The sequence below is a fragment of the Brassica napus genome, unplaced genomic scaffold, assembly GCF_020379485.1.
Source record: "Brassica napus cultivar Da-Ae unplaced genomic scaffold, Da-Ae ScsIHWf_730;HRSCAF=1057, whole genome shotgun sequence".
In the NCBI taxonomy this organism is placed as follows: domain Eukaryota; kingdom Viridiplantae; phylum Streptophyta; class Magnoliopsida; order Brassicales; family Brassicaceae; genus Brassica; species Brassica napus.
In genome coordinates, this window is record NW_026016782.1 from 1 (window position 1) to 50,622 (window position 50,622).

At 39.7% G+C, this 50,622-nt stretch overlaps 1 protein-coding gene and 1 pseudogene across 5 annotated transcripts; one reads left to right on the plus strand and one right to left on the minus strand.

The window, feature by feature from the left end:
• Positions 1–9,770: 9,770 nt before the first annotated feature.
• Positions 9,771–46,529, plus strand: LOC125605244 (annotated as a pseudogene).
• Positions 25,595–30,876, minus strand: LOC125605243. 5 transcript variants are annotated; one of them, XM_048775160.1, is made up of 5 exons: positions 29,873–30,876; positions 28,443–29,789; positions 26,734–27,555; positions 26,013–26,652; positions 25,595–25,925 (listed from the first exon to the last, which is right to left on the minus strand). In XM_048775160.1, exons 3-5 carry the CDS (start codon positions 27,226–27,228, stop codon positions 25,834–25,836), a joined length of 1,227 nt encoding a protein of 408 aa, XP_048631117.1. In that variant the 5' UTR covers positions 27,229–27,555; positions 28,443–29,789; positions 29,873–30,876; the 3' UTR covers positions 25,595–25,833. The 5 variants fall into 5 exon arrangements, with proteins under 5 accessions (XP_048631117.1, XP_048631115.1, XP_048631116.1 ...); XM_048775158.1 differs by lacking the exon at positions 29,873–30,876 and having other exon boundaries at positions 25,595–26,652; positions 26,734–27,305; positions 27,382–27,555; positions 28,443–29,241; XM_048775159.1 differs by lacking the exon at positions 29,873–30,876 and having other exon boundaries at positions 25,595–25,931; positions 28,443–29,237.
• Positions 46,530–50,622: the final 4,093 nt, after the last annotated feature.

Sequence of the window (50,622 nt, forward strand, 5' to 3'; positions counted from 1 at the left end):
GAATACAAATAAAGCAAAGTTAGTTGGAAGGATACCTGTAGGCCAAAAGAAGAAGGAGGCTTGGGACACGGTCTCTTGAGGAAGCAAACCAGGTCTCTTGTCTGAAGTGGTATGGCGTATCCTATCTTCAAAAAATTCTCTTTGGGTGAATGGGTGAGACGTTATCTAATCCGCAAGGGATCTTTCGGACAGTAAAAGATATAGTAGTTCTCTTGGCTCGTGGATGTGGAAGAAGCTATTCAAGTACAGAGAAGTTGCTGCTGTATTTTCGAAGATGAAAGTTAGAATGGCATGTCAACGTCTTTCTGGTTTGATGACTGGTCAGAACTAGGATGTCTAATGATAAAACATGAGCTGGTGGACCTATGAATATGGGTATTCGACTCCATGATACAGTTGCTACAGTAATCCAAAAGCACAAGAGAAGAAGACACCGAGTGGAGGTTTTTAATCTCATCGAGCTGGAGATTTTGAAGGGTTAAACACAGAGGGTTGCAGAGTGAAGAGGATATCAGACTATGGAAGTGTGGTGATGATTATAAACTGAGCTTTACTACCAAAAACTTGGAAGCTCTTGCGAGGGATGCAGGCACGGTTTGACTGGTTCGAAGGTGTGTGGTTTCGCTACAGCACTCCAAGGTTCTCCTTCCACACATGGGGCGCAATCCTGGATAGACTGCCTACTGGAGATCGCTATCGCTATGGAATGGTGGCATTGCGGTTATGTGTCCGCTGTGGCAAGGACTGTCCTGAGACAAGAAACCATCTGTTTTTTCAGTGTAATACTCGGGGAGGTGCGGACGATCCTCACCAGAAGCTTTTGAGGATGGATTATACAATGTGTGGGATGACATTATACCCCTTCTCACTAAAAGTGAAGCAAACTGGAGCTGTTCTTGTTTCGATATGCTTTCCAAGCCACTCTATGTGCAGTTTGGGCAGAACGGAATTGTAAGAGGTTTGGAGAGGACCCAAAGGCTGCGTCAGGGCTTACAAAAATCATCGACAAACAAATTCGAAATCGTATCTAAAGCATCAGACATAGCCACAACTCTGTTGGGTTCCTTCTAGATGAGGAAACCCATTGGTTTTGGTTGGTGATAACCAAACTTGGAAGTTGGGCAATTGGTATTAGTCCATGAGATTAGTATTGGGCCTTGGAGGTTCTTAGGGTTAGTGAGACACATATATATAGTCTCTGTGACCTATTTTTTTATGTAGAGACTTACAAGAATCAAAAGACAAAAGAGAGAAAGAGGGAAGGAGGCAGAATTTTCGTCTGGGTTTGTCAATACAGATTTGGAGGGTCAAACAGATCCTGATCGGGCTGATATTTTTTGGGAAGCTTCTTCAGTCAGTAAGTTAAGGTTCACCCGAAGGGATTTAGATTTCAACGGTTGGATCTTCTGTTGTCTGGGTTTTAGTGAAGCTGGTCGTCACAGTTCTTCAGCAGTGCGCTGTCTTGAGTGTTTGGTATATCCGACGGTGAGATCTTCTCGGATTGAGCTGAAATTTGGCAGAGGTGTTGTTTACTGGTGTATCTTGGATTTGTACGGTGGGATTAGTCTCTGGTTGCCAGAATCCTTGTGAGCTGAGGTCGTTTGGTTTCTGCTGGTTTTGAAGCTTTGTGTTGCTCTCTTGTTGTTGTTGTTCTTGTGTTGGAGATGACTCTTTTAGCTTGATCTCTGTTCTGTTCAGGTTTTTGAACAGGAAGGACGTGGTTGTACTCACATACATTTATATAGTGGATTGTTGAGTAGACTACGGTCCCGTGGTTTTTCCTTCTCACATCGAGGAGGTTTTCCACGTAAAAAGTGTTTGTCTCATTTAGTTATTGCTTATATTATATCCTGCTATCGTCGAAGTATTTTTCTCTCAGATTCTCACAGGTCAGGGGAAACACGATTGCTACATTCCGATGCGCCTCGTGTCCGCTTTCCCCAACAAACTCAGCTTATCAGGGAGCCATGGAAACTTGGTTCTCCTTTAGATGATCCTATTTTCTAATGTAAAGCAAAGTTTCAATTTCTTTTGAGCTTAAAACAAGAAACCTTGGTTGTAAACAGTATTTTTTGTTTGAATTAATTTAAACATTTTTTCAAAAAATAAATAAATTATTGTTTAGAAATTGTAAGAACACAAAATTAAAAGGTAGCAAATACTCACATCGGCTGCCAGATTGACGCTGGTGTCTCTGTATCCAATCTCTTTAAGAATCTCCCTTAAATGGTAAAAGGACTCGATATCTCTGCTATCCACAGTGTAGCGATGATCTCAGATCCAGACTTCCAAATTAATTTTATACTAAAATTAGTATCTAAATCTCATATAGTATCTGGTAGATAACAATAAAAAAGATAAAAAGGAGCAATGATACCTTTTGGTAGGCAATCCAGCAACAAAACCAAGAATGCTGACAAAATGATGAACCGCATTGTCCATGCTGATCACTTGATCGAACTGACAACATATGAGATCGTATATCATGTACGACAATGAAAACGCCATTGTATCCATCTGCTTGTATTTCATCTCTCAGTTTGTGTTACACGTGCAAAACGAGTTACTATAATAGTTTTAAAATAATTAAGAACATATAATGTAGTTAAGAAACCTGTTGGGGAGACGGCTTAGAAGCACGAGACAAACAGGGCAAGACCAATCTTGAACAGAGAATGTTGCTAAAGTGACAGCGACTGTCGCGTGAACAGTTGAGAGAGACGGTTGCTGAAGTCGAAGGAGTAGCTTGAGAAGATTCTTCTGGTGAGAATAAAGCTCACACCCCATAATATTACTCCAATAACTATTATCTTTACGACTCTTATTTGTTCTTCCTCCATTTTATCTTCTTTCTTCCAATCCAAAAACTGTATTGGTTATTTTGTAATGACGAAAGAAATATAGAGTATGAAGACCGGTGAGTGTTGTTAATATGCTGACATTATTTGTTGTATGTTAGTTGGAAACTTGAGGATTCAATGTAGTGGATCCCAGGGACATTAAATTTTTTGGTGAAAATGTCTTAATTCACTTAAATTATTCGATCCAATTTTTTTGGAAGTGTTTCAATCAGCCAATCAAAGAGGCTTAAACACCCATATAGCTGATGGTGTCCAAATACTATGCAAACTAAATTAGAGAACGTATAAATTTTAAATATAAGAATACAAACAGCAAGACAACCAATTCATATACTTAGTACATTTGTTTATAAGAAATGACAAATCTATACCGACACTAAATTTTTTTAAAAATTAATTTTATAAATCAACCCGAAACGGGAATAAAGGCTCGATTACAAAGGGACAAAACTTAGGTTCAGGTGAACCTTTAAATTCACTACCCATCTTATAAATTCACCACCCCCATCTTGTAACCAATTAAAGTGCTAGCTATATTATTAATAAAAAAATTAATTTTTTTTTTTAAAATCAAAACAATTAAAAAATGATGTCACTAAAAAAACCTAAATCTTAAATTCTAAACCCTAAATTCAAACCCCAAACTCTAAACCCTAAATCCTAAACCTAAACTCTAAACCCTAAATCCTAAACCCAAAACTCTAAACTATAAATCATAAACCCAAACTCTAAACCCTAAATCCTAAACTCAAACTCTAGATCATAAACTCAAACCTTATACCCTAAACCATAAACCCTAAACCCAAACCTTTATCTTAAACCTGAATCGTAGACCCTAAACCCAAACCTAAGCCCTAAACCCAAAATGTTTGAATTTGGGTTTAAGATTTACAGTTTGGTTTAGGGTCTATGATTTGGATTTGAGTTTAGAGTTTAAGGTTTGAGTTTAGGGTCTAGGATTTGGGTTTACAGTTTGGGTTTAGGGTTTAGGATTTGAGTTTATCGTAAAGTTTTGGGTTTAGGGTTTACTATTTGGGTTTAAGGTATAGGGTTTGAGTTTAGTATTCAGGGGTTAGATTTAGATTTAGGGTTTAGAGTTTAGAATTTAGAGTTTTTTAGACATTATTCTTTTTTCAACTATTTTTAATTTTTAAATAAAATTTAATATATTTTATTATTTATCTAGATGGCAATTTAATTAGTTTTAAGAGGGGTGATGAATTAAGTTTTGTCCATTACAACCGACTCAAACAAAAAAAAACCAATTTTCCGTCCTCACTAATTTCGCTCGATCCATCACCTCCAGCGTGTTCCGCTAGCTCGTAACAATCAAACATCGTTCTCAACCTTTAGCGTTACTTCAGAAAGGTGAGATTCACCTCGTTTCCCTCGGATGCTGGAACTTTCAAGACAGTTTCACATTAGTTACCCCCCATGAACTTATCGAGCTTGTTACCATCACCGTCAATTAAGATCTTGAGAAAGAAGATCATAGAGATCCGAGATTATCACCTGAGAGATACACCGAGAGCTCGCCTATACAGCCATCTCCACAGCCAATCGAAAAGCAAAAGCGGGTCACTTCATTTCACCGCCATCACCAAACCAGAAAGTCTCCAAACTTGTAAGAAAAGTCAATCAATTGTTGAAAGTTCTCAGATGCAATAAATAAAGAGAATTTGGCCAAAAAAAACCTCAACTTTGCACGAATTGCCAAAAGAAACATAAACTTTTGGGCTGACCAAAAAAACACCAAACTTTCATTGACTTTAAAATTAATTAACAATGTTTTCGCTGACTTGTCAATTTAGCAGCCGTCAACAAATTTAACAGAAATATTTGACATCGTTTATTGTTGGCGTTAAGTGAACGACAGACCCTAGATTCGAATCCAGGTTGGTTGGTCAAATGGCAAGGTATTTTACCACTAGGCTACTGACACTTTCAATGTACTTACTAACATGTTTACTTTTATTTGGTACATATTAAATATAAAAAATTCTCTAAAAACTTAATAAGATCTTTAAAATTCCAAAAAATTAAAAAATAAAGAAGTTTTTTAATAAATTAATTTAGAAATTAAATTAAAAATAAAATTTTATTTTTTCTTTTTAAAAAAAAACTCTTCCAAAATTTTCTAAAAACTTAAAAAGATCTTTAAAATTCCAAAAATTGAAAAAATAAAGATTTTTTTTATAAAATTAATTTTGAAATTAAATAGAAAATAAAATTTTATTTTTTCTTTTCAATTCGTGAAAAGTTTGTGTTTTTTTGAAAAGAAAAATAAAATTTTAGTTTATATTTTAATTTCAAATTAATTTTATAAAAAAATTCTATTTTAATTTCAAAATTATTTTTATAAAAAAATTCTTTATTTTTTTCAATTTTTTGGAATTTTAAAGATCTTTTTAAGTTTTTAGAAAATTTTGGAAGAGTTTTTATTTTTAATTTTAATTTCTAAATTAATTTTATAAAAAATTCTTTATTTTTTAATTTTTTTTTTGAATTTTAAATATATTATTAAGTTTTTTGAGAATTTTTTATTTTAATATGTACCAAATAAAAGTAAACATGTTAGTAAGTACATTGAAAGTGCCAGTAGCCCAGTGGTAAATACCTTGCCATTTGACCAACCATCCTGGGTTCGAATCCAGGGGTCTACATAATTTTAATTTCAAATCATGTAAAACGACGTCGTTTTACATCATTTGAAAACGACGTCGTTTCACTTAACGCCAACAATAAATGACGTCAATATTTCTGTTAAATTTGTTGACGGCGTGCTAAATTGGCAAGTCAGCGAAAACATTGTTAATTAATTCTAAAGTCAATGAAAGTTTGGTGTTTTTTTGTCAGCCCAAAAGTTTATATTTCTTTTGCCAATTCATGCAAAGTTAAGTTTTTTTGGCCGAATTCTCAATAAATAAAGTTATAGCTGAAGATATATGCTAGTCAAATTAAATACTCTCTCTGTTTCATAATAAGGGAAAAAACGTCATTTAAATCCCGAACTAACCAAAATAAGCTATAAAAAGCCTCAACTTTTGGGTAAGCCAAAAATTCTCAAACTTTCAAAATTTTCCTAAAATAATCCTAAACTTATGTTGACTAAGCCTTTTTAAACATCCCGAAGTCAACCGTTAATTTTGCTTAAACTTCTGTTAAATAGTGAAACGATGTGTTTTACTCTATAATTAAAAACATAAACTCGTGTCTTTTCTTCTTCTTCATCGACTCTGCAAATCCTTAGTTCCCAGAAAAAAAAAATTCCTCTTCACCATGGGATCAACTCAGAAGCTCGTGGATTTCCAAGCAAGTGTGTATGTCATGAGCTTGTGAAATGTACACGTCTAGGACGCAAGAAAATCCTGGTCGAGCGTTCTTCAGGTATGTGAGTAAGAGAGATAGGGGCAAAGTTTCTCTGACCAAAACCGATATAAATGATGATATGTTAAGAAAATTTGGTCTGAGAAGTTCTTAGATGAGAAGTTATTGTTTTAGACTTCTTTGAAACAATTTGTTGCCATAATGTTTAAGAAATTGTGTTGCTTTGATGTTTAAGAACATGTGTTGTTCATGATGATTAAGAAGATATGTTGTTAAACAAAATAATAAAAGAGATAGTTGGAACCGTTTGGGTCACAAGAGAGGAGATGGCAAAGAAACGTAACAGACGTAAAAGGCGTGTAACAAGAAAGACGTGTTATCCATGATGTGCTGTTAACAAAATGAGAGGAGATGAGAGTTTTGAGTCATTACATAATAAAGAAGATTGTTTTAGTCATTACATAACACAAGAGATGGTTTCAGCCATAACATAAGAAAGAGATGGTTTTAGTCGTAACATAACAAAGAGATGGTCTGAACCATTACATAATAAAAAAGAAGAATTGATTAAGCTTGAGATTGTTCTTGTGAAAAACCTAGTGTTGATTCCCCCTACAAAAAACGCAAGTGTAAGCGACATATACAACATGTTCTCGACTAAACAAGTGATTAACAAAAAGAAAACATACCACATCTTGAAGTCTTGGCCGACCCCTTGGCCTTTTTGGTTCTCTTTTAGCTGTCGGATTAGAACATGTAGTTTTGTTGTGACCAGTGTCTAGGCAATTAGAACAAGTCATCATACGCTTTTCTCGTCCCAGTTTTGTTGAGGAACTAGAAGATTCATTAGCTCCTTTTTTTCTATCATAGTTGTTTGGTCTACCACGATTACCTAGTCTATAGGGTGGTGGCAACACTGGTAGCCTATTCATCCTAGGCCACAATTTCATTCCCTACACCGGCCTGATACCACGCGAGTATGTCACTCTCCACATGTCACTTGTGTAGTACTTGGACACAAAATCTTCCATCTTTAGTTTCTTTGCAGTTATTACACATGAAGCATGAATACATGGAATTCTTCTGAGCTGCCACTTGAGACACCCGCATGTTTTCAAATCCATATCAACACTATAGGTGACACCTCCATCATCAATTTCATGAACATTCCCACATGCCATATATCTGATGCAATCCTTTGCTTTTCCTTAGTCTTTTCAACCTCCAAATGAACTTTCTTTGTGAACTTAGTCTTACTATGTGAAGCAATGATAGCTCTTTTGGCATTACGAACCATGCATTGCCTTCTTATATCCTCTAACATTTCCAACAATGGCTTTTTTCTAGCTTCTCTAATTGTCTTGTTGAATGACTCACTAAGGTTGTTAAGGTTGTCATTGCAATCAGATCCTAACCTAAAAAAGCTCTTGACCATGTATTGGGGTTTGTTTTCTGAAGGGAGTTAAAGGCACCTGAGCAATATTTTTTTAGTGTGTCCATATGCTCTTGATAATCCCCTAGAGTGTAGCTTCCTGCTATCTTCCAAAATAATCTCTCTAATTCAGGATCTTTATTGTCTCTTTTCCAGTTTGCAAGGATATGTCTTGAACACATTCGGTGTTCAGCTTCTGGAAGCTCATTCTTGACAGCATTCACAAGTCCCTGTTGATAAGAAAACACAATCAAATAAGCACAACACAAAAAAAAACAGAAATTAGCACACCACAAACCTTCTGCTTGTCGGATATTATTGTTGTTGTTGCTCCTTCTTGCAGTCCTAAATCCGATTTCAAAAGCTTACAAACCATTCCCAGTTCACATTATTTTCAATCTCAACAACAGCCCAAGCAATTGGCACAATCCTGTTGTCTCCATCTCTTCCTACAGCAGCTAGTAGATGCCCTTTAATATCCCACTTCAAGAATGCACCATCTAGCCCAATGATAGGTCGACATGATTCTATCCAAGATTCTCTTTGAGATGTGAAACAAACATATAACCTGTCAAACCTTTGCTTGCTTCCTGGAGTAGCACCGGGAATAGTCTCAATAACCATTGATGTATACTGATTGGACTTTTTATCTCGGCTTCATAATCTCATACGTGAGAAATGCACTTCATGGCTTGTTTTTCTCAGTCGGAATAGCTTAGACTTCGCTTTTGCACATTGTTCCTCTGTGAGACTGTGACAATTAAATTGTACTCTCTCTTGACCTCTTCAGCCATCTCCTTTTTCGTAAACTTCCTGTTGATCCTTAACCTCTCCGCAAACAGCCAAGCAATTGACGATACCTTAAGCATCTTCGAGTAGCCTGATCTCATGCAATTATGCTCATTGATATACACTTTCACTTGCATCTTGTGCCTCCTTGGTTCGTAAGAACAGTAAATCCTCCAAGGGCAATTCGACTCAACATCAGAGCATCTCGCACCCATCTTCCTTGATGTAGACTTGTACATTTTAATGTCGTAACGGGTCTTCAGAGAGTACCGTAACATCGCCAACTTGAAATCTGCTGCACAAGCAAATGTCTTCCCCAATGCCAAAAGCTCTTCACTGTCAACACTATTGGAAAGCAACTCTCTTCTTTCTACCTCTTCTTCGTCTTCGTCGGAAGATAATGGATCCGGTATCTTCTCATCATCCCAAATATCATCACCACTCTCTCCATCACTTACATTTTCTTCTTCTCTTGCGACATCTCCAAAATGTTGTGATAAGTCCTCACAGTTCTCTTCTTCCACGTCTAATCCATTTTCTCCATTCTCTTCTACTTGATTTTCTTCAACCTCATCCTCTTCGTTATCACCACCATCTCCTTCTCCATCATCTCGGTCAACATCCTCATCATGACAGTCTCTCTCAGTGTCAGGTCGAGGTTCGTTGCGTCTCTCCTCTGCGGTGATTCGTTCAAGCTCACGACCTTTCCCTGCATCGTGCTCCTCTTCGTTATCACCACCATCTCCTTCTCCATCATATCGGTCAACATCCTCATCATGACAGTCTCTCTCAGTGTCAGGTCGAGGTTCGTTGCGTCTCTCCTCTGCGGTGATTCGTTCAAGCTCACGACCTTTCCCTGCATCGTGCTCCTCTTCAATTGTCACTCGATGTAGCTTTCTTCTTACGACGTTTATGATCAAGCTTCTTCGGCCTCTCCATCTGTTTTCTTCAAATAGTCAAGAGTTAAGTTTGTTTCCTGTGTAGTAATCTATGGATTTAGGTGAATGATATTGGGAATTAAGGATTGTTATCGATGGAGAAAAAGAGAAGACGACGATTTTTTTTTTCTTTTCATGATAGAGTAAAACTCATCGTTTATTAATTAACGGAAGTTTATAAAGAGTTAACAGTTGACTTGTGGATGCTTAAAACGACAGAGTCAAACATAAGTTTATGATTATTTGGATTTTTTTTTAAAGTTTGGGAATATTTTGGTTTACTTAAGAGTTGAAGCTTTTTTTAGCTTATTTTGTTAAGTTTGAGGTTTTATTGACGTTTTTCTCATAATAAGTGTTATTCTAATTTTTTTTCTTGTTACACAAAAAGTGTCACTTTACAATTCCAATGTAAATTATATTTACTTTCAGCTGAAAATTAATTGCAAACTGCATTGATTTTATAAATAATTTTATTTATCTCAAATACTATTGATCAGAAAGATGTAATTAATAACAACTTACGTATATTTCTGTTATTTTCTTAGTCTGTGTGAAAAGTGTCAAAGTGACACTTATTCAGAAACAGAGTGAGTATTATTTTTGTCACAGCTACACATGAAAAGATAATTTTTAAAAATTCACGTTTCAATAATGTATAGGGATGATCATATTGTTTGACTAAACGTGCTATGGGGATGGGCAATGAATATGGTTGACTAAAGAGCCCCTTCAAACCTTGCCGATCGGATCTTTCTCTATGGAGGCAGCTTGTCAACTTGAAATATTGATTGCGGTGGCGAGACTAATCTGAGAATCGCAGTTATCCGGCAGAGTAAGTTATCTGTTGGGTGGAAATGGCGGCTTCATCTGCGACGTTATACTTTGGATTTCTAATTGCTTCCATCACTTTGTGGATGATCTTCAGGTGAGCCCTCTTTGATTCTTGTTTTTAAATAAAAATTCTGTTCTAGCTTGAACTATGGGGTTAATCCTAGCTCTACTATGAATCAAGTCCAAATCAGTTCATTATGTTACACTAGATCGGTGATAACTGAATTGACTTATCCATCTTTATCTTGTATATTGAAACTTTATCTCTGATAGATTCTTCGAGACGATGGCTCTTTGAGAATCAATCTCGAAATAGATCATATTTGACTACATAGACATATGTTAAATTAGATGAGTTTTAACCTCAAGATAACTGGAGTGATATATATATATATATATATATATCTAATATATTCCCTCCGTTTCAGAATGATCTATGTTTTAGAAAAAAATTTGTTTCTAAAAAATCCATATTTTACCTTTTCAATGTATATAATAGTGACAAATTGTAAATTTCAAAGACATTAAATTAATACTGAACTTTGATTGGTTAAAAATCATAGAAAATAACTAAACATGGAAAAACAATGCATTTATTGTCAAAATTTTACGTGTTTTCTTAATAAAACTGAAATTTTAGAATATACTTTATTTTGTAACAGAGGGAGTATTACTTAAGATTTGTTTTTACTTTTCAATGTGGGAGACTTTGTCTCTGAAACAAACAACATGGATCCACAGTTTTGATTCAAGAGTTTTTCTTCCTATTGCTTCTTGTCGAAATTGATGATTACGTGTGTTTACTTTAATTATATGTTATATACTGCACTTTTCTTTCTTCTTTATGTAATATACTTGATCTAGTAGTACGATGGTAGCTTATATTTTAAATTTTATTCCAGCCTTTGTTCCAGGTTGTTTACATGGATGCTCAGTCTAGTGCTTGGAATGTCTGTTAGGTTCCGTGTTAGCAGTAGGAAATGCCTGCGGGATGTCGTGGTGATGTCTGAAACGGTGAGCACATTCTACAAACTTCTTACTGCTTAGTCGTCAATGGAGAAAAGATTGTACAAAGCTTTTAGTGGCAAGTCGTTTGTCCTTTTTGTACACTATCTACAGTAAAATGCTAATAACTTATTAAAAAATCTTGTTACATCGTTTTTTTAAAATTGTTTGCATTTCTACTGGGACAATAATTCTTTGCTATTTTGATATTATTTTTTTGATGAAAAGGTATATTATCAGAACTTGATTTGCTGCTGGTTTGAGCGTTTTACAGGGTGCCTTTGAGTCATCGTCCGCTGGTGAAATTAAATTTGGTGTTGGTTTTCTTTCTGGAGAGCTATGTATTAAAGTTATGATATATGATCTTGATGTTGTGATGAGATCCTCTGGTGCTTTATCTTGTGACAAACTCACTCTCTGTTTCCAACTTGGATATGACAGGTACTGTCATTTGCATCTAATCCTAACATGAAATAAATCCTTCTTAATGGATTAGTTTCGTATATCATGTTTGGAAGCTTGCACTGTCAAAAAAAAAAAAAAAACTTGCACTGTCTAGAGTCCTCTGTGACCTATATCATGGATGTGCCTATATGTTACAAATTAAAGACAAATCTTCTATTCAGTTAGTTGATTGCTCACAGGCGGCATTTTTTTTTGTTGTTGCTTCTCCTGGATATAGGGCAGTAGGTATTGTGGTTATACGAACCATGGAAATTGTATCTGGAGATGTAACTATGAAACTGGACAATGATTTCTTTTCCCAAAGCAAACGATCATCAGCTACTTCCCCATCTACGAAAAACCTCATAAAGAGTATCAGCTGTCAGCACTTGCAAAATATTCTATGTATTTTTCTGAAAAGGTCAGGATGCTTAGTAAGAAATGGGTTAGCTGATTGTGTGCTTAGATATGTGAGAGTAGTAATTCTTGAGTCTTATCAACCTTTAGTCAACGCTTCGTTTTCAGTTGTTTGCTGGAGATAAATACAATCTATGATTACTGTTCATTCTCTTTCACTGGGTGTTATACTGACAGTTTAGCCATATTAACAGGTTTCCTTCAGCTTACCCAAACTAGATGTCAGATGTGTGAATCGAAAACATGATCTGTTTGCTGTGAATAACGTCACGGCAATTATCTTGAGGAGCATTAAATCGAAGTCTGTTGAAGATTCAGGGGATATTACACGTCTTATGGAACTCAATGAGATTCATGTATGATGGTGTTGCGGAAGGTTTTTTTAGATATTCGACACAAATTATTTACTATTGTTTCACTGATGATATGCTTCCTTGCTCCTTTGCAGCTCTTTAGGGAAGCTGAATCCTCTATATTAGAGATTATTAAAGTTGATGTGGTGTCTTTTATCGAGATCCCTTTTCAGGTTTGGAACCACTAACGTTATAGTTTTTAATATAATGTGCAGATTGCAATTTCAATTTAGATAAGTAATCTCTGATACTTAGATTTCCCTTTGTAGTTTTATTCTTTAATTCGCCTATGAGATCATTGGCTCTTTAAGGTCTTGCATGAACATTGCTTAATTTATCTCGATCTCCAAAATATTGGTTAATCCAATTAATATACCTGAAAATCTCTTCCTATATACATAAAGAAAGGGCACCTTATTCTTGTGTCATATAAATTTCTGTAGAAGAGTTACTGTGTTAAGTAAAGTTGGCAATATAAGTTTGAATTATAAACTTTTAAAACCACGTAAGTTTATGATGTTACATATCATCTTGATGGCTACTTCTTTTTTCAGCCGGTTCTGCCTATTAATGCTAACCTTGAAATAGAGCTAGGAGGTACCCAATGCAATCTATTCATTTCTAGGCTAGAGCCATGGTTGAGCCTTCTTTTCCCGGAGAAGAGAACCCTCGTGGTTCAAGAGGAAATTTGCACTCGAGAGAAATTGAAAGCTGCCGATATGAAAACAATTATGTGGACGTGCACATTTTCAGCCCCTGAGATGACTATGTTATGTGGTATCGATGATTTGCCTTTGTATCATGTAAGCATCTCTAACTTACCACTAATTTTTATACTCTATTTTTTTTTTAGTAAAAATTGCTCTAGTTTATCCATGTTTTTACTATTAACGGCGTTTCTACCACCTCTGTTTATTTCTTCAAAAAATATAGGTTTGTATATGAACTTTTAAAGTGTAATTATTTTAATTGAATATGATCATACATACCAAAATAAATATAGATATTAGTGGAATTTTTTTAAAAAAATTTATGGATATTAATTTACAAATATATTTAATCTCTGAAATTGTAGAAATAAAATATTTTATGAAAAATAATCTTTTGTTGTTGATAAAAAATGCTCCCAGACACGGGGCTCGAGGTACTCCATAAATCAATGTTCTCCGGCGCTGGCGATGCGTTTTCCCGTCGGCGCTGGCTACTCGTGGCGACGTCATCATCGACCTGTATCTCTCTACTCTCCTTTCGCTCCAGCTCTCGTGTTCTTTGCTGCTCAAGGTCACTTTATTTATCCATCGGGGCTCCGATGGTCTCCTCTAGGCCGAAGGTTTCTTCGACGCCGTTGTTCTACGGGGACTCCCGTTCTGTGAATCTATGTAGATCCTTTACCCGCCGTCTCACCCTTTACAGTCCGCCTCATCGTGGTCTCATATCTGTAAGCTCAAACCGCAGATCCGTGTATTTCATCCTCTCCCTCTCGATGTCACTGCGGCTAGAAGATCCTCACCGACGTTCACCTTCCATCTCTTCGCAAGCTCATTCTCAGACAACAACTTCTGATGTCTTGACCGTTGTTAGTGGGATTCCACATAAAACGCGGTTTCTAGATCCGAAATTGTTCCAGTTTAGAGTCATGGGCTCGCCGTCCCTCATCTCCCTTACCACCGTCGCCGGTCACTCCCGGGAAATCGAAGAGACCTTCTCCACCGATGATACTGCTGCTGCTGTTCTTCCACAAGCACTCCACTCTTCCATAACCTTCGGCGATCTGATGTATTGTATTGGTGGGGTTCCACCTTTCTCTTGGCGACCAGATCTTAAAACTAAACAATGCATAAGGTTGAGCTCGCTTCATAACTCCCCCTCCATCTCCGTTCCGACGATACCTTTCCGCTCAGCCTCCTTTCTGGTAGCTGCTCTCGGGTTGAAATCAGACTCCTCACATCCGCCCCTCCAAGCTTCAAGAGCACCGGCAAGAAATAGAAAGATCTTTCATCATCAGGGTGTGCCTCCATCTGGTGCGACCCTCTCGGCTGTGCCGGTGACCCGTATCCCTCCCAACTCCGTCGCCAGTCACCGTGCTTCCTCCGCCTCACTCTTCCAACAAGGTCACGATTCTACTTTTCTTAAGCTGGGCCTTCAGATATTGAATTTGGGCTTGGTTAGCCTAATTGCTTTTAATTATAAATGGTCTAGTCCATTGCTTTCACAGCCCACAGTCTTGTGGGGGTTTTTAATCTCTTTGATTAATTGCCTGAAGACTTCCGATGGGTTCAATGGAGTTTTTACCGAAGCAGATTTACATACAACGCCCTATTTCTCTTGTGCGAAGAGTTTACTCTCTAATCATTTACCGGTGGGCTCACTGGGATCGCCTTCACCACCACTTGCATCAGTCCTCGTGAAGAAGCGAACCGTGCTATCCAATACCTCTTTGTTAAAAAGTGTTTCCCTTCCAAACATTAAATGGAAGTCTCCATCCATATCTATAACCGACTTGCTATCTTGTGGAGCGGTCCGTTCGGGGCCTGAAGATGCAGCGGACTTCGTCTCGTCGATACTCCGAGGTGCGGATTGGGTGCTAACGTCACCTTTTCATGTGACTATCTCTCAGCTATCCAACTGTGTTGTGAAAGCCTTATCGACGCATTTAAGCTTGGTCTTGAATTCGCTGTCATCTTCTGATGATGAACTATCTATTTTATCTGCTTTTGGCATTGTAGTTTATCTTTTTAATCAAAGAGGATGGTACATTCCCACTTGTTATTGTAACCAAAACAATTGAGTTTGAATGAAAGTAAGCTGTGTTTCAAAAAAAAAAAAAATTTATGAAAATTTTACAATTAAAATATATGGAAATATAATCAATTAGAATTTTAAATTAATTAATAAAAATGATTTGACTATTTTTTTTTTCAATGAATTTTAAATTTATTCAAAAAAACCTTTTTACAACAAGTGTTACAACAAGTGGAACCAGAGTTAATCTCAAATCACAAAATTCAAACTACATCAAAACTCAGACAAAAATGACCGCTACTACACCCTTGTTTGAAACCAATATTGAAGAGCATTCTCCATGCCCTTACCACCTTTCATCCTAACCAGGCTAGGTTTATTTCTGATCCCTTTTTCAGTGAGTTTTGTCAGTAAAGCCATAGACATTAAGTTCTCCCCATGCTTCACTCTGTTTCTTTCTGTCCAGATAGCATAAGTAGCAGCATGAAAAGCATATCTTAGGCAAAATAAACTCCTCTTATCTAGAGCTCCACCAGAAATCTTCTGTACTATCTCAGACCAAACATCTGAATAAGAATTTCCGAGAATTCCACTAACAAGATACCTCCAAAGCTGGACAGAGTAAGAACATTTGAAGAATAGATGGTCTCGAGTTTCAGGTTCATTTTTGCAGAGCACACATGTAGTGTCTACTCCCTGACACCATTTAGAAATCATGTCCATTGTAGATAATCTGTTTTTCATTGCCAACCAGACTATGAATGCAAACTTCGGAGTCGCCATGGAGTTTATAAAATGTCCGACTATATTATGCTTAATCAATGTCCGAAAATCAAAAATTAATCGCACAATTTGTGAATAACACGTCATGTAAATGTTGGTTCTATGTAATTTTTTAAAAGTATATATTTTCTCTAATTCATTTCAATTTTCTTTAAAAAAAAAGTTATCTCTAGTTTTCAACTATAAAATAGTAAATATTATTTTCATCTATTGCATACTCATGGAAACCCGATTTTTCCTTTATAAATAGAGTTAATCTTTTTTTACTTGTAAAAGTGATTAAACATTTAATTTTTTCACTATGACTAAAACAAATAAAATCAGTTCAATAATCATTAATAATATAATATAATTTTTATATTAAATTAATAATATTATTTTTTGTTTCATTTTATATTTGTCGTTTAGGTTTATGTACAAAAATTAATAAAACATTAAAATTTAAAATTTTCATGATAAAAACATCATTGACATCTACCTAACTAAAATTCAAACAATAAGAACAAACTGTAAAATATAAAGACGTACAACATAAATGTAAAAAAATTAGATTAAAATTGAAAACAAGTAAATTAAAACAAAAACAAATTCTAAAACTTCAATTATTAGAAAAGGAGAAAATATTATTTATTTAATATGAAAGTGTAAAAAAATCAAAATTTATGTTTGTGAAAAATATATATTGACCATATTTAGATAAAAGTATATCAATATTGATGGTTAAACCCAATTTTATTATGTTTTATATTTTTTACATGATACATATTATTTATCTGGAGTTAGATTATAGAGCGATTTGTAAGAAAAATAGACAATAAATGAAAAATTGGCAAAAATGGAAAAGCAATAGAAAACATGGTTGTCAGAAGCATCTGTGGGGAGTGTTTTACCATAAGCCAATTCCTTTCACTAGATATAGAAAACCAACATATAGTATTATTATTATATTATTATTATTATTATTATTATTATTATTATTATATTATATATACATGACATATGTTTAAATTTAGAAGATATTTTCTATAAGCAAAAAAATTACCTACATTTCAAATAGATCTTCATTAATGCCCCAATCACATTCATCCTACTCCTCCTCTCCTGCTCCACCGAGACCCCAGCGACAGATTTAAGAATGACCCGTAAATCGCAAACAGAAAAGGTTGGGCCGAGACAAAGATCCATGGATTTGACGATGTAAGTGTCTAGCACGTTCTACATGCATCGCCGTGTGGTTAGCGGCAAACAAATTATCGCCGTGAGCTTCGCCGTCACAATTCCAATAGAGATTTTCTGATCTGAATCGCGATAGATGTGAGTGTGGCGGGGTTAATGTCATTTCTATTATATTTTACTCTCGAGGTTTTAGGTTTTGGTTTTTCTTTCTCTCTTTTGGTTTGTTCTGTTATTTTGAAGACATATAATAAAGTGAAACCATAAGAGAAAACTGCAAATTGATAATTTTGTGAGTGTTTTATGTGATTCAAATCTTTAGGCTAATTTCATTATACACTCAAAACTCAGTTGCATGTAACCAACATCAAATTTAGCTATATGCAAACTGTTTTCACCGACTACTTCTATAGTCAATAAAGTTTTAGTTTTTCATAAACGGCTAATAATACATATATACACACGGTCATCTGGATATGAAAAGATATACTAAGTTTATGTTTTCGAGTAAATATAAATCTCGATGACATCTGGAATATCACATCGTCAATGTTTTAAATATCCGGTAAACAAAATTAAACACCAGCTAACATAAAACATATTTGTATAAGTCAAAGTATAACCCTACTAACTTATATATTATCCAATTGAGTTGTGGTTATCAAAAACAAAATCGTCAGCCCTGTGTACCAACATCGAATTTAGCTATATGCAAACTGTTTTACCCGGCTAATTCTATAGTCAATAAAGTTTGTAGTTTTACATAAACGGCTAATAATAAAGATATCCACGCGGTCACCTGGATATTAAAGATATACTAAGTTTATGTATTCGAGTAAACATAAGTCTCGATTGTTGGACCCGAATATGACCCTCAGGTGAGGTACCGATAAGCGTGAGCTAGCATGTGGGTTGCGATAAGCCCATCATAACAAAGGGAGCTGAAAGCCGAGCTGACGACTGGACCTGGGAGACATCATAGCAGAGGTCACGACAGAAAGTGAGCTAACACCTTAAGAGACTCGGTCAAGAGGAGCCTAAAGCGAGCTCCGTAATTGAAGCCAAATATCTAGGAGAACAGTTGAAGGGTTGCCAACGAAACCTAGACTATATAAAGATGGAGAAGATAAAAGACAAGGGATCTTTTTTTTTCATATCAACTTTTGTACTAGATTAAAAGCATTACGTATTCTTTGATCATCTCAAGATACATTCCTTTGTATTCATCATCTTTCAACTCATCAATAAAATCATATTCATTCTTCAAGTTTATTTACGGGATTCAGCCCACGATTCTCATTCATCTCTCTTGACCTAACCTAAATCTAAGAAGTGAAACCTTGTCTCTCACAATTGGCGCCGTCTGTGGGGACAAATAATCGAATCCCTTTCTCTAAAGCTTAAAGGATGAATCCATTAGACGGAACGAATCCATCTAACCCCGATCAATCGAACCAGAGCAATAGCTCACCGAACGCACTGCTCCGGGGGCAAATAACCCGAGAGCCTCCGGAGGGACCAACTTTGGGTCCTCAGCCCTCAATAACCCATCGCATCAATCCGCTCCGAACCAAACGGAAGATCAGCTTTCTGAGATCCGTCGGATGATGCTCCAGTTAGTGGACAAAGCTCAAGAGACCGAGCGAACGGTGCAACAGTTAGCCGAACGGCAGCAACAGTTCGAAGAGATAACCAGATCTCAATCCGCAACGACCCAACCGTCCGTCCACCAGGGAAGAGGAGTCACTTTCCATGAACGGTTAGCTGACCCTTCCTTCCCTAGAGAGCGCCTGAACTTCTCCCCTGATAGCCCAGGTGCAGAAGGGCAGGAACCTGCTTTCCGAACGCCTCGCGCTAGGACAGCTCCTGCGTTTACCCCTCCTATCACCAGCACCATGGGGAGCAATGTAGCTACAACTAGCTCCATGCCTGATCGAAACACCGGTGGGAGCACCCGTTTGCCTCCACCGCCACCTCCTTCCGGGTCTGGAGCAGGAACCAACATACCGTCCGGGGCCAGAACATCAGCTTCAGTGTTTCAAGCTAGGGTTTCAACCCCAAGCACAGACGAATACCAAAGAACGGATGCTGATCCTGCAGCTCTCCGCACTAACCTCGCTCGGAGCCTAAGGACCAATGAGCGACCTATTTCGCCAGCTAGCTGGGAAGACGACCGAGCTCGGTCTCACCAGGAACCTGCTCGCCGAGTATCTGATAATGACCCAAATGTCCTTCCCTTCGAGGGACCTGACGCAATTCGCAGGTACATGGAGCGAACCCACGCAGCTCTCCAGAAATTGGGAGCTCAAGTTCACAAGGTAACGAGCTCAGCTCCCGAAATCGAGAGCTTAATTGAGGAGACTCGTGGAACTCCGTTCACCGATAGAATTGCCAACTCTTACATAAGAGATACTCGAAAAATTAAAATTCCTGAATACGATGGGAACGCAGACCCAAAGGCCTATTTAAGAGCCTTCCGATTAGCTATCGTTAAAGCTCACTTCACAAAGGAAGAGTGTGATGCAGGATATTGCAGAACATTTGCCGAAAACCTGATCGGAACAGCTCTCGAATGGTTCTCCAGCCTCGAGCCGAACTCTATAGACAGTTTCGATCAATTGGCTAACGCCTTTATGAAGCAATATTCAACTCACATCCTGAAACAAGCGTCTGAGGCTGACCTCTGGAAGATCAGACAAGGACTGGAAGACTCACTGCGAGTCTACATCGAAAAGTTCAGAGCAGTAAGAACTAAACTCTCGAATCCCAACGATCAGGTAGCCATTGAGGCTCTTAGGAGAGGTCTCTGGTATAAATCAGGTTTCTTCTCGGAGCTAACGCTAAATCCCCCTCCAACCATCGATGACGCCCTCCATAAGGCCTCTAGATACATTACCTTGGAGGAGGAAATGGCAGCATTAGATAAGCTCCACAGAAAACCCCAGAGTCACCCGAAAGGCGAAGCCTCCGATGGAAAGGGACCTCACAAAAGAGGTAGCTCCCGAAATAATCAGACCCAGGGAGAACATTCTTACGTAGTCGAGGAAGACAAGGAAGAAAAACCTGTCGCCGCGACAGCTAAAGCCCCCTGGTCCAAAGGTTATGACGAGAGCAAACATTGCTCTTACCACGATCGAAAGGGACATTCAACCGAAGAATGTTGGGACCTCCAACGACAACTGGCTGCTAAATTCGCAGCCGGAGAAATAAAAGATGTGGACCTCAAAAAGCCACAACCTTATCAGAAGAGAGGTCCCAGAGATAGCTCTCCGAAACGCGAGAGGTCACCTGAAAAAGAAACAGACTCACCACCCCCAGCTCCCAAAAAGAGAGTCGATATGATCCTTGGAAAGTTTCCACAAGGAAAAAGCCTACAAATCGAGGCCCTCTTGAGTAAACCACCTCCCCAATCGAGCCCTGGCTCAAGGATCGATTACATCCTTGGAGGGTCCGGTGTGTGTCAAGACTCCGTTAACTCTATTAAAAGTCACGTACGGAAAGCTGTGTCAAACACTCAGTCCAAACCGACCAAGCCTGAGTCTAACACTAAGATCTCTTTCTGGGAGAGTGAGACATTAGACCTCGATAGACCTCACGACGATGCCCTTGTCATAACATTAAATATAGCAGGGTACGAGGTACCTAAGCTCATGATCGACACCGGAAGCTCCGTCGATCTTATTTTCTACAACGCACTAAAGGGAATGGAAATAGACGACTACGAAATTGTGAAAATGACCAACTTCATAATTGTCGACAAACCATCCCCTTTCCACGCAATCCTCGGAAGGCCTTGGATTCATAAGATGAAAGCAGTAGCTTCAACTTATCACCAATGCGTGAAATTTCCAACAACCAACGGAATAGCTACCATACACGGTAGCCAAAAGATTTCAAGGATCTGTTACCTGGGAGGATTCGAAATCATAAAAGAATCCCCCCAATAGCAATTACAGATCCAGGAGAGTCGCGAAATGCAACGAAATATCCGAGGTCCCCCTAAGAACCTCACCGAAAAAGTTAGCATCGACGACTCAAACCTGAGAAACAGGTGAGCATCGGATCCGAGCTACCTCTCGAAACCAAAAAGGAGCTCGTCGAATTCCTAAAACAGAATATCAAAACTTTTGCATGGACCACCAGCGACATGAAAGGCATAGATGCAAATGTCACCACTCATAAGCTCAATGTAGACCCTACTTTTAAACCGATCAAACAGAAACGTCGTAAGCTAGGTCTAGAAAAAGCCCAAGCTGTCAACGACGAGGTCGATCGACTAACAAAGGCCGGGTCCATCCGAGAGGTACAATACCCCGATTGGCTAGCTAACCCAGTGGTAGTAAAAAAGAAGAATGGGAAATGGAGAATCTGTGTAGACTTCACCGATTTAAACAAAGCCTGTCCTAAGGACAGCTTCCCGTTACCTCATATCGATCGTTTGGTCGAAGCAACGGCTGGACACCAGCTCTTGTCCTTTATGGATGCCTTTTCAGGATATAACCAGATTATGATGGATCCTGAGGATCAAGAGAAAACCGCATTCATAACTGAACGAGGAACCTATTGTTACAAGGTCATGCCGTTTGGTTTGAAAAACGCGGGAGCTACCTATCAAAGGTTAGTAAATAAAATGTTCGCTGGACAACTCGGAAAAACCATGGAAGTCTACATCGACGACATGTTAGTCAAATCCTCAAAGGGGGAGGACCACATCTCCCATCTAAGAGAATGTTTCGAAATCCTCAACAAATACGACATGAAGCTAAACCCAGCTAAGTGTACCTTCGGAGTACCTTCCGGCGAATTCCTAGGTTACCTCGTAACCGAAAGAGGCATCGAAGCCAACCCGAAACAAATAGCGACATTCCTGGAAATGCCATCACCTAAAACGACCAGAGAGGTACAAAGATTGACCGGACGGATCGCAGCACTAAATCGATTCATCTCCAGGTCCACCGATAAATGCCTTCCATTCTATAAACTTCTGAAAAATAATAAGAAGTTCTTATGGGATGAAAAGTGCGAAGAAGCCTTCAAACAGCTGAAGGCTTACCTCTCGGAACCTCCGATACTATCCAAACCTGTAGTAGGAGAACCACTGTACCTGTACCTCGCCGTGTCGGCAGCTGCAGTCAGCGGAGTGCTAGTACGAGAGGAACAAAACGAACAGAGACCTGTCTATTATACTAGCAAAAGCTTAATAGACGCCGAGACGAGATATCCCACCATGGAAAAACTAGCCCTAGCAGTCGTGACAGCTGCCAGGAAGCTGCGACCTTATTTCCAATCGCACTCGATCATCGTAATGACCTCACAACCATTACGGACGATTCTGCATAGCCCTAGCCAATCCGGACGATTAGCAAAATGGGCTATAGAGCTCAGCGAGTACGACATCGAGTACAGACCCCGAGCAGCAGCAAAAGCTCAGGTCCTCGCCGATTTCGTTATTGAGCTAGCATCCGAACATCTAGACCAGGAAACAGAGGTTCCGAAATGGAGCCTATACGTGGACGGAGCCTCGTCAAGGCAAGGCTCCGGTGTCGGTTTAAGACTAACCTCCTCAGCCGGAGAAACCATCGAACAATCCTATAGACTTGGATTTAACGCTTCCAACAACGAGGCCGAGTACGAAGCACTAATCGCTGGATTAAAGCTCGCCCTGAGCCTCGGAATTCGGGAGCTAAACGCCTACAGCGACTCGCAGCTGGTAGCTAGCCAGTTTCACGGGGAATACGAAACAAGGGACGAAAGAATGGGGGCATACCTCGAGGTCGTCCTAAACCTCACAAAGCAGTTTGACAAGTTCGAGCTAACGAGGATCCCACGAGGGGAGAACTCCTCAGCAGACGCGCTCGCCGCATTAGCTTCCACATCCGACCCTCTCGTAAAACGAATTATACCCGTGGAAGGAATCGAGAAGCCAAGTATCGACATAGCTACCAAGGCTGAGATGGATAGCAAACCAAAGGAAAAAATAGAGGATAACAGCCTCCCGACGGTAGCTACCCAAGTTTTCACGACATTCTGGTTCCCGAAAACTAGAACACGCAGCTTCAGAAAGCACACCTCCAGGAAAGCAACCCAGAACCCGGAAAACAACGACAAAAGTGAAGGTACTCACCGAAGTTCAGACTCCCTAGAGCCTAACTCTACGAGTACCTCCGGGGGCACCATCCAGACCTCGGAGCCACTTGTCTATAAAGTCCAAACAAGAAGCCGCACCGCTCTTAAAAACGCATCTAGGAACGCTACACAAACCACAGGGGATAACGAGGAAATTGGAGATATTCCTCAGAACCCAGAACCTACTCCAACAAATATCTCCGGGGGCACCACGGCACCAGGTCCCGAACAGGAATCTCCCTCCTCTCTTCACAACAAAGTTGTAGGAAGAGAAGACTGGAGAATACCGATCATGGATTACATCCTAGAGGGAAAAATTCCACCCAACAAGTGGGAGGCTCGAAAACTCAAAGCTTTAGCAGCAAGATACTGTATAATCGAGTCAGCCCTCCACAAACGAAGTGTCTCCGGACCTTACCTAAAATGCGTTCACGGCCTAGTAGCTATGAAACTCATGAAGGAAATGCACGACGGTTCCTGTGGAAACCATTCCGGAGGCAGAGCCTTAGCCATCCGAATAAAAAGGCAAGGCTACTTCTGGCCTACCATTATCGCAGATTGTGAGGTCTACTCCTCATCGTGCGACAAATGCCAAAGGCATGCACCGATCATACACCAACCAGCGGAAAAGCTGTCTAACATATCAGCTCCCTACCCATTCATGAGGTGGTCTATGGACATTATAGGTCCATTAGTACCTTCAGGGAAAGGAAAGAAGTTACTAAACCTCCTGGTCCTAACCGACTACTTCACGAAATGGATTGAAGCTGAAGCTTTCCAACAAATAAACAGATTCGAGGTCGAAGGATTTGTTTGGAAAAACATCGTATGCAGGCATGGCGTCCCATACGAAATCGTAACCGACAATGGAGGACAGTTCATATCCCACGACTTCAAAAGTTTCTGCGATAAATGGAACATCCGCCTCACCTTCTCATCACCTCGGCGACCTCAAGGGAACGGACAGGCGGAGGCTGCCAACAAATCAGTTTTAGCAAACCTCAAGAAACGCCTAGGAGCCCAAAAGGAGCTTTGGTCGGAAAAACTACCCGAAGTACTATGGGCCTGCCGAACCACCCCACGAAAAGCTACAGAGGAAACTCCCTTCTCCTTAGCTTATGGGATGGAGGCTGTCGTCCCAGCAGAAACCACCGCAGGTAGCCTCAGACGGGAGCTCTGCACCTCAAATCCCGCAGCTAATAACCAGCTCCTGATGGATAGCCTCGACTTGATCGAGGAAAGACGAGACCAAGCCTTGCTTCGCATTCAAAATTATCAGCAAGCAATGGCACGACACTACAATTCCAAAGTAAGGCCCCGACAGTTCGCCGTAGGGGACCTAGTGCTTAGGAAAGTGTTCGAAGGAACAAAGGAACCGGGAGCTGGAAAGTTAGGAACCAACTGGGAAGGACCCTACCGAATTATCCACATAGTACGACCCGGAGTTTACAAACTCCAGAAGGTACGAACCGGGGTACCTGAAATCCGATCGTGGAATGCCACGAACCTCAAAAGATACTATCATTAGGTACCTAAAACCCCTGAACTACGTTTGGCTTGATCCCTTGACTGGGTACGTAGGCAACTCCGTCATGAGTGCAGCCCCAACCTCTTCTCACCAACCTCCTCACCTAAGCCAAAGGGGCAGGTGTTACCAAGAACACTTAGCCTAAAAATAGTTACTGTGTAAATAATCTGAATCATGTATTCTCTGATATCTGATATTAATAAAACGATTGATTCAGTTTCATAAACATCAAAGGTCTTAAAACCCTCCAAGAAAATTTAGGTCCCCCTAAATCGGGACCTAAGCTCAACAATCTCGAATACATTCAGGTCCCTGAAAACCTGAACCTAAGGTCTTAAAATCCTTAATACACCCAGAGGTCTTAAAATCCTTAACATAAACTAAGGTCTTAAAATCCTTAACAATCAGCAAGGTCTTAAAATCCTTAACATAAACTAAGGTCTTAAAATCCTTAACAATCAGCAAGGTCTTAAAATCCTTAACAATCAACCAGGTCCTAAAATCCTAATCAAAACCAGAAGGTCTTGAAACCCTTATCAAAATCGAAAAGTCTTAAAATCCTAAAGAATCAGGAAAATCCCGAAATTCCTCAATTCCATCCGTTAAACTTCAAAGGCCTCGAAGTCCTTCGAATTAACTCAGGTCCCTATGAATCTAAATAAAGGTTCCTACGAACCTGAACAACCAGGTCCCAGAACCTTTCGAATCGGACTCAGGTCCCCGAGCTAAAATCAAGAACTCCTCTTTAAGGTTATCACGACCGAATATCCATTAAGCTAAATGCTTATCATAAATAAAGACTAAAGGTCCTAATCCGACTCAACGATGACGGCACACAACTCATCTGAGATTCGCAATCACTATGATTAAATGAAACGAGGTTAAGTTCAAAAACTTAAAACAGAAATAATAGCCACGATTTAAACATAAGAAAGGGTTTAAAAACCTCCCCAGGCTATTGAAATCCAGCAAGCGTTAAGGTTTAAAGGCCTCCTCAGGCACTAAGTCACAAAACATAACGAAACAAAGCCCTTAGGCCGAAGTCTTAAAAACACAAAACATAAAGTTAAAAGAGCCGTAGCTCTCAATCTTCCTTCTCTTCCTGAATCGGATCACCAGCACCGGCAGGAACTCCCTCATCGACCACATTGCCGTCACCTCCTATTGCTGCCTCGACTGGAGCTAAGTCAGGAGCCATCAAACCCAAATTAGAGCCATACTCCCCAGAAAAGGATGGATTAAACATGTTAATCTCGAAAGTACCTGAACTCTCCGAGATCTGGGGAAGAGGAAGCTTGCTGACCGAGAAGTCAGAGACTTGAGCCTTCTCATACGCAGTTGTCGCTTCTGGTAATAAGGCCACCAATTGGTTGTACTCCTCTTCAACGCTTTGGATCTTGTTGTTCAGCATATCCTTCAAGAGGTCGGCATTAGCTTGGAGCTCCTGAGCGTACACCAAAGCGTCGACCTCATCTTTCTTCCTAGCAAACTTCTCCTTAACACAGACCAGGATCTTGCCGTAAGCTTCGGCGACTTCTTTCTTCCCTTCCCTGACAGCCAGCTTGACTTCAGCTTCCTTGTTCTTCTGGCTATCCCGGGATGAGGCAATGAGCTCACGTACTTGATGCTCAGCTATCTTTCGAGCAGCCTCTAAATCATTGATCCTCCTGCTCTTCACCTGGATATCGAGCTTTTGACTCTCGATCTCTCCTTGCTGAGCATCGGCCTTCGAGCCTAGCCTCGTCACTTCGGCTTCGAGTTCAGAAATTCGAACCCGGGCTTGGTCAAGATCGGTTTTGGCTGCCTTAACCATCTCGGTAACCTCAGCAAGTTCACCAGCATTGGGGGCAGCACACAGAGCATTCTCAAACCTGAGCTGGGCCCTGTTAACAGCCCCAGCCAACTGCAATAAATCCAAAGAAAATATATATATATATCATCGTCTCCAAAGAATGTAAACAAATAACAGATAGAGATCACGTACCTGACCCATACAGTGGGCAATATCGAGATACTCATCTCGGTTAGTCAGGTCCTTGAGCGCTGGAAGGGGACATCCCACGCTCTTCAGGTGCCTCATTATCGCAGCTAGGCCCCAAGAGTCATCCAGGATCGACCCAGGCTTCGAATGGGTAAAGCTCCACCCAACAGTCCCTCCTCTAGAGGACGAGGAAGAAGAACGGATGGAAGCTCCGCCCTGATCGATCCTGGGCCTCTTGTGTCTCGACGGCTCGATCTCAGAGGTACCCTTCGGAGCCTGGTAGTCAGCCTCCGGCACCTGGACCTCAGGGAGAGGAGCAGCATCCTGAGCTACAACCTCAGTTGGAGTAGTCTCGACAACAGGTTTGGATCCTCCGTCGTCCAAAACTTCCTTCATTGAGATAAGGAACGATCCTCCTTGGTTCCTGTCGCTTCCACGAGAAGCACTGGCAGCTTTAGAGGGGTTACCCCTAGAACGGAATGACGGTCGCAGAGTCATGTCACCTGGCTGAGACTTTTCAGTTCCCGAAGCACTAGCACCAGTTGAGATCGATACAACCGAATCGCCTGCCGAAACTGGAACAATGGAAATCCTTAAGTTTAAAAACTTCAAAGCGATAAAATCATTGAAAAGGTTCGGACAAGAACTCACTCTCAAGGTTCTCAGCAGGAATGGGATCTTGGAAAGAGGCGTTGTAGGTATCTGGGAATCTGGCTGCACTTATTCGAGAAGTGGTGTAGGCCACCCAGGTACAGGGACTCTGTTGCAACTTGCGGTATAGAGCCCTGGTGAGCTTGGTAGAGAGCTTCGGGGGATCTTCGATTTCTGCAAGTAAATCAGAGCAAAAGGTTACTCGGCCATAAATGAATAAAACGAAAAAAGCATATCCCTAGAATTCCTAACCAGATGGATTAGTCCAAGTGACCCTAAGGTTCCGACCCACAGGAACCGTCGAAGGATCAACTTTAACGTAAAAATACTTCTTCCTCCAGTCATCATCACTACTAGAGAATCTGAAGATAACATGATTGGGACGACTAGGGAGGTAGTAGGTCCCGGTACCACCCTCCTTAGAGGCGCTTTCCTTCAGGGAAAAGAGGCTCATAAGTTCGGTAAGACCGACGCTAACCCCCTCCTCTTTGGACCTAGTGATAAAGCCGTTTATCACCCGGATAACCGAGGGACAGAGTTGGGAAAGGGCTAACTGATAATGATCTAGTAGATCAAGCAGTAGGGTCGGAAGAGGAAATCTCAAGTGAGACTTGGAGATGTACTTCTCATGGCAACAGAACCAACCCTCCGGAGCGGTCTCGGGGGTTTCGTCAGAATTACAGGCACGGCCAAGCTCCTTTTGGGCGAGAGCTTGAACCATGAGGTTAACCACGTCTTGATTTTTCAGCAACGAAGGCGAGTGAGGACTGCTCCCACTAGAATCGTCTTTCTTCTTCCGTTTAGAAACTCTGGTCGCGATTGCCTCCCTGGCTGTCTTTTTCCCCTTCCTCATCTTGGCTCCGATTTCTTGCTTAACTTTCAGTAGTTTAGCTCCAGAAGCAGAGGGAGGCATCCCGGATTCCCCGGAACCTTCTTTCGGATGATCCATAGTATGGGAAGGTTAAGGAGAAAATCGATTGCAAGGTTTGGGAGAGAATTTGCAGAGAAAAGTAACGAGGAAGATAAAAAAAATCGCAGTAAAATAAAGAGAGAGAAGTTACCTTGAAAACCGAACGGAGGCGTGGAGAAAGTGGAAGGCTAGCAGTTAATGTTCACCGCTTTATATCCCATCACCTCTCGAGATTCGGAAAAGTCATTTCAAACCCTCTCCATCTGAACCATAGATTCTGCCAAACGTAATAAAGACCGTTAGATCGAGTAAGCTGAATCTAAATAGGATAAGAACTAATCATTATCTTAACGAAAAGATAAGATCGATAGCTAGATTCTAGCTTCCGAGACAAAGGATTTTATTCGGAAGCTGGGGGCAACTGTTGGACCCGAATATGACCCTCAGGTGAGGTACCGATAAGCGTGAGCTAGCATGTGGGTTGCGATAAGCCCATCATAACAAAGGGAGCTGAAAGCCGAGCTGACGACTGGACCTGGGAGACATCATAGCAGAGGTCACGACAGAAAGTGAGCTAACACCTTAAGAGACTCGGTCAAGAGGAGCCTAAAGCGAGCTCCGTAATTGAAGCCAAATATCTAGGAGAACAGTTGAAGGGTTGCCAACGAAACCTAGACTATATAAAGATGGAGAAGATAAAAGACAAGGGATCTCTTTTTTTTCATGGATGAACTTTTGTACTAGATTAAAAGCATTACGTATTCTTTGATCATCACAAGATACATTCCTTTGTATTTATCATCTTTCAACTCATCAATAAAATCATATTCATTCTTCAAGTTTATTTACGGGATTCAGCCCACGATTCTCATTCATCTCTCTTGACCTAACCTAAATCTAAGAAGTGAAACCTTGTCTCTCACATCGATGACATCTAGAATATCACATCGTCAATTTCTTAAATATCCGGTAAACAAAATTAGATACCAGCTAACATACCAAATATTTGTATAAGTCAAAGTATAACCCTCCTAACTTATATATTAGCCAACTGAGTTGTCCTTATCAAAAAAAAAAAATCGTTAGCCCCGTGAATATCGAAAACAACAGTATTAACAAGCTAATGTTACTTAGAATAAAGATTATGAAGATAAATATAGAAAAAGCCATACAACAATATTTTCCAGCTAACACAACTATTATCCGGCTCATAAGCTCCATTCTCTCTCCTTTTACAAACTGGTTTCATCCTTGCATTGCCCAATCTGCAATCACCATTAGATTCCTCCGATTTCTAGTCTACAACAGCCGTCAACAGAGAAGCAGGCGGAGCAACGAAAGCATAAGGAATCAGCTCGATCGGACCTCTGGATTCAAGGGAAGAAGCGGCATAGATTGTGGGCTCTTATTTCTCGCGGACGGTCTGAATCCATGGAGATGGACGACGTGATTGTGCAAGGATGCCAGGATTCTAGCTCATATAAGAAGAGATGGAGCCCTGAAATTGAACAATATATGAAGTGGGTATAAGCCCTAATGATGGAAAATGATTCAAAACGGAAAAACAAGGAATAGACTTACAATTGTATAAATCCTAGAGACTCTGGTGAGACTAAAGAATAGAAATCGGAGAGTTTATTTTGGAACAAAGGCTCCGACGGAGAACACAAAGAGATTGAAAGAGATGAGAGATGGTAACGACGGAGAAACCAAAAATAATGAGAGAGATGAGATAGTTGATTTTGAAAAGAAGAGTGCATCAATTGTAGAGATTAGTGTAGTCTCTCTCTCTCTCTTCACGGGTGATGGGTTTTGCAAATAGGCATAAGGAAAAAATGGACATAAAAAACACATCATCTGAAAAGTCAAAATTCCATCTACGCAAATATACAAGTTATCGGTGTATGGGGACCGCAATTTCTAAGATCCTAAATAAAAATATTTGTATTTATATATTTTTTGTTAAAAACATAATTTTAAATTTCATAAATAAGAAAAAAACTAAAATATCACAAATAAATAGTATGAAATTTGATTTTAAGCTTTTATTATGGTCTCCGAAATATTAAAAACATTTTTTGTATTACTTGAATTAATAAAACATATATTAGAGCATCAATATTAAAGAGAAATTCTCAAGAATTTCTTATATATTTACTTATATTTTTTATTTTGTCTTTTAAAAATTTAAAAACATAATATGCTGGGCTAATAAAGAAGGAACACATAAAGAACGAGTATTTAAGAAAAGTTTAGGGATTTTTTTTTTTAAAAGTCCAAACTTTATGTTTCCTAAATTTAGGGAGTTTATTAATGAAGAAACGTCTTTCATGTTTTTGTTCCTTCTCCTCTTTCTTCACTAAGTTTCATTATTATAGTGTGAGAGACTCCTTCTCATACCCTCACTAATCATGCTCTTAATTTTTTACTAAGTCGGAGATTCTCCTTAAGACTTAAAAAAAACGCTCTCAGGCGACTTTCTCGAGACGGTTTGGTAAAGCTAGTTTGACTTTCACACGGTTTTGCCAAAACCCCGGTTTATTGCCTTTCTAGTCATGCTTACTAAACAGGCTTTTATCTGACCTCTCCACCAACCCGATTCTTTTTCCCTTTTTAGAAGTTTTTTTCAAAATCCCATACCACCACTGGTTTCTCCGACGTTTCTCCACGGCGGAGGCCGTCTAGACTCTACCTTTGCACCCCATTACTTTGTTTCGCATGGAATCCGAACTACTGATGGGGGAAGACAAAATTAGGCTCTCAAGAACGGTCTAAACGAGGGTAGAGTCGAGAGTTACTCCTCTACCACAGCGTCGTCACATCTAAGCCACTACAGCCACATATCTCCTTCCCCTGCACAAGTCTAGAAATTAGTTACTCCGGCGACCTCGATACCTCCGCTTAAGCTCACACGAACTACTACATTCTACGACATAGTAACCATACTTGCTTCAGACCCAAGCCACTCACTCCCGTTGCAATATGGCAAGGAGATTCACATCTGAAGAGAAAGGCAAAGCTATTACCCAAAACTCTACTGGGCCTCCGCGTCTCAGGATGCGAGCACCGGAGTTCGACCCTACCGATCTGATTAAGGAAAACATGCTTAAGCTTGTGGGTCGGTTGACGAATCCAAAAGAACAGAGGATGAGAGCCGTCCTCTCCTACCTAGCGAGAAAATGGAACCTGATGGAACACGCCTCAGGGTCAGACCTAGGTGATGGCTGCTTCCAATTCCGATTCAAGAAGGAGGAAGACCTTCGAGACGCCCTCAACAATAGACTTTATAAATTTGGGTGCTGGATGATTATTGTTCAACGGTGGGAGCCAATTATCTCTCAAAGCTTCTCATCGCAAATTCCGTTCTGGATCTCCTTAAGAGGGATCCCGCTCCACTACTGGCACGAAAAGGTGGTACGCAACATAGGCCTAGGCTAGGGGAGCTTGAAACTTATGAAGTGACGAAAACTACAGCTCGGGTTAGGGTAGTAATTGATGGGCTGAAACCACTGATAATGGAGGCGGCAATGGACTACGAGTCCGGAGAAGAGAGCATTATAGCACTGGATTATGAAAACTCACTGCTCTAACTGTTACCGCCTCTCCCATCTACAGTCGCAGTGCCCAGAAAGAGCTACTACATATCCCAACCTAACAGAGGACACTACTCCAGTGCAAAGAAAGTTGCAGAGATCTCCCACACCGTCTCACCAAACAGTCTGGGAATCAAAGGCCAGTCTACTGGTTACAACAAGCCATACCAGCAACGTTTGGATCGACACGGGGGACCTTTTGGGAACAGAGTCTCCTCTGCGGCACTCCATCCGCCAGGACCGCGAAACAAGGTTGCACCAAGTTCCTTCCAGCAGAACAACCCTCAAAAGGCTCGAACTCAGATGGACCACAGAAACAACGAAGTTACATCACCGCCTTATACGAGGCGTAGAACCACATACCATACAGACAGACATAGAGAGGGAAACATCGCAGAACGTAAGGATAACTCTCCAGTCTTACAATGGAGAGCTAGATCACCGGTGGTAGCCCAGGAAGTTACGCCTCCTAGTTCTCCTTTCCAACCTCCTAGACGCTCGGTTGGAAGAAACTTGGAATCTAGAGATTTCCCACCAGCTATTGAATTACCCTCCAGAGAGGAGGTGCTGGAAGAGCTTCGAGAAACTACTCTTCAATATATATGCTGCCCTGATCCTATGGAAAGTGCAGCACGAAAGCAACGTGTACTTCAGAGCGAGATGAATAGAGGTGTGGAAGAAGCAGCTACTCGTATCTTACAAGCTTCAGCTGCTCTGGCGAGAACTGAGACATTACAAGTATCAGAGCTACTCGTATCTTACAAGCTTCAGCTGCTCTGGCGAGAACTGAGACATTACAAGTATCAGACCTTCAAATCCATAGCAATCAGGAGAACTTGCAAGCTTAAACCTCATCTGTGCCAATAAGAAAGCGGGGACGCCCCCCAACATCTAAAGGGAGAAGAACCACTGTTAGAGCTAGCCCGAAAAAAATTTCCGGTATGGGATCAAAAAAGAGAAACATAGCTCGCCTTCATGCTTCTCCAGGGACATCATCGCGTGCGGGCACAAGACAGACTACTCAACAAGCTGCATCATCTGCGTCGGCTACAGCACTGCCGATAGTGCTAATCCCAGCAAGTTCGAGGAATACTATGGATTTTCCTCGGCAAACTCCCGTTCTTCCTTAGCAATATTGAGTTGGAACTGTCGTGGGTTGGGGAACCCCATGACAGTCCAACATATTAGAAAGCTCCGACGACAAGCTTCCCTAGATGTAGTCTTCCTCATGGAAACCAAGAATCAAAATCCCTATGTGCTTAAAGAACTTGAATTTATGGACACGGATCATCATTTCCTAGTTCCCCCGGAGAGGCCTAGTAGTGGAGGACTCGCCCTCTTCTGGAAACAAGATCTAAATCTTCAGATTCTATCTTCCTCCAAGAATGTAATAGATACCATGATTACCCATAAGGGAGCTACTGTTTATACAACATTTGTTTATGGGGAACCAGAAGTGCCTAATAGAAGTGTTATTTGGGATTCTCTGATCGATCTTTCACTTCATAGAAATGAAGCATGGTTATTAACTGGTGACTTCAATGAAATCGTGGATAACAATGAAAAATCAGGAGGTCCGGAAAGAGCAGAAGGAACTTTTGGAGCCTTCCGAGATATGCTTGCTCGCTGCGATTTATTTGACCTCAAGCATTCCGGTAACAACTTATCTTGGAGAGGTAAACGACACAGTCACATGGTATATTGCAGGCCAGACAGAACTGTGGTTAATCCGGCTTGGTCTGATAGATTCCCAACAGGGAGATGTCAATACCTTAACTTCGAAAGCTCGGACCATAGACCGTTGATTACAGTCTTTGACTCACCAAAACGCCATAAAGGACGCCTCTTCCGCTATGACCGTCGACTTCGGGACAATGAAGACGTGAAAAAACTTATAATGGAGGTCTGGAACGGTAATACCGAAGCTCCCGTGAATACCCGCCTCGCTATGTGTAGAAGAGCCATCTCATCTTGGACTCGAGAACAGCATGTTAACAGCAAGGAGGAGATCGGTAGACTAAAACAATGTCTGGAAGTGGCAATGACTGATCCACAAGGTGATGAAACCCTTATTACAGCTCTCAACTCGAAGCTAAGGATCGCGTATAAGGCTGAAGAGGACTTTTGGCTACAAAGAAGTAGGATTATGTGGCTATCCTTAGGTGACAAAAACTCCGGCTACTTCCATGCGATAGCTAAAGGTCGACGTGCTCGCAACCGCTTGACAGTTATAGAAGGTGAAGACGGCACGGCATACTACGAAGAGGATCAGATTGCGCATCAAATTGGCCTCTATTTCTTGAGCATCTACACATCAGAGATAACAAGCGAGACTACCTCAGCCACAAGAGACATTGTCACATCAGCCCCTGCACCCAGGATATCGGCCTCACACAATGAAAATATCGTATTAATACCCGATGCAGCTGAGATTAAAATGCCTTGTTTCTCATCCATCCGGACAAAGCACCAGGCCCGGATGGCTTCTCGGCAAGCTTCTTCCACTCCAACTGGAGCACTGTCGGACCGGCTCTGATCCTCGAAATCCAGAACTTCTTCAGAACTGGTTATATGCCGCCAGCGTCAAACACTACGCATGTCCGGCTTATACCAAAAGTGACTGGAGCTAAACTGGTATCGGAATATCGGCTGATAGCCTTGTGTAATGTACTCTACAAGGTTATCACGAAGATCCTCTCACTCCGACTCAAACCTATACTCCAAGACATCATCTCGAAAACCCAATCGGCCTTTGTACCCGGGAGAGCTATTTCCGACAACATCCTCATTACTTCATGAGATCCTCCATACGCTCAAGATGTCTGAAGCAGAAATCCATTGTTCTATGGCGCTTAAGACAGACATGAGCAAAGCTTATGACAGGTTGGAATGGCATTTTATTGAGACTGTCCTGGAACGATTCGGCTTTGCGAGCTCCTTTGTCAACCTGGTTATGCAGTGTGTGAGCTCAGTTTCATATTCATTCCTCGTCAATGATACAGCACATGGCAGAGTACTCCCCTTGCGAGGAATACGACAAGGAGATCCATTATCGCCTTACATCTTCATACTGTGTGGAGAAGTATTATCCGGACTGTGTAGACGAGCTCAGCGCAGTGGCCATTTGTCAAGACTGAGAGTGGCCATTCCGACTCCACGCATAAACCATCTATTGTTTGCCGACGATACTATGTTTTTCTTGGATACGGACGACAGGAGCTGTTCCTCGCTGATGAAGATACTACACCAGTACAAGACTTCCTCTGGACAGCTTATCAACACCGCCAAATCCTCAATCTCCTTCTCAGCAAAGACCCCGCAGGTAATACGGGAACGTGTTAAATCACACCTCGGGATTGCACAGGAAGGAGGAGTAGGTAAATATCTAGGACTCCCGGAACATTTTGGTCGACGAAAAAAAGACCTATTCACAAGCATTGTCGGCCAGATCAAACTGAAGGCAGCTGGTTGGGCATCGAGACAACTCTCTAGTGCTGGCAAACTAGTTATGTTGAAAGCGGTGCTGACTGCTAAACCATCCTTTGCGATGTCATGCTTCCAATTACCGGTGAGTTTGTGTAGTCGGATTCAGTCAGCTTTTACGAGATTTTAGTGGGATGTGGCTCCGGATAAAAAGAAAGTGTGCTGGGTAGCTTGGGACAAGATCACGGCACCTAAAGCGGTGGGAGGCTTAGGAGTAAGAGACATTCAAGCCTTTAATGCGGCTCTCCTTGCGAAGCAGGCATGGAGGATAGTAACGAAACCAGAGTGCTTATTATCAAGAGTTTTACGGGGAAAGTATTGCAACAAAAGCCCCTTTCTCCAAGCTGAGGCACCGAAAGCCGCTTCCCATGGCTGGAGAAGCATTTTAGTAGGAAGAGACCTACTGATAACAAACCTGAGCAAAACCATTGGAGATGGAGAAAGCACAAGAGTGTGGAAAGATCCATGGTTGAGTATGGATTTTCCGTCGAGACCAGTCGGCCCTGTGCAGGAGACACACCAAGACCTCTTTGTCGCAGACCTCATGTGTAGAGGAACGAGGGAATGGAATATCCCTAAGATACAGAGCATCCTACCCCAGCATGTACCGGAGGACTCCTATGTATGGCTCGCATCCAGTTCAGGTATTTATTCAGCTAAGTCTGGTTATTATGTGGCAACAACAATGGAGACAATCGAGCCCACAGCCAACCAGACATATTACAAGGTGATCTGGAAATGCAAGACTTCACCGAAGCTGCACCTCTTCCTATGGAAAATAGCCGAGGGAGCTCTGGCTCTAGGAGAGAACCTAGCAAAGCGAGGACTTACGTCCAACGTAATGTGTCGGCATTGTGGAGAACTCGAAACCGCTGAACACATCTTCCTACAGTGCCAGTTTACTAGAGAGATATGGAATTTACAGATTTGGCCATCTAGTTTGAGCCCAGCGGAGTGTACTTCATTTAGTGAAGCCTTCTTAGGGTCTGCATCATTGCCCCTGCTACCGCCGTGGGGCCTGACAGGGAATATCTTCCCATGGGTTGTATGGGGAATTTGGACAGCAAGGAACTACTTGATCTTCGAAAACAGGGCATGGACGCCATTGGAGATTCTTACCAAAGCGGTAAGTAATGCAAAAGAATGGCATCTTGCTCTGATATCTACCACTCAGCCTCGCGCTTCTATGTCACCTAGCTCGATCCCACCCTTACAAAACACATGCCTGCTATGCTTTACTGATGCAGTGTGGCATGCTACAACATCTAGAGCAGGATGTGGGTGGATCTTCATCACCCAGAAGGACGAGCAACCACATCAGGGTACGGCTACATTTGATAACACCTCGTCCGCACTAGTAGCTGAAGCGTTAGCTATTAGATCGGCTCTTCTCAACGCCCTCGAAGCTGGCTTTACAAGAATCTGCATCAAGTCAGATTGTCAAGCACTTGTTGCTGTCATCAACTCGAAGAATCACCCGAAGGATCTCTACGGAATCTCACGGGACATCGAGCATCTATCCCTCTCCTTTGATTGTATTGTTTTTTCTTATGTATCCAGAAACTTGAACTCCTTGGCTGATTCACTTGCTAAATCAGCTCTGTACTTGACTACCACCAACTATTTTTAGTTGGGCTGAAGATCTTTAATATGTGATGTGTTGTGTTAAAAAAAAAAATTGTTTTACTAAATGCTAAGCAATATTTTGTTCTGTGTTTTACAGTTTTATTCGCAGTCATCACATGTGTTTGCAAATAACATTTCAAGTATGGACACAGCCATCGATGTTGAACTTGGTGAACTGAATTTGCATTTGGCAGATGAGTACCAACAATGCTATAAAGAAAACATTCTCGGAACAGAGCCAAACTCTGGTTTGTTGATGCATATAGAAAAGATTAGCTTGAACTGGGCAAGAAGAGATTGCAGAAACGACTTAGTGCTCTCTGTAAACGTGACTACAATGAGGATCTATTTATCATACAAGCGCGTCGAATCTTTTACAACAAATGCTGTCTCCTTCGAAGCTCTCGTTAAGAAGTTAACTGTTTCAGGCGAAAAGACGAATAAGACTGGAGGAGTGGAACTATCCCATGCAACTGAGAAAGAAACTAGGCTTGCGAACCTTACTCTTACACGTTTCATTGTAAATTTCTGTGATGCTACAGGATTGGATAATACAGTTACAGACTCGGTCTCTCTTGAAGTAACAGGGTTTAGCTTTTCTCTCAACAAGGATAAACACTCAACCGAAATGGAATTTTTAGGGGGGAAAGCCATCTCCAGGTTACATTGTTTGATATGCACAACGCCAAGCTTACACGTCTATCTGGTGGGCTTGACATTAATTTTCTTTTAAGTGCGACTGATATATCGCTGGGTTGGGAACCGGACGTTCATCTATATTTATATGGACTGTATCTGCGTTTGAGTTCATTGGCATACGCACAAAATGTTGAAGAACATGAATGCGTGGCCGGTTTGGTTGACGTGGAGACGACGGAAAGGAAATCGATCTTTGCTATTGATGTGGAAATGTTGACGATATCAGCTGGGCTAGGAGATGGTGTGGAGGTTAAATTTAATGCACGATCAATTTTTACTGAGAATGCTTTCATAGGACTGCTTGTTGAAGAGCTTATGCTTGCTTTGAACGGATCTCGAGTACTGAAAACTACAAGAATGCAGCTATCAAGAATCCCTACCGTCCTTGGGACTGGGTAGTACAAGGACTCGATGTTAATATTTGCATGCCATACAAACTGAAGTTGCGCGTCATAGCTGATTCCATTGAAGAGAAGTTGCGAGACTTGAAGCTTATAACTGAAGCTGAAGAAGAAAGCTTGGAGCCTAAGAATTCAAGTCCAGGTTTTGGCCGGTTAAGATTTTGCATAGGAAGGCTAAACGCATATATTGAGGAAGAACCTATCCAGGGTTGGCTTGATGAACACTATCTGCTGCTGAAGAAAGAAACATGTGAGTTGGCTGTAAGATTGAAGTTTGTTGAAGATTTTATACACAAAGCAAGTCATAAAGGTGCAGAAACAAGTGAAAGAAAAATAGTTTTTGATGGGGATATGAAATTGATGTCCATGATCCTTTAGCTATTAGCAAAGTGAAGGAAGAGATTCAGATACAGTCGTTTTGATCATATTATCAAGCATGCCAGGGTTTAGTTCCCACGGAGGGTTCAGGTGCTTGTAGGGAGGGATTCCAGGCAGGTTTTAAGTCAAGTGCTGCTAGAAACTCTCTTCTTTGGGTTTGCGCCACAGACTTTGATTTAAACTTGACGGCAGTTCGTGGCTGTGATGATGATGCTGGGTTGATGGAAGTCTTGAGAAAGCTTGATCCTAGTTGTAAAGAAATAAGTGGAAGCAAGGTTAATCTGAAAACTGGAAGCTTGGTGGTTAAGTTAAGAAATTACACACTTCCTCTTCTCTCTGCGAGTTCTTGCAAATGTGAAGGTCCCATTGTTCAACAGGTATCATTGTTTTCTTGTTATGATTAATCTTTGTTATTATCTCTCACTTGACTGGTTATTGACTTCTTGAAATTGTTCTCTTAAACTAGGCGATGAGTTCTCAGCCACACTCGGATTTGCAAATGAGTCCATGTGCCCGGCCACAGGTTTCCAACGAGGAACAAAGCTTACCTTGGTGGGATAATATGAGAAACAACGTTCATTGCAATATCACTTTATCTTTTTCTGAATCGTCCAAGTGGAATGTTCTTGCTACAACAGATCCATATGAGAGTCAAGGTAAACTCCAAATAGTGACCGGTCCTATCGAATTTAAGCAGTCAGATGGTCGTGTGGTTGTTAATGCTAAAGACTTTTAAGATAAAGTTGAGGAGTCGACACTCTCTAAATGTTCCAGCTGGCGGCAACTCTGGAGCTGCGTTTTTCGAAGCCCCGCTGTTTAATATCGAAGTTACAATGGACTGGGAATGCGAGCCTGGGAGTTCTTTGAATGTTGTTGATCCGCTCAGATCAGCATCGCTCTCGCTTCGATTCAATTTATCCCTTAGACCCATTGACAAGAATGAGAGCATGTCTCGTTCATCACCAACAATTAATCTTGGAGCACAAGATTTGGCATGGATACTCAAGTGCTGCAGTTTGTATAGTGATCCTCCGCACAAGTTACGTTCTTTCTCGGGAAGGCCTAGGTTTGGAGTCCCAAGAGTTGTCCTAGTAGCTGAAGACTTATCTCTAGATCAGGTGATGACGGAGTTTATGGTCCGTGTAGATGCCGCTCCTTTTCTAATAAACTACGTGCCTAGTGACCTTGATGACCCTGCCAAAGGATTGATTTTTGATATTAAAGAGCTAAAATACGAATTATGCTACAGTCGCGGGAAGCAAAATTATACATTAGAGTGCAAGCGGGATGCACTTGACCTTGTATATCAAGGTCTTGATGTTCATGTGCCTAAGGGTTTTATTAATAAAGATGGGCACAAGGGGGATGAAAAGAATCGTGATGCAGGGTTTCTATTGTATTGTGATTATTGTACTATTAGAAGACAGGCTCCAAAAGCTGATATTGAAAGACTATCGGCATGGCAGGAGGCTGGAAGAAAAAATCTTGAGGTTACATATCTGCGGTCAGAGTTTGCAAATAGAAACGAGAGTGATGAAGATCTACAATCAGATCCTAGTGATGATGATGGATACAATATAGTCCTTTCTGACAACTGTCAGCGGGTCTTTGTTTATGGTCTCAAACTCTTGTGGACGATAGAGAATAGGAATGCTGTTTTCTCTTTTGTTAGCGGAATATCGAAGGGGTTCGAACCTTCTCCTTCTCGTCAGTATACGCAGAGCAAGATTCTTGAAGGAAACCAAAAAAATCAAGAGGAAACTTCAACATCTTCTGCAAGCTCAGGAGAAAGCCGAACAATTGGTATGTGTTCAATTCATTTAGTAACTGCCATTTGTTTCAGAATTTTTCTCTTCTTACACAAATTTTTTTTCACGATGTGGAGTTTCTAAATATAATGTAACTCCGCAAAGAACATTATTAACTTTTGACACTGATCTATATCAAGATAAAGTTGAGACCAGCGGATCTCATGAAGAAGGCACTAGTCACTTCATGGTGAATGTCATTGAGCCACAGTCTAATCTTCACTCAGAGGAGGCTAATGTAAGTAATCATATGCGTGAGAATGTGCATTCAACAGCTTTACCTGTTTTAGTGCGTGGTAACATAGTTAACCAACCAAATTGGCGCTGTTATTGTTTTGGGTGTAAAGAGTTTGTTTACTCGTTGATACACCTTACTTTGATGGATACCAGGGTCGCTTTCTGCTGGCTGCCGCTAGTGGTCGTGTTATAGCACGATCATTTAAATCTATTATGCGTGTTGACGAAGAAGTAATCGTGCAGTTTCTTGGCACAAAAAGTTTACAGAGTCCAAAACGTATTCCTGAAATGACATGCACAAGATTGGAATTTTCTGTGATGTTAGAGCATGTGCAGGCCCATGTTGCTCTCACTGATGTTGACCCAGGTGCTGGGGTGCAGTGGCTCCCAAATATTCGAAGAAACTCACCAAAACTGAAGCGTACTGGGGCTCTACTTGAAAGGGTTTTCATGCCTTGTGACATGTACTTGCGGTATACCAAACACGAAGGTCTATCCCCAGATCTGAAGGTAACACCATCTAGTTATAGTTTTTGCTAGAAAACTAGTAGGTTTCTTAAATCTCTTCTCTGTTTTAACGATCTAGTCCAAATTCAAAGCAACATCCAAAAAGTAGGCAAGTAAAGATCTAAATGATAATATAGCACCAAATGAAAGGAATTGCATTGCCGGTTAGGAGTAGTTCAGTTGAAGTACACATAAAACAAATGCCCTCGTGTAACTATAATGGGTTTCCTTTTCGATTCTAATTGTCTTTCTAGACAAGCAACCTAATTATTACCTCCTTTGTAACTACATTCTTTTTTTTTTGGTTAAATTTTGTAACTACATTATGCCCTTTTGCAGATAAAACCATTCGAAGAGATTACTTTTAATTCGCGGAATATAAAAGCTACAATGACATCTCGACAGTTCCAAGTTATGATGGACGTTTTGACCATCCTTCTCTTTCCTCCAACGCAAGTAACCAAAACCTGAATAAAATTAAAGGAACGACCATTTTCATTTGTTCTTCTGTGTAGTTAATTATTAGCTTGAAATAGGCACAAGTAAATTTTATAATCCATATTTATTCTAAAGCCACCATTTCAACTAAATGATTCGTATGGGTAAACTTCAAAAACTTGTTTTCTGTTTGTTTTGCAAGCATTTTCTTGCATTATAATGGAGTTCTTTTTATGAATCAGGCCTCGCAAAAGTAGTATCCATTTTCCAACTGAAGATGATGACGCTGTTGATGAAGTAATTCCGTACGGAAATGAAGAAGTAGAAATTGCAAAAATCAACCTTAAAGAGAAAGAGTGGGAGCAAAAGTTGCTTCTTGATGATATTCAAATATTGTCTCATTATTCCGATAATATGGAAGACACGCATGTGGAGAAAGAAGGTGACTCGTGGATGATTAGTTCCAGAAAATCCATACTGGTAAGTATCTACGTACGGAATAATGTTTGTTTTTTTTGAATGGATGAATAATGTTTATTTAGATTTCCAAACTAAATAAAAGTACAGATTTTCTTTTATTGAAAGACTATCGGCATGTTTGCGGAATAGTGAAGAAAATGTTTATAAAAGTCCTTTATGTGAAATATTTAGGGCTAAGAGCATCTTTAACGCTAAATGCGTTTTAAAGTTTCAACTTTTTTTCTAAAAAAAAAAAAAAAAAAGTTATAATTCAATCCAATTGCGGGCCGCCACTTGTTGGTGGGGCTCGCAAACAGTGCAGAAAACAGGCCATTACCGATCTTTAATTCATCACTTCTGTTATCCATTTTTGTTGTTTTTGTGGGACTCCAAGGTTAAGAAACCCACTTATAACCTGGGTTAAAGATAGTCTAAATAAAAGTACAGATTTTCTTCATTTCAGCCCTTAATATTTCACATAACCACCCACCACTCAAACTATTTTCCAAACTTTATTTTTTGAATTGGCATAGATTTTTCTTCATAATTCTTTGTTCCGGCTTCAACTAATTTCATTACTAAGTGATGTGCATGCAACCATTATATTAGATACAAATCTGTTTCTTTTGCATGAGCTTTACTTATATTCTTGAGAGTAATTACGCCAAATTATAATGTTGTGACGATATAAAGTTGATATTATTCTTGTTGGTCTGATTTAGGTGGAAAGACTAAAGAAAGAGCTCTTATATGTACAGAAGTCTAGAAAGATGGCTTCTGCATCTTTAAGAAGTGCGCAGCAGAAGTCTGCAAATCTGCAACTGATGGAGAAGAACAAAAGTGCACCATATGCTATGCGCATTTCCTTGGAAATTAATAGGGTTGTTTGGTGCATGCTTGTAGATGGTAGAGCCTTTGCTGAAGCAGATATAAATAACATGGTAAGTTTATGCATCATGTTTAAGTATTCACAATCATAAATATCCTGACTACTCTTTATACAAATGGAATGTTTGAGAGATAACATCAATTTACTTCGAATCTTTCTCAGTCTTCTTAGTTGATTGCTTAGTTCGTTGCATTATGTAAAAAAAAAATAGTATATATTAAATTGGATTTATACATGCAGATTTATGACTTTGAACGAGATTACAAAGACATTGGTGTTGCTCGATTCACCACCTAGTTCTTTGTTGTTAGGAACTGTCTGTGTAATGCAACTTCGGATATGATTTTATCCGCATGGAATCCTCCATCCGAGTGGGGAAAGTACGTTTTCCTTGCTTGCTTATCTACCATGCCTGTATTTTTTCCATATGTCACATGATTTCCAAGACATTTATTATGGTTTCTTGATATTTTTCTTTATAAATGATGGTTTTATAGTTGCCTTTGGAAAAAGTATTGATTGTTTAAGAGATATGAAAGGAACCATAAGGCCATAACTATGAACTGTATGAAGTGTGCTTCATCTTTCTTATCACATATGAAGTGAAATGTAATTTTGTTTGCAGGAAATTCATGCTACGTGTGGATGCAAAGCAGGGAACACCAAAAGATGGAAATCATCTTGAACTTTTTCATGTAAGTATCTTCGGTTGCTTTGTATCATTTAATTCTGGATTTGCAAAAGTGACAGACAGAAACATGCTAATACTTGTAACTCTTGTTTTTATTTTATGACTTCTTTTGATCTTTTTAAATGAACTGTTCTTGCTTGTTGTGTAAGTTTCGATATCCCTTTGATAATACCTGTAAATCTTGTAGGTGGAGATTTACCCTCTCAGAATCCATTTGTCAGAGACAATGTACAAAATGATGTGGGAGTACTTCTTCCCAGAGGAAGAGCAGAATTCAGAAAGGCGACATGTCAGAACTAGCATCACAAAATCATCTCCAATGGTACACAAAAATATATTCTATATTTCACACTAAAATAGAGTAACTCTATTATAGAGTTGAATTTTCTCTAATGGTTCACTCTGTAATAGAATTACTCTATATTTCACTCTATTACTAGGTGTTTTCCTGCACCATGTGCAGTAAAGAATTTTTTAAATCTAACTTATATTTAAAAAATAAATTTTATTAAATATTATAGATTTTACTATTTTCTTACTAATATTTAATATAGATTTGATATATATTAAATCAATTTGTATAAAACTAATAAAAATGATATAAAATTGTATAATTATCAAAAATTTAGCCTAAACAATATTTATAAAATTTGTAGTATATAAGAAACTAATGATCTTACGATTAGATATTTAAATTTTTAAAAAATTGTAGAAATTTTTGAAAGCTTTAGTAATACAAATTATATAATTACACAAAATAATAATATTTCGAAATTTAAAATGTTATATATGAATATATTTATTTTATAGATGATGTATGAGCTATTACCATATTTGAAAAAAGTTTACCAAAAAGAAATATCAATATTGAATGTAATATATGAATTATTACTATATTTTAATAAGTTTACCAAAAATATAAATCAACATTAAATGAAATTATCCATGTCATATTTTTGTAGAAGTCATGTCATCAATTTTAGTAGCCATGTCATATTTGTTTTGTTACATTGATTATAGAGAGGACATGTGGCAAAATCACTTCGCAAATATAGTCTAGGGGATAGAGTAACTCTATTATAGAGTGAACCAAGTGAACCATTGGAGCAAATTCAACTCTGTAATAGAGTTACTTTATTTTAGTGTGAAATATAAAGAAATTTTTTGTGTCCCATTGGAGATGCCCTTAGCATTAGCTTGTAGATGAAAATCTGATAAACAAAATTAAGTATATATAAATCCTTTTTGATTAACTTTGTGCCTTGCAGGAAGTTTTGAAAGTTTCGACAACAGCTGGTTCAAAACGTGTAAAGAGACAGTTAGCAAGTCATGAATCTTCTAGCTCTTCTGCTGCAGTACAGTCACAAAGCAATGTTGACTGTGTTCAAGTAGGCTTTCATTATAGTTTATAAGTCAAAAAGTTTTGAATGAATTTTCACCATTCGTTTTCAGAATATACTTGCATTCTATTTGCAGAAATCCAATATCCTAGACGTTAGGTCTACCGCTGGTGTTTCAGCTGATCAGGAATTGAGACGAACTTCTTCTTTCGACAGGACTTGGGAAGAAAGTGTGGCAGAATCTGTAGCTAATGAACTTCTTCTACAGTCTTATAATAGCCCTGTCTCATCTTCCAATGACCAAAAAGGGGAGTCATCTAGACAGATGAATCTCAAAAACGCAAAAACTGACAAGCCTCGCAGCTCTTCTCGCAGAGAAAAGAAGGCTAGAAAAAAACAACTGGAGATGATAAAGATTTCCAATATTAAAATAAGACAGGTGAGTTGACTAGTTTCTACAACTACATTGTAAATTTAAGGTCATAATTTGTCTAACTTCTATCGGTTTTACCTCAGGTGGATGAGGAATCAAGACTGGTTGTAAACGACCTGAGACTGTTGATGGATACATTTGCTCGTGATGAATTTGCTGGGACCAGGAGGGGACTTTTTGCTCGTGTTAAAAAACACATAAAATGTGGAGTACTGTAGTCTGTTATTGGAATACAGGTGACATTTATCAATTGTGTTTCAAAAAAAAAAAAGTCATTATGAGTCCAGTTTCTGAAACACTAGGCTTCTGAATGATGATTAGTTTATTCCAAATCAAATTTTCAGGGGAAGAAATTTTCATACAAATCACAAAAGAATACCCAGTTTACTGACGATGACCTTAAACTAAGTGACGATGATGAAAGTGTTACATGGATAAAAAAAGATGAAAGCGGTGGAGCTGGGGATAATTTTGTAACTTCTGTTCGAGGACTCTTCAATACCCAGAGACGCAAGGCGAAAGCATTTGTCATAAGAACTATGAGAGCTGAAGCAGAAAATGACTTCAACGGGAGTGGAGTGACAGTGATGTTGAATTTTCTCCTTTTGCCAGGCAGTTAACTATAACAAAAGCTAAGAGGCTCATCAGACGGCATACTAAGAAATTTCGTCCAAGTTCTCAAAGAGGTTAGTAGAAACCATCAACGCTTCTCACATATCTTGAAATATTCCAAGCCTTTTATCTATTTCCAGTCAATCAGAACTAAGTCGTATACATCTTATGGATATAAGAACTGTTAATCGCTTTGTAGAACATCTTAACTCTGTTATAAGGTGATCATTTAATTTTAAAGATAAGGACCCTAGTGGTAGTGGATTTGTGGTATAAGTTCAGTGTAATTTTGTTCTCAGTCTGTTCATTTCCTCCTCGACTCTGCTTTCTGACTTGTTTTCTTTCTTAGGTTTAACGTCCCAACAAAGAGAGTCACTTCCATTATCTGTAAAAGATCTAGAGACCGATGCATCTGAAAGTTCTTATTCAAGCGAATCTTCACCGTACGAAGAATTTTCCGGATACAAATCATTTTGTCCAGACATTGAAAAGAATAGATGTACCCTAAGCCAGTGCTGCCAAGTGACAAGTTTCATTTGTAACAAAATATTATAAAAGAGAAGATTTAGACAACAAAAGAAGGGAAAGTTGCTTGGATATCTTGTGCATATGACTTAGTTTTGGTTTCTGATCATGCTTTGTCATTGGTTTCTTTTGCTTTGTTTTGTCCGGAGAATCCTTTCGTTTCTTTCAGCTAATGTCTCAAGGGGAAGTTATTGTGGGAGCCAAACAACCAAATTTGTAAAAAGTAACTTTTCGGGGAAACAAAGTTTCTAAGTTTAATCACACAAACACGAAAAAGAAAAACAACAAAGATGAATAAGTTGCTAGATGCATGTTTGTTGATTAAGTTATAAAAAAGTTGTACAATATCAAATTGATTTATAAAAACATGTCGTGGTCTATTGGTGTTTGATGTTGTTAATGCTGTATAAGGCACAGGGATCGATCTTCCGTTAGGTCATATTTTGTCTTCCAAGCACCGTATCCTAGTGGTTAAGGTTTAATGGCTTCCACTAAGCCTGGGCATTTCCTGTTCAGTTCGGTTTAGTTCGGGTATTTCGGGTATTGGATAGTTCGGGTAGGGGATTATAGGATCCATTTACTACTTGACATATTTTCGGTTCGGTTCGGTTCGGATAGTGATACGCCCAATTTAGGGAATGTTCACTCAACCAAGCTGTTGATATTCCCGAACTTCGATTGTTATTTGATATGACGCACAAATCCAACAAAGGAAGGCGTTTACTTGGATATTATGCACCAAGAAACTAAGAAATGTTCTAAGCAAAGAACTAAGAGATAAATTCATAAAAGGTTGAAAGAAAATCGATTTCCTTGATTATGAGAAGAATTTACATATTTATACTAGATGTGATCAAAGAGAAGACATAGAGAATTGTGGAAAAACACATCTTGGAAATATAAATTTGACTTTAGAAGTTTGAAAGACATAAAGAAAATTCTTGGTTCACAAAATGGTCAAGGTGACCATTCGCCTCCTGTCCAGGTTCATCCGTACCAGCTGATTCCATGGCGGTAAGGATCAGGACGGGAGAAGGACGATCCGGACGGTCTGCCAAGTACCCTTCACGAACGAGTTGTGTCCCAACATGGGTTAAGTCTTCAGAAAGCTTGAGGATCCTTGCCTTAGAGAAATGGACGAGAGAGAGTCCATCATGGGATCGAACACGGAGGCAAGGTTGTTGGTACCATCTTCGGGATGTGCGGTACGGACCAAATGGGCCAAAAGTAAGAAGATGCGGTCGTCTTCGGATTCTTCGCGTTCCAAGTTGATTCTGGCTTGACCATCAGTCTTAGCTTGGCGAGTTGGACGAGAAAGAACGTCTGTGGTACAGTCAGTTCAGTCGTCTGGACGTGGTTCCAGCCTTAGCTCCACTCCGGACGTACGCGGGTCGATGCGGTACACGGCACGATCAGTCTGATCGGTACGGTCGGACGGACGAACCTTGTTTGAACTGCTCTGAACGGCCTGATCTCCATTCTGGTCTGGTTCCATGTACTGATCCAGTGCTGAGGCGCATCAGATAGTTTCAGGTTTGGTTCGGTTCGGATAGTAAAACTAGGAACAGAAAAATACCCAAAAAAATTTGGTTCTCATTTGGTTTCGCTTTCAGTTCTGGTAGTTCGGATAGTTCGGATAAAATATCGGTTATTTAGGGTAAAATATAAAAAAATTAGGATGATTTAGAAAATTTTTGCCGATATTTCAGATTACTTTGGATATTTCGGAGAATACTATCTGGATAGTTTCAGATAATACTATCCGAATAGTTTTGGATACTTTCGGGTAGTTCAGATACTTTATAATAATTTAGTTATTTTCAAATAAATTTTTGGTACTTTTCATAAAATTTAAAATTATAAATATATATTTAGCTATGTTATATGTATATACAATTAATATTCTTATATATATATTCGGATACCCGTTCCGTTCTCGGTTTGGTTCCAGTTCGGTTCAGTTATTTCGAATATAGAAATATAAGAACCGTTCAGATATTTGAAGGTCTCGGTCCGGTTCCGGTTTTGGGTATTTCGGTTTGGTTCTAGTTCGGTTCTTTGGTTCCGTTTTTTTTCCCATGCCTAGCTTCTACACCCAGGTCTACGGTTCGAATCCCAAGCTAAGCAATTTTTTTCATATTGCATTTTACAGGAGTTTCATGTTTCAATTCCGTAGAAAACGATTTATTAAACAATTATGCAAACTACAGAAGAAAGTCTTACGAGAGATCTTAAACATGGTGCAAGTAAATCTGGTCAAGCGTAGATTTTCATAGGACGGTTCAAGTGATGCAGTTAGTGTACATCCCCATAAGGCATGTAGTATTGTCGGTTGTCGAACCGTCTAAGTAATCTTTCTCATAATTGTAATATCATAATGAATCAGCGTTAAAAAGAAGTCAAGTTGTCTAAACAATAAGGAACAAAAAACAAAGCAAAGAAAATCGCCTAATACTTGGTTCAGTAGACTAACCACACCTCCTAAAGCTAATGGCGATCACTTCGGTATTTTCATTTCAGGAGCGGCCTTGGAAATCTCATGCTTGTTTATATAGCTTCTCTAAGTAGTCTATGCCCTGATTCTCTTGAAGATTTATGTTTATGTTCTTTCCTTTTCCTTCTTGTTTTCCTTTTCATTTTCTCTATCCATTTATCCGATACCGACGAATCCTAATCCGTTTGTGACTCCGTTCCAGCTCGTGTCCACCTGATCAGCTCCAGCCCCAAGGCGTTCATGATCCTAGACGAACTCAGCTCCATCATACATCAAGGACAGCTCGCGATCCGACAGCAACAGCTCCCGTTCGCATCAGAGCCGCTCGCGATCCGATAGAAGTAGCTCGCGTCCCAGCCAGCTCGTGTCCCGATCGTGTCTAAGCTCGAGGTTCATTCTTGGTGGTCCGGTTTCAACAAACAACTAAACTAAAGGTATTTCGAATTCTAAGAACATAATGAATCGAATTTGGTTGATTGTAAAGAATGAAACCCTAAAAGATAATCTCTAAGATGAAAGCCATAGGATAATAGATCAATCCCTAAGCGAGTAAATCGAAGCTCTATGAGTTCGATCCCCAACCCTAAAAATAGAGATTGATCCATTGATCAATTAAAATCAGAACCTTAAGGTTTTGAATCTCAAATCAAATCCCTTTGATCTAAGATCAAATTTTCGAAATCCCTAAACCCTAATTCGAAAGCTATTGATTAATAAAATTGATTGATTGATTAATTGAGATTGAATTTGATCATCCTGAAATTGAAATGAAATTGCTTGTTAATAAAATCGAAACACCAAAACCCTAATTCTGAAAAATCGATTTTGATTGTTTGAAATTGAACATTGATTGGTTGATTTGATCACCTAGAACTATTGTTAGGATTGTTCAAGCTCGAATCTGATTGTTTGGCTTGTTTAAACTAAAACCCTAATGACCTAGTTTAGATTATTTTAAAATCGAAATCTGAAACTACATATTAGGTTAAACTGTTCTAGACTTGTTCATACTCGTGGCCGTGTGGCCTTGTTGCATTCATACCATAACTTAATCACATTGATTGATTGGAATTACACTTAGAACTTATTCTAGGAATGATGTTGAATTGAATCAAATAGCGGTGTGACTTGATCTTTGCTTGGCCGATAGGTTTGCTTGTTTTGATTGCATCATGAACTGATAGAAACAAATCATGTTAGGATTGCAATTACACGACAACTAAATGCATAAAAACGAACTAGTTTGCATCCATGGCCGTGCGGCTTGCTCATTGGCCGTGAGGCATAGATCTTGGCTGTGAAGGCTTGTTTGATTGTTTGAACATAAAACCCTAATCGTTTAAACATTAAAAACTATTCCTAAAGATCTAAATATATTAATCTATAACTTCAGATGTCGAAAATCAACAACCTTGATTTCGCTGCCCTAAATCTTTCTAGAGACAATTACCTTCAGTGGGCGCTCGATGCTAAGATCATCTTGAAATCCAAGGGTCTCGGTGAATGTATCACCGAGAACAATAATGCCAATGAAAAGGATCGTTACAGAGCCATCTTGATCATTCGTCATCATCTAGCTGAGAGTCTCAAGGATCAATATCTAACCATTGAGAATCCACTAGATCTTGGACTGAATTGAAATCGAGATAATCACCAAAAAACGGTGAAAAACCTGAACAGCAGTTCGATGAAAGAGGGGACGAAAAGAAGTAGCATCT

Excerpts from the sequence above, each read along its gene's own strand:
- LOC125605243 (XM_048775158.1), bottom strand. The coding sequence starts at position 27,228 with ATGACTCTGCGACCGTCATTCCGTTCTAGGGGTAACCCCTCTAAAGCT. Across the intron at positions 26,653-26,733 it reads TTGCCCACTGTATGGGTCAG|TTGGCTGGGGCTGTTAACAG; the intron begins GTACGTGATCTC and ends GATTTATTGCAG.